At 53.0% G+C, this 64,657-nt stretch overlaps 10 protein-coding genes and 1 non-coding gene across 19 annotated transcripts; 5 read left to right on the top strand and 6 right to left on the bottom strand.

Moving 5' to 3' along the window:
- Nucleotides 1-4,541: 4,541 nt before the first annotated feature.
- On the top strand, nucleotides 4,542-11,470 carry LOC117643133 (apolipoprotein D). 2 transcript variants are annotated; one of them, XM_034381829.1, is made up of 5 exons: nucleotides 4,542-4,796; nucleotides 9,655-9,796; nucleotides 9,877-10,126; nucleotides 10,284-10,435; nucleotides 10,511-11,470. In XM_034381829.1, the coding sequence occupies exons 2-5, from the start codon at nucleotides 9,668-9,670 to the stop codon at nucleotides 10,835-10,837; spliced, it is 858 nt and encodes a 285-aa protein (XP_034237720.1). In that variant the 5' UTR covers nucleotides 4,542-4,796; nucleotides 9,655-9,667; the 3' UTR covers nucleotides 10,838-11,470. The 2 variants fall into 2 exon arrangements, with proteins under 2 accessions (XP_034237720.1, XP_034237721.1); XM_034381830.1 differs by having other exon boundaries at nucleotides 4,557-4,796; nucleotides 9,877-10,117.
- A 155-nt stretch (nucleotides 11,471-11,625) lies between these two features.
- Nucleotides 11,626-12,866, top strand: LOC117643135 (mucin-5AC-like). The gene is made up of 2 exons (XM_034381833.1): nucleotides 11,626-12,378; nucleotides 12,467-12,866. The coding sequence occupies exons 1-2, from the start codon at nucleotides 12,153-12,155 to the stop codon at nucleotides 12,643-12,645; spliced, it is 405 nt and encodes a 134-aa protein (XP_034237724.1). The 5' UTR covers nucleotides 11,626-12,152; the 3' UTR covers nucleotides 12,646-12,866.
- A 231-nt stretch (nucleotides 12,867-13,097) lies between these two features.
- Nucleotides 13,098-14,843, bottom strand: LOC117643132 (26S proteasome non-ATPase regulatory subunit 7). Its single transcript, XM_034381828.1, has 5 exons — nucleotides 14,591-14,843; nucleotides 14,206-14,298; nucleotides 13,920-14,098; nucleotides 13,615-13,818; nucleotides 13,098-13,511 (listed from the first exon to the last, which is right to left on the bottom strand). Exons 1-5 carry the CDS (start codon nucleotides 14,763-14,765, stop codon nucleotides 13,158-13,160), a joined length of 1,005 nt encoding a protein of 334 aa, XP_034237719.1. The 5' UTR covers nucleotides 14,766-14,843; the 3' UTR covers nucleotides 13,098-13,157.
- A 127-nt stretch (nucleotides 14,844-14,970) lies between these two features.
- On the top strand, nucleotides 14,971-16,178 carry LOC117643134 (coiled-coil domain-containing protein 86). Of its 2 annotated transcripts, XM_034381832.1 has the most exons (4): nucleotides 14,971-15,302; nucleotides 15,480-15,684; nucleotides 15,759-15,861; nucleotides 16,070-16,178. In XM_034381832.1, exons 1-3 carry the CDS (start codon nucleotides 15,109-15,111, stop codon nucleotides 15,840-15,842), a joined length of 483 nt encoding a protein of 160 aa, XP_034237723.1. In that variant the 5' UTR covers nucleotides 14,971-15,108; the 3' UTR covers nucleotides 15,843-15,861; nucleotides 16,070-16,178. The 2 variants fall into 2 exon arrangements, with proteins under 2 accessions (XP_034237723.1, XP_034237722.1); XM_034381831.1 differs by having other exon boundaries at nucleotides 15,759-16,178.
- Nucleotides 16,160-22,646, bottom strand: LOC117643131 (arginine/serine-rich coiled-coil protein 2-like). Of its 3 annotated transcripts, XM_034381824.1 has the most exons (10): nucleotides 22,497-22,646; nucleotides 21,899-21,976; nucleotides 20,182-20,292; nucleotides 19,502-19,570; nucleotides 17,499-18,016; nucleotides 17,266-17,409; nucleotides 17,050-17,180; nucleotides 16,752-16,969; nucleotides 16,526-16,661; nucleotides 16,160-16,454 (listed from the first exon to the last, which is right to left on the bottom strand). In XM_034381824.1, the coding sequence occupies exons 1-10, from the start codon at nucleotides 22,554-22,556 to the stop codon at nucleotides 16,297-16,299; spliced, it is 1,623 nt and encodes a 540-aa protein (XP_034237715.1). In that variant the 5' UTR covers nucleotides 22,557-22,646; the 3' UTR covers nucleotides 16,160-16,296. The 3 variants fall into 3 exon arrangements, with proteins under 3 accessions (XP_034237715.1, XP_034237716.1, XP_034237718.1); XM_034381825.1 differs by lacking the exon at nucleotides 19,502-19,570; XM_034381827.1 differs by lacking the exons at nucleotides 19,502-19,570; nucleotides 20,182-20,292.
- Nucleotides 22,647-32,914: 10,268 nt separating this feature from the next.
- Nucleotides 32,915-41,155, top strand: LOC117642990 (protein artichoke; the record flags this gene model as incomplete). Its single annotated transcript, XM_034381627.1, has 16 exons — nucleotides 32,915-32,997; nucleotides 33,308-34,175; nucleotides 34,257-34,388; nucleotides 34,465-34,650; nucleotides 34,731-35,202; nucleotides 35,318-35,552; nucleotides 36,006-36,276; nucleotides 36,824-37,144; nucleotides 37,232-37,385; nucleotides 37,478-37,738; nucleotides 37,832-38,069; nucleotides 38,166-38,391; nucleotides 39,452-39,586; nucleotides 39,944-40,091; nucleotides 40,201-40,493; nucleotides 40,577-41,155. Coding segments are annotated over 16 exons (4,212 nt in total), but the record flags the coding sequence as incomplete, so codon positions are not given.
- Nucleotides 35,239-35,310, bottom strand: Trnaa-cgc. Its single transcript has one exon. It is a non-coding gene; the product is annotated as a tRNA-Ala (tRNA).
- On the bottom strand, nucleotides 41,104-46,332 carry LOC117642174 (protein regulator of cytokinesis 1-like). Of its 5 annotated transcripts, none has more exons than XM_034380095.1 (15): nucleotides 46,144-46,332; nucleotides 45,690-45,822; nucleotides 45,507-45,605; nucleotides 45,280-45,429; nucleotides 45,089-45,205; nucleotides 44,856-45,011; nucleotides 44,616-44,780; nucleotides 44,308-44,531; nucleotides 44,074-44,218; nucleotides 43,830-43,988; nucleotides 43,632-43,736; nucleotides 43,339-43,548; nucleotides 42,550-42,666; nucleotides 42,295-42,343; nucleotides 41,648-41,888 (listed from the first exon to the last, which is right to left on the bottom strand). In XM_034380095.1, the coding sequence occupies exons 1-15, from the start codon at nucleotides 46,173-46,175 to the stop codon at nucleotides 41,788-41,790; spliced, it is 1,962 nt and encodes a 653-aa protein (XP_034235986.1). In that variant the 5' UTR covers nucleotides 46,176-46,332; the 3' UTR covers nucleotides 41,648-41,787. The 5 variants fall into 5 exon arrangements, with proteins under 5 accessions (XP_034235984.1, XP_034235985.1, XP_034235986.1 ...); XM_034380097.1 differs by having other exon boundaries at nucleotides 43,444-43,548; XM_034380096.1 differs by having other exon boundaries at nucleotides 41,746-41,888; nucleotides 42,285-42,343.
- A 262-nt stretch (nucleotides 46,333-46,594) lies between these two features.
- LOC117642175 (U2 small nuclear ribonucleoprotein auxiliary factor 35 kDa subunit-related protein 2-like) lies at nucleotides 46,595-49,502 on the top strand. Its single transcript, XM_034380098.1, has 10 exons — nucleotides 46,595-46,731; nucleotides 47,086-47,177; nucleotides 47,304-47,509; nucleotides 47,590-47,685; nucleotides 47,766-47,804; nucleotides 47,917-48,029; nucleotides 48,111-48,257; nucleotides 48,333-48,559; nucleotides 48,639-48,852; nucleotides 48,940-49,502. Exons 1-10 carry the CDS (start codon nucleotides 46,724-46,726, stop codon nucleotides 49,436-49,438), a joined length of 1,641 nt encoding a protein of 546 aa, XP_034235989.1. The 5' UTR covers nucleotides 46,595-46,723; the 3' UTR covers nucleotides 49,439-49,502.
- LOC117642176 (3-ketoacyl-CoA thiolase, mitochondrial) lies at nucleotides 49,488-51,828 on the bottom strand. The gene is made up of 8 exons (XM_034380100.1): nucleotides 51,620-51,828; nucleotides 51,273-51,439; nucleotides 51,056-51,187; nucleotides 50,699-50,963; nucleotides 50,402-50,577; nucleotides 50,124-50,324; nucleotides 49,887-50,041; nucleotides 49,488-49,793 (listed from the first exon to the last, which is right to left on the bottom strand). Exons 1-8 carry the CDS (start codon nucleotides 51,636-51,638, stop codon nucleotides 49,712-49,714), a joined length of 1,197 nt encoding a protein of 398 aa, XP_034235991.1. The 5' UTR covers nucleotides 51,639-51,828; the 3' UTR covers nucleotides 49,488-49,711.
- Nucleotides 51,829-52,269: 441 nt separating this feature from the next.
- LOC117642668 (cleavage and polyadenylation specificity factor 73) lies at nucleotides 52,270-55,701 on the bottom strand. The gene is made up of 12 exons (XM_034381083.1): nucleotides 55,429-55,701; nucleotides 55,180-55,243; nucleotides 55,014-55,111; nucleotides 54,751-54,879; nucleotides 54,475-54,652; nucleotides 54,310-54,399; nucleotides 54,072-54,222; nucleotides 53,820-53,995; nucleotides 53,257-53,715; nucleotides 52,877-53,170; nucleotides 52,541-52,792; nucleotides 52,270-52,438 (listed from the first exon to the last, which is right to left on the bottom strand). Exons 1-12 carry the CDS (start codon nucleotides 55,497-55,499, stop codon nucleotides 52,346-52,348), a joined length of 2,055 nt encoding a protein of 684 aa, XP_034236974.1. The 5' UTR covers nucleotides 55,500-55,701; the 3' UTR covers nucleotides 52,270-52,345.
- Nucleotides 55,702-64,657: the final 8,956 nt, after the last annotated feature.

The following is a 64,657-nucleotide window of genomic DNA, read 5'->3' as shown; positions in this document are numbered from 1 at the left end:
AAAGTCTACTTACGTTACGCTCGTTTGTTTCACCGCTCCCTTCCTCCAGCAGCAGGATCACCAGCAGCAGCAGCAGGATCACCAGCAGCAGCAGGATCACCAGCAGCAGCAGCAGGATCACCAGCAGCAGCAGCAGCAGGATCACCAGCAGCAGCAGCAGCAGGATCACCAGCAGCAGCAGCAGGATCATCAGCAGCAGCAGGATCATCAGCAGCAGCAGGATCACCAGCAGCAGCAGATGTCCCACCCGGCGTTTAGGCGCGCGGGCATTTGGCGAGCAATTTGAAATTACGGAAGCGTGTTTGGCTCGGCATAGCAGCTGTCTCGGCGGCCGCCGGCAACTGGGGCGGCCTAAATCAACGTCCCACAGTTCCCAGTTTCCGCTTCCCGCCCCGAGCAAAAAAGACGACCCTCTGGCGGTGGGGCGCGGTGCTGCTTGGGGCGGCCAGTGCGAGGCGAGGCGAGCCCGGCCGCGCATGTAGAACGCCCTACCGAAATGGAAATGCAGCACCGGCACGGGGTGGCTGGCTCGGCTGGGCAAGGCGAGGGCATGGTGTCGGTGCAGGCAGGGTTGATAACCTCAACCTGCCTATATCTACGCCTCGCTATTGAGAATTTGCCTGGTAGGCAGACTGAGGTAGGCAACCCTTTCGACACTTGTGCCTAGTGGGATTTTTCGACTGCGCACAGGTCCAGTCGGAGGGAGATGGAGCTTTGTGGCGAGCAGCGCCGTGCAGGCAGGCAGCCCTTCTGCCCGCTGGTGCTGGCCTGGCTGTGCGCTGGGCTGCCCACCCTCCCGGCGCGCGGGCCGCTTGACCCGTCAGCTGCACACAGTGGGCCAGAAGACCGGTGGAGGCGGACAAAACTCTAGACGCGTTTTGAGCTCCGGAGTCGCTAAGCAGGACTCGAACCGAACGTGTGACCCCACCAATGGACTCCTCGTTCGGAGAGCAATCCATTGGTGGGGTCACACGTTCCGTTAGAGTCCCATTGAGCGACTCTGCAGCTCAAAACGCGTCTAGAGTTTTGTCCGCCTCCACCAGTCTTCTGGCCCACTGTTTTGACTCCACCTGCCACCGGGCCGTGGTCGCCCGGCGCAGGGAGTCCCCGATAGAACCGGACCCGATGTACGACGCGTGCGGTTCGTTTCCGCCACCGTTTGTCAGCGCCCTTCGGCCGGCCGGGGGCTGGGCTGGGCACCGGGGCAGGGCAGAGGGGCCCTGGGCCGGGCCAGCCAGGGCCCCGCAAAGCGTAGCGTCGCGTCTTCCCTTCTTTCGCCGGGCCAATTGAATTGATGCAGCGGGGCCCAGTAGCGGCCCGGCCCGGCCCGGGAATGGGAAGCAGCGACGTCGCGGTCGCACAAACGGCACAGACGGCGGCCGTCGACAAGAACGGCACAGTCGCAAACGCAAACGGCCGACAGCGCCGCTGCGGGGCTGTGGCACGGCGTGGCGTTTCACGACGGCGACGCTAGCGGTCTCCGCTACATAAAATGGAAACAGAAGCTTTACGCCGGCCGTTCCCAGGTAGTGTACCGCACTGGTGCTGCCCCCCGCGGCCCCCGCCCCGCCCCCGCGCCATAAGCAGCGACGCAGCGCGGCCCGGCAGCAATATTGAGCCACTTGAGGAGGGCGACGGCGACGGGCGCACGCCGCCGGCCAGAGATTGGACATCGTGGTGCGCGGGGCTGGCGGGGCTGGCGGGGCTGGCGGGGCTGGCGGGGCTGGCAGGGGCCGTGGGGCGCAAGGGAGACCCGTCTGCCGCGAGATAGCAGCGGCCCGGACAGCCCCAACGGCCGCCTGCCTGCCTCATTCCGAGAGTCGTTTTCGTCGCTCTGTCTTTCTCGCACTCATAGGGCGGTCTGTCAGGGTGCAAGGGAGACATTAGCCACGGAGACGACTCTCGGAATCAGTCTCCCGGCTGTCCTACCCGGGCCGGGGTGGTCGAATCGTTCGGATAGTACTCGTCACTTCCCTCTGAGCCCGGCCCAGGGACCCGGAGGTTTGGAGGCGCCCGGTGCGTCTTATCCTGCCAGGTCGTCGCCACCGTATCTCCAGCCGCCGGCCCTTCTCGGCCTGCTCCAGGCTCGGCCGGGCTCAGCCGCCAGACGCCTTGGGGCGCACCACGGGGCCGTACAGTGGGCCAGAAGACCGGTGGAGGCGGCCAAAACTCTAGACGCGTTTAGAGCTCCAGAGTCGCTAAATAGGACGCGAACCGAACGTGTGACCCCACCAATGGATTGCTCTCCGAACGAGGAATCCATTGGTGGGGTCACACGTTCGCTTCGAGTCCTGTTTAGCGACTCTGGAGCTCTAAACGCTTCTAGAGTTTTGGCCGCCTCCACCGGTCTTCTGGCCCACTGTGGTCCGGGACGTCGCTGTCTCGGACGCGCGGGGCGCCGCGCCGGCCCTTGGGGTGCGAGAGAGACAGAGCGACGAATAACGCCGTTCGGAATCCAACTGCTGGTAAAGCCGATGGAGGATTGAACCGCTGTGGCCGCGTCTGGTCGGCTGGTCGACGTTGACAAGCGGCCAAGCGGCCAAGCGGCGTGGCTGTGTTGGGCCATGTCCACGCGCCGTGTGCCGGCGACGCGTCCCCGCCGCGGCGTTCGTCTAGTTTTTAGTGTCGCGGCTTCTAGTGCCGCGGTTTCCAGTGCCGCGACTTCTAGCGTCGCGGCCTCTAGTGCCGCGGTCATCATGAGAACAACGCCCCCGCGGGCGCGCGCGGTGGAGCCTGCGCAGCCACCGCCGGTTATTGCCGCACTTACCTGCACAATTTTCGCGCCTTTTAATACCGCCTTAATTATTACAGGACGGGGCGTGTTTACGGTGTCGCCGCATCGCCGCTGCCGAGCGCGCCGTAAAACGCCAAACGCCGGCAGCGCGCTCTGACGGCGCCGGGGAAGACTTGCGAAGACTTGGCGCTTTTTTTTACGACGGTCAGAGAGGGTGCTGCTACTGGGATGACACTGGCGCTGCATAGCGACGCCTAACCTAACCTAGGAGTCTGGCGGACGCCCGGCAAGTTTCAGAGGGGCCTGCCACTGTCTAACAATGCACAATGGGATGTGACTACATTCGATTTGCCTTTGCCTACTGCATGGCCTTCCCCTCACCAATTTCCTCACAGACGTTTCGCACGCAAAATATGAGTGAGTATGAGCGCGTTGGGGCTGGGCGTGTACAACGAGCTAGTACTAGTAGTAAACACACACACACGCCCTTTTTTCACGTTTCTCAGTTTCGAACTGTTCTCTGCACGTGTGTGCCGCTTGGGTCGGATGGACGCGTCGGCCGACACGTCACCTGAACTGAACACAGTCCAATGATAACAAGAGCCCCCCCCCCTCTCGCCCCCTCGCCCCGTGCCACATCATGTCCAGCGTAGTAGTTGATTCGCGCCAACTGTCGCGCTGGCACTGCGTTGCACTGCGTCGGCACGCGCGTGCGCGCCGTGCGGCCGTTGGGCACACTGCTTGTCCGCCGGCAGAAAATGACGTCACCGCTTCCGGTCCCTTCAGTCTGACAACTTTGCAAGGCTGGCTCACTAAGGGACGGCCCAGAAAATCCCCTGTGACGTAAATCGTGCACGCCGTGCCCTGCTGACGACTGATTCAGCGCACTCTGTCACTCTGTTTCTCTCCTCTCTCTCTCTCTCTCTCTCTCTCTCTCTCTCTCTCTCTCTCTCTCTCTCTCTCTCTCTCTCTCTCTCTCTCTCTCTCTCTCTCCCTCCCTCGCGCTCGTGTGAGTAAATGCAAGGGAGGGAGAGATAGAGAGACAGTAGTGAGCCGTGCCCGCGAATTTCTCCGCATCGGGTCATCATTATCCACATGAATCACGGCGTGGAGCCCGACCGCACTATCATGCTGTTGATAGATGCTGAGTCCGCGGACGGGGCAGGGCCAGGCAGGGCAGGGCGGGCTGGGTCCACACGCCACGCCGCGACAGGCAGCTATTATCGCCGCGTTCGATTCGAGGAAAACCGCCGTCGAAAACAAACCGATCGAGCGTCCCATTTTGCATTTCCCTGCGTTTCCGCGTACGTACGCGTGGAAAGGGCGTGGGTCATTGTTGTTCATTTGTTTCAAGTTCATTTGTCGCCTTTTGGAGGGAAATTTGGAGGAATTCTTTCTGGTCGAACGGTTCCAGCCCCGACTCGACACCACTCGGGTCCAAGTCACGCGCACGTTGACGCGTTGAACGCGGCCTGGTGGGGTCAATGGCTCGGCCACACCGCACGGCGCAGCACGGCCGCGCGCAGTGTGTGTCACTCCGCCGCTCTGCGCTCGCTGGCTGCGCTGCCCGCTCTTGCTCTTGTTGTTGCTTTCTCTGTCACCATCTCGCGAATCGTCGGGTCGCCGTCTGCGTCACAAGTGCCTCGCCGTTTATGAGGTACCGAGAACAGAGAGGGCAGTCTTGAGAAGCGATGACGTCAGGTGTCGCGGAGAGCGGCGGCTGGCCCGGCACCCTGCCCCGCCCTCTCTCCGTCCCTCCCTCTACCTCCCTCTCTCTCCATGACGGAGAGGCGGTGAGGAGGAGGCGATAATAGAGACCGCCGAAGAAGAATCTGACAAAGCGACGCAGGCCGGCAGACGGTGAACCTCACTCCTGCTCACTCCACTCCGCACCGCGCTCCGCTCCGTCCGCTCCACGCGCAGCCCGACAGTCAAAGACGAGTGGAGCGACCGCCAGTGCCAGTGCACCAGCGACCGGGCAGCGTGCTTGACGACGGCGTCGAGCACGTCCAGCGACCAGCGGCGCAGTAGTGGATACAGTGGAAAAAGCAGCGGCGTCCCGGTAAGTCGACGAGGCGGTGACGCGGCGGACTCCGACTTATTCCTTTCCATCCGTCAACGGCCTCGGCCTTCGCGGCACAGTGGGCCAGAAGGCAGGTGGAGGCGGCCGAAACGCTAGAGGCGTTTTGAGCTCCAGAGTCGCTATACAGAGCGCGAACAGAACGTGTGACCCCACCAATGGATTCCTCGTTCGGAGAGCTATCCATTGGTGGGGTCACACGTTCGGTTCGAGTCCCACTTTGCGACTCTGCAGCTCAAAACGCGTCTAGGATTTTGGCCGCCTCCACCGGTCTTCTGGCCCACTGTGCGCGGCTACGGCCTCGGCGGCCACGGCCACGGCCTGCTGACAGCAATTCGCATCACGGTTCCGAAGCTGTTTGCCCAAGTTTTCCGGTGCGATGGATCGCGCGCTCCGGGCAGCTCCAGGGCGCGCGGGCTACGGGGTGGTGCAGTGGGTGTAGTGGTCGCCCGGAAGGCCCGGAGGCGGTAGCAGCAGCAAGGCGCCCGGAAAAATAAGTGTCCTGGAAGCTCTTGTTGGAGCTCTCGACTGGCTGGCAGTGGGGAGATGCTTTTGCAGTGCGGTGCAATGGCAGTCCGTAGTTGTTATGCTTATACGACGGCGAGGCCCGCCGCTGCCGGTGGCGGGGAAGTGCCGTTCGTTTGGGACGGTCCAGGAATTCCATTTCCTGCCTGCCGTTTGTGCAGGTCGTACGGTACGCCCTCGGCTGGCCCACGGCAGAGCCGTACTGGCCTAGGCAGCCGCGCTCGGAGCCCCGCTAGTGTCACGGACTTCCGGCCGACCACTTTCGGGTCCTGCTGGGTCCTGTGGGGTTCCTGAGGGGGCGGGCTGCGAGGGGCTGCGCACAGTGGGCCAGAAGACCGGTGGCGGCGGCCAAAACTATAGACGCCGTTTCGAGCTCCAGCGTCGCAAAGTGGGACTCAAATCGAACGTGTGACCCCACCAATGGATTGCTCTCCGAACGAGGAATCCATTGGTGGGGTCACACGTGCGGTTCGAGTCCTGTTTAGTGACTCTGGAGCTCAAAACGCTTCTTGAGTTTTGGCCGCCTCCGCCGGTCTTCTGGCCCACTGTGCTGCGTCCAGCTCTGTTGGGTGGCGCTGTGCGGCGCGGGGAGGCCTGTATTCCGAGTTACCGCCGCGGCGGCCGTCTAGATGTCCAAAGCCGCCCCGAAGTTTGACGGAAAGCCGAAGCCGAAGGTCATCTCCCTTGCAGAGCTGGCGCGGGAAAAAAAGTTTTGAAAAGCAGAGAAAAGAAAGTTGCCGCGGCGTTGGACACCCCAATAATGCACTTCCTCGCGTGCTGCACTGTTGGAAACTCTCGTTTGTTTACGAAATATTTTAACACGATACGTTTTGTCAAGTATGCCTTGATAAATATTTTTTTTCGGAATATTATTACGTGGACAGCCTATAAAAACATGACGATATATTTGCAAACCCTTAAGAACTACGAAACTTTTCATATCTCATGTTTACGACGCACTTTCAGACTTCATCACGTACTCCATGGTCTGTACTTTCCCTAAGCTCTCGCTAAAAATTTCCAGAGAAATCTTTGCAAATTTACGCTTTCCCGTTTTCTATTTTCCGCGACGGGCGCGGAAAGTTTTGGCGTAGCGATCGCGGGCGTCGCGCCTCCCCGGCCGCCGCGCCGCCGCGCCGCTGAGTAGTTTTATATTGGGCAGCCTGACGTAGTCTGACGTAGTCTGACGACGCGGCCTCCCCCTTGGCCTATCCGGGCTATCCAGGCCGGGGCAGTGGCAGGCAGTGGCGGAGCCGGGAGCCTCTGGAGCAGGGGGCCTTGACAGTGGCGGGCCGCCCATCAGTGCAGCGCATTAGCTACGCCAATGTCAATGTCAGTGCCACTTGTGCCCCGCGGGGCAGGCGACGCTGAAGGCGCGGCCCAGAGGTTAAGAGCTCCGAGCCCCGGGCGGCGTAGGCCTCTGCACGCCTCTGCAGCGCTCCGGCGTGGATCGGGTTGCCTAGGCCGCCCGGCGGCGACGCGGCCGCCGACTCGCAGTGGCTCTCCGTCGGGCCGGAGGCCGGAGGGGAAGGCGACGCGATATCACAGTGTCACAGTCCAGCAGAGCGATTCCACGTCGCGTCTGTCTCTCTCGCGACTGTACGGAACGCCCCGTGAGTGCGAGAGAGACGTGCGAGCGATGATCGGAATCGCTCAACAGCCTTGCACTGTCCTGCCTGCCGTGAGTTGAGAGCTTTCCCGTGTCGGGGCGGGGTGGGGCACGCAGCCCCCCCCTCGCCCTTTTTTTCTTGTTATTGATTGACTAGGCAACATTTTATTTCTGCCTTTTATTACTCTGGCGAGTCAAGCCCCCGGTTCAATAGTGATAACGCGGCGACCTTTAGGCATGATCGATGGGTCGGTGCAGCACGCGCCGTCTCTCTCGCACTCTCACGTTTCATGGCTCGCCTGGGCTCGGCCCGCGAGAGCGAGAGAGACAGACTGAACTGGTTGCGACAGAATTTTGATCGGCGTCGTGCGAGTTCACCCCCTGTTAAATTTCAAGGCCTGGTCGACAAAATGCCCGGCGAAATTCACGACGATTCCGCTGGTTAAATCCGCCATTTTTGGTCCCAACTACGCGACTTGGAGTTTTCTGGCACAAAGATTGGCTTTCACTCTGCAGTACACGCGTGACGCGCCCCATCCCTCTACCGTGCCGGCCTGCCGCCCGGAGCCACTTATTCCTACTCAATGCCACCCCGCCCGCCCGCCCCGCCCCGCCCCGCCCCGCCCCGCCCGCCCCCGCCCCGCCGATGCCCCAGGGCGCTGGTTCTGCCTGCTGTGCCTGCTCTGCCCATCACGTGGCCGGCTTGGCTCCTGCTCAACGTCAATTTCCTCGTCATGCATGTAAATGAGACGCGAGGGCGGCGGGGGTGCGACGGTGCGACACTGTGGCGGCGGCGCGGCGGCGCGGCGCCCGTGCGGTTTACATACTGTAGTGCGTGCGCCGACGACGACGCCCTTGCCAGCCTGGCGGTCGGTGCTGATCTAGGCCGTGGCCGTGCGTGTGTGTGTGTGTGTGTGTGTGTGTGTGTGTGTGTGTGTGTGTGTGTGTGTGTGTAGGAGAGAGTGGGTGAGTGTGTGTGCTCGTGTGTGCGTGCGGGCGCGTGTTTGTAGGCTTGGTGTGTTTGGCCGGCCTGCGGCTTCTTGGTTGGGCGCACCCACCCGTGCGGCCGGCCGGGCCTGGCCGGGCCTCACTTTGTAGTGGTCGCCAATCACCATATCTATACACAGCACCCCCCCCCCTTTCCCTCTCGGGGGGCTCCGAGGCCCCTGTGTTATACTGTGACGCTGATGCCCCCGGCCCGCCCCGCCCCGAGGGCGACCTTAACGCCGTGCTGTTGAACAGAAGCGCCACCCGTCTGATGGATGAGCTAAACCCTTCGCTGCATGTCTCGGCCTTCCCTCGGCCGGCTGCCAGGCCGCTTGGCTGCGCCTGGCTGCCAGCCCCGCCAGGCCGGCAGTTACCGCGCGAGCGAGACGGAGCTATTCCAAATTGCCGCCCCCGCGCTGCTGGTCTACGGCCTCCACGGCCCGCCGCCGGAGCCACTAGCCACTTTTTTTTCGGCGCGTCAGCTTGAAATAATTTCTCGTTTGATTCCTCTCGGCAGCCTTCGGTGCCTTCGGTGATTAACGGCCCGCGCCATCATCCCCTTGAAAGAAGCGGGCGCCCCGCCCCGCCCCGCCCCGCCCCGCCCCGCCCCGTGCGCTTGCCCAGCCACGCCAATTCGCGCCGCGCGCGCGCTTTAACGGGCTTTGGCGCGGCCCGCAAAGTTTCAGGATTCATTCAGCAGTTTGATAAAATGCAAATTACACGCGAGGAACGGCCCCCCCGCCGCGCGCTGCCGTGATGTGGGCCCGGAGTGAATGGAAAATAATCAACGGGGCTTTCGGTTCGGAAGGGGTGGTGCTGATCGCCGGCCCCACCGCCCCACAGTGGGCTAGAAGACCGGTGGAGGCGGCCAAAACTCTAGACGCGTTTTGAGCTCCAGAGTCGCTACAGGCCTCGAACCGAACGTGTGACCCCACCAATGGATTCCTCGTTCGGAGAGCAATCCATTGGTGGGGTCACACGTTCGGTTCGAGTCCCATTTAGCGACTCTGGAGCTCAAAACGCGTCTAGAGTTTCAGCCGCCTCCACTGGTCTTCTGGCCCACTGTGCGCCCCGCCCCGACCGGGCTTTGAACCCGCGACCAGGCGCTACACCGCGTTACAGTCGCCGTTACTGTACTTAAAGCGCGCCCCGACCGGCCCGACGGACCACGGCCAGACAAGGGACTCACGGCCATTTTATCCTCTTTTGGAGCTCTGGAGAAGACATTGGCGGTGCTGCATTGTGCGCGATGGAGCGCTGCGGGGAGAGCAACGAGATCGTTTCACTCGCTCACGGTGAGTGAGCGACTCACTCGAGTCGCATCGTTTTTTAAACCACCCAACGCCCTCTTGGGTGGTTTCAGAAACGATGCGACTCGAATGAGTCGAGTGAGCGCAGTGAGCGACTCACTCACCGTGAGCGAGTGAAACGATCTCGTTGCTCTCCCCGCTGGCTGAAAGCCGAAAGCCAAAAACGGCCTCCATCGAAAAAAAGTTAATCAATGCCGCACGCTGCCTAATCAGTCATAGAAGTTGGCGAGCGTGGGCGGTGGGCGCGGCCGCGCGGGGCTCGGCGCGCGCTTTTGTTGTTTGCGTTGTTGTTTTTGGTGTTTGTTTTGTGATGTTTGTTTTTGCTTGGCGCCCCCACCTGCCGCCGTTGTCATTTCGTGTGAGTAAATGGAAGTGAATGAGTGATGACGCCCTTGTTGTCTGTGACTAGGATCACCACCACCATGACCACCACGAGGATCTTCGCGGTGCTGCTGGCGGCGCTGGCGGCCGTGTCCTGCGTCGCGGCCCACTCCTACCACCTTGGCTCCTGTCCCAGCGTCGAGCCCATGCCCAACTTTGAAGTGGACAAGGTAATTACAGAGCTCTGCCTCCGTTTTTTGTTTTTGTTTTTGTTTTTGTTTGGTGCTGATGACCGCGCGCTCGTTTCCAGTTCCTGGGCAAGTGGTACGTGATCCAGAAGACGTCGACGGGCAGCCGCTGCCTGGTGTACAACATCACGCGCACCCCCGAGGCGCAGGGCGAGGCGCACGGCCAGTTCCGCATCGAGCAGATCAGCGAGCACCTGCTGCTGGGGCTCACCTCGGTGGACCACAAGTACCGCTACACCGGCCTGCTGCACGTCAACCCGGGCGCCACCACCAACGCCAACATGACGGTCCACTTCCCGCTGAGTACGTGCTGCAAGTATTTCCTTTTTTACTAACCACGTACGATAACGCTTGACTAACCGCTTTTTTTTTCTGGGGTTCACGTCCCATCTGCTATCGAGTTGTATTTGCGAGGCTTGTTTGTGTTCGGCGTTTTCTGGGGCACCGTTTTTCACTTGTTGTGCTCCAGGCGTGGCCGGCAGTGCCTCCTACCGCATCTTCATGACGGACTACACGACCTACGCCGCCGTCTTCACCTGCCAGAAGCTGGCCTTCGCCAACCGCCAGTCGGTGTCCATCCTCGCCCGGCAGCGCACCCTGGACAAGCAGTACCTGGACAAGGTATGCGGTTTTTTAAAAAGGGGTTTCCCGTTGCGTTATTGTTTTGCTCGTTTAACACTTTTTTCTTGGACGCAGATCCGCAACCGCATCAGCGCGCTGGGCGTGGACCCCTTCGACCTGTCCATCATCGACCAGACCAACTGCGCCGTGGAGAAGCCCGAGGGCGTGGACATCAACATCGACGAGGACACGTTCACGGCCGAGTCGGCGGCCGGCGTGGTGCGCAAGGCGGGCGAGAAGATCGGCGACGGCATCGAGTTGGTGGCGGACGGCGCCAAGAAGGTGTACCACACGGTGCGCGGCGAGAAGAAGGCCAACGCCGAGGAGGGCCGCGACCAGGTCCAGCAGAACGACAACTACCACGGCCGCTTCAGCGACCGCGACGCCGAGTGGCTGCCCTGAGCGCCGAACTTGCAAATTTAAGCTCCCCTCTTTCCCCCTCGCTCAAGACCCGTGCCGAAAATTTTCCGCAACTGCCGTGGGACTTCCCTCCCCCCGCGACACGGCCGCCGGAAATCTTTCATCTCCGCCGCGCCAAATTTCGGCCGTAAGGGGGGGGAATTGCCAACCGGTGCGTTTTTTGAAAGAATGTTTCGTCGTGAAAACTTTGTGTACACAGATACAAAGCTGCCATCGGACATAGCGAAGCGCAGCCAAAGATCCTAAAAGTATTGCCTCACCAAGGCGAAGGCGGGAGATAAGAGACTGCAGTTCTATTTTCATCTCGTGCGACCCATAAAAGCTACTAGACACCATTTGTTTCTCATAGTGCGGTTACAAGCTGCTGCTTTTTTGGTGATTCTGTGAGGTTCCTTTTGACGAGTTTGATCTGATAAACCTGTGATAAGGCTTGATAGCAAGCTGAGGGCGACAAGACGATAGGAGGATGGCGGATGGCTCAATTTTAAATCACTTTTTTCTATAAACTTTTAGACGTGTAATTCCACGCAACGATGACTTTCAATTGTTTCACGATTGTAAACTGTGGGTCTTATTTGTATTCCTCTATTTTAAAATAATAAACTGTGCCATATACATTGTTTTTGATTCTATTCTCCCGGGGGGGAGCCGACGGCGGGAACTCTTTTGCATCTTAGAGGGAAAGCCAGCCTCTAATATACAGAGCCGCGCCAACAAGGTAGGCCACCCACCTCACACGCTAGGGTGGAGAGGGAGAGCGGACACACTAACTCTTTTGCCTTTTGCACCTATTACAACATAGCGGGGAGAGGGATGGACGTTGGACGTTTGCATCGCGTCTTATAGCCGGCCAGGATTGTAAGGCCGCGCCGTCAAGGTAGGCCACCCATTCGACACGCTGCCGCCGCAAAATAAAAGCCATTCCCATCCGGGATTTGAACCCAAGTTCTTCGATACACGACCGCCACTTCAGCCCACTCAGCCACCGAGGCACCAATTAGTGAATGTTCGTCTAAACTTAGAGTGATGGTACCACCAGCACTCAACTGAGGAAAATATTTCTGTGCCTAGGAATCGTACCCCAGTGCTCTCTCTGGGCGACCTCAGGATTGGGACTCGAACTCGAGCCCTTCCCATTGCAGCCATCTCTTCAGCCCACACCGACTCGCTTGGAACAAGTTGCCCCGAGACCCGGGCCTCCCCACCCCAAAGTTGGCATCTCTGCCGACCATTGTTAAAGTCGGTTACCCCGCCCTCCAAATTCACCATCACTTGAAGCAGGGAGGCCACAACCAGGATGTCTTTGGCCAGGATTTCGTCCGCGCTGCCGGGCGTCGGCGCCGCGGACGAGGGCGAGGGCATCGTCATCAACCCCGACGTGACGACTCCGGTCCGCACGGAGGAGGCGCACACCAGAAACTCGTCCACCCCGCACTCGCGCACCACCACCACCGTCACGACCGTCACCACCAGGACGCCGACGTCCACCGAGGTGGTCAAGACGACGGTGGCCGTGACCAAAGGTCCGTGCCGAGCCGTAGGGCCTAGCGCCGTGGTTCTGGAGTTCTCTCCTCCATCACGCCTTGCTTGGACTGCTTGCCGTGATTGCAGACACGGCGCCCGGCGAGGACGGCGTGGCCACCTTGCCGCTGCCCACCGTGACGCGCTGCACCACCAAGGAGACCACCATCACCACGGGGAAGGCCGTGGTGCGCACCGTCGAGGAGCACGCCACCACCACCTCGGCCACGGCCGCGCAGCTCAGCGCCACGTCCTTCGACGTGCTCTAAACAGTTTGCTCCGGGGGCTTTGAGTGAAAGGTACAAGTGGCTTATTCACCATTTTTATTTATGAAAAAAAAAATAAAGGGGGATTTAGTCATGCGGCAACAAAACAAGGTCTCCTCTATCCTACACAAACTCAAGTTACAAAAAGTTTCAATTAATATGACCACTTTGAACCATGTGCCCTACAGTTGGGAAACTGGTCAATGGTTGTGTTTCCACTCACAAGGTTGATTTAGACAGAGCACCCATAACAATAAAAGCTTTCTAGGTTACTTGAAACTGAGATTTAAAAATGATAATCAGTGACAGTAACATACAAAACAATATGGGACGTTCGTAAAGTAGAATTTGTTATTGACTAAGTAACAATGAAGGAGATGAAATTTAATGTGTCCTTGAAGTTAACTGCATTAAGAGACCAAACATTTTCTAGGGACTGAAATCATAGACTGAAATATGTATAAATTATTATATTTCTTAAAATTAAAGTTACAAAGATCAAAACGGCAAATTATTTATTTCTTTTTATCGTCTTTTGATGTGGGAGTTACTTTGTCCTTGTCTTTCTCCTTTTCTTTTTCATCTTCTTTCTCCTTTCCTTCCTTTTCTTTCTTGTCCTTGGTATCTTCTTTCTTGGCCGTGCCTTCTTTCTTTTCAGATTCTCTGTTTGTCAATTTGTTGTTGATGAGATTGTGAAGAGCGACAATGGATCGAACAAGTGAAGCCAGATATACAACAAGCATCTGGTCATTTGTTTTGGTGTAAAGAGAATCAACAAATGTGTCTCGTGATACATCTGGGAGTAAATTGAAGATATCCTGCAGTTGGTAGACAATTTGATGATTGATGGGAAGCTTTCCTTCACCAACCTAGACCAAACATACAAAGGCACAGTTGACATTTTAGAAATTTTGCTAAGAGCGCAAACAAAAACAGAAACAATAGGTAAATCAAAGAAAAATTTAAGTTTACCTGAACAAGGTAATTCCTAATCTCTTGGATTTGCAAATGCAATCCCTTTAAACCCAAAAGTTGGTTTGTGATCCTCTGTGACAGTGTTCCAACTGTTGTATCCTTTATGTCACGCAGGAGGTGCTCCACCCCAACCTCTTCAGCTTCCTCTGCCCCAATTTCACTGGGGACGTGTTCGAAGGTCTTTGTAGTTGGAGAACCATCCTTTAAACAATTCCAAAAGAAAGATCATCCACCATGAAATCTGAGACCAAAGAACTGAAATCGAAATTAAACTTGACAAAAATTCATCCAATAAAACTTACATCATGAACCTCTTCCACTGCCCTGTAAGCCTCAGTAGGTAAACCAAGGTCCTTAGGAGCAGCATCAATAATGACCAGCACTGAATTGGGACAGTATCTCCTAACCAGTTCATTGATTGCGACATCATTTTGGTGCAGTTTCGGACCAGTGTGATACCAGCCTACAACTTTTTCTCGGGCTGTGCAAATCATACAAATATTTCATTAGAAAACTCCCAAGGTACAAGTATGGAAATTCAAGGAATAAGAAAGAGATTATCATTAAGACAAAATAAAGACATCTTACCATTTACTTTTTTGAACATTCCATACATGTTTTCAAGGTAGTCGTGGTCAAGGAACCAGACTGACTTGTCCTTGTCGTCTTCATCGAAAGGCACTAGAAAAACAGAGAACTGAGATGATTATGACAGTCACCAGAAGTAGTCAAGTTTTTAGCACAGAGCCTCAGGGTGGTGAGGCCGCAAAGAGTACAAACTTATTTTCAAAAACAATGAATGAGTTCAGAGGTTAAGCATGATACAGCCAAACGTCATTCATTGCTCTTAGCTCAAAATAAACTCAGACTTTTAAAAAAATGAATGAAGATCAGTAAATATGAATGAAATGTGATGGAATTACACTATTCCTAGTCTTACTTTAGCTGAAAAAGCTCTAGAAGTGGCACTAACCTGCAAAACTGTTGGACACATCCAGGACTCCTTTCGCCCGCCAGCACCCAAGTAAAACTCCAACTACTCGTTTCTGGTTTCCGATTTTGCCCATGCGATTGAAATGGTCGACTACACTTAACAAAACTAGTGGGTGAACCACCACTTTGGAAGTTACAGGTTCTTGACTCGGCATTTTTGAGTCGGTACTTGACAGACACAAAAGTTAATCGTCAGAACGGAACGGCTGCTTGCAACAGAAAGCAAAACAGCCGACATTCACTTCTTCTTCCTCTTGTTCTTGCAGTCTTTGGCTAATGCATACCGTTTTCTGTGCGTCCAGGGTTCTACTTAGGGAAAAGAACAGAGAGAAAAAGAAAACAAGGTCTTGCCCCCCTCCCCCCCCCCCTTCCCCGTGGCATGTCTGTCGTTTACCGCAACCCACGTGGGAATAAATTTTGAAGTTGCATGCTTTAAGTCTAGAGTAATTTTGACCAGGCCATTTCATTTACATTAGTCAAAGCAGATTTAAAATAGCCATGGCGATCGCTGACCAGGACGCGGTGGCCCTCCGGATTCAAAGTATTTTGAACAACTCGGCGACCGAGGAGAAGAAGACTGAGACGGAGCCCGAGGACGATTCCAGCAGTTCCGAGGATGAAAATGCTCAAAAAAGCGGCAATGTTCGGAGCAGGAGGCCCGGCAACAGGTTTTGGAAAAACGAAAAGACAAGGTAAGCACTGCTTGAGCTCTCTTTACCATTTTATACTGAAGCCAAATTTCTAAACAGGTTATGTTGTCATCAGGCACTACCTGCTTTAAACTATCCCTTTCATGAATATTTTTGCTAGCATTTCTTTTCAAACCCCTCGTTTGCCTGTGCTAATTTACTATTATTTTTGTTTTCCAGGTTTACAACCCTCATTGCTTCCAAAGGCTTAAAGCAGTCTTTCGAAGCACAACAAAAGCTTCGGAACGAGCTGAAGCATGCAAGGGAATTGTCAAGATCTGTGAAAGAAAAACGTGCACAAATGAAACAGGCAAAACGTGAAAGAAGGAAGGAAAGCAAGAGGAGGCAGGAAGAAAATGCAAGGAAGAGTGAGATAGTACAAGTGGTATGTATTGTCTTGGTTTCATTTGATTTATTACTCTTGATGGAAGTCGATGCTAACTGTTACAATTATTGCAGATCAAGAATCCTGCCAAACTCAAGAGGCTGAAGAAGAAGCAGCTGAGGAATATTGAGAAGAGAGACACCTTAGGCTCAGTGTAGAAGCATCTCTATATATGCTGTAAGCATCTTTGATTTCTCTCAATTTGTCCCAATTTGTTCACTGTGCTCCCAGTTCATGAGCGCATTAGTCGTAAAATTGGGGCAAATCAATTCCCCTACAATCCAAGTTTGAATCTTTGGTTCATGCTAACTCTGTGGGAGATACAATTGTAGTTCTCTGAGAATGAATTGTAAATTTAACTGTCTAGACCATCTGTTTGTTTCAGGCTAACAGTTTCTGGAAACTTCCTAACTAAAGGACTTACATTAACTCAATGTAAAGTATTGTCTGTGATACTATAATAAGAGTAAATAAATTTTCAATTATTAAATGAAGTTTAATCTACTGTATCAGTACCCCTACAACATGTGAAGAACATGAATATCACTATGTACAATAAAATTAACAGGAATTAAGTTCATAGAAAATAACACATTAAAAATTAACGAGAATTTATCGGTGTTGAAATGTGCCAAATCCAAGACCTAAACCACGGTGCGTGTGTGTAGCGAGCCTAGCAACTTCATATTGGCTTTCCATATTATGAAACATTTCTTCTTGTTTCTTAATAATTTCACTGCCTCCTTCTCCACTTGAGGTGGCCGCAGGAGCTGGAAAAAGATTTCACAAACATTAAGGCTCATTCTTAAGCACTGCTCTGAATAAAGGCAATAAAACCAACCTTGTACTGGCTGTTTAATGCCCATCAGCCTGTTAAATTTAGCAGTCAGTTTTCCATCTTGATCTTGGGCAAAGGTAGCACCTTGCCATTTATTTGATGTTTGTGATGGAGCTGCAGCTTTGCTAGGGTCTTCTTTCTGAAATTGAATTTTGTATGAGGTTTCAAGAAAAAAAGGAGAGAAATAACTTCAAATGTAAAGACATGATCAAGCAACATTTGCAACTACCTTGGCTCCCCATAAGAGTTTTCTCTTCTGAATTTGGTCCACAAGTCTTTGAGGGTTAACTGCAGCAGCGTTATAGTAACTCGGCAATTCCACACCTGTGGCTTGCTTTACCTGCGCTACTTGCTGCTCCATAGTTCTTTGAACTAGCATTTGAGGAGTAACCAGGCCAATGGATGCCTTAGCCTCAGCTTTCAACTCAATTCCCATTCGTTCTAAAACTGGAAAAAAAGAAAAACAAGATTTATTGTTGGGAAACAAAATATTAAAAAGCACATGATGTTACAGACATTCAATTTACCATTAAGTTTCCTGTCAATTTTCTTTTCCATATAAAACTTCCTTGAATCACCGCTAGATGTTCGTGATCGTTCTTTCTCCTGGCTTTTACTGCGGGACCTACTACCTGCAGATGGTAAAACCTTGACATCCCTAAAATTTGGAATTGAAAAAGTCAGTTTTTGAGGTGCAACCAAAAATCCAAGTCACAAAAAATTACAAAAAAGGAAGAAGTTACCTTGACCGGGCATGGGCATCACTCTTACTGCTTCCACTGCTGCTACTGCTTCTGGAATCCGTTCCCGGTCTGTGTCTGTCAACACTGCGAGATCGTGATCTGTGCCGTTTACGATCAGAGTCTCTTCGGTTTGTCTCAGTGCGTCTGTTATTAAAGAAACATAACCATTTTTGAATGGTTGGTCACCAGAATAAGTGTAGCTAGGAAGCTTGGAGACATGACTTGTAACTTACCTGCGGTCCGCATTCCTGTGTTCCCTGTATTCCCGACTCGAAGAGCGCCTTTCTTTCGACTTTCGCCTAGAATCTCTATCTTTTGATCGACGTCTGCCACTTCTGTCTTGACTTCTTTCTCTATCTCTTCGATCCCTGCTTCTTGATCGATGTCTCTCTTCTCTTCTGTAGTCTCTTCTTCTGTCCTTGTCATCTCTGTCTCTCGAACGGTCTTTATCACATTCCTTGTCACGGTCTCTCTCTCTTTCCTTGTCACGATTACTGCGACTCTCCAAATCTCTCCTGACCTGATCTTTGTCTGGTTTCAGAGCACCTTTATCTTTTAACAATTTTTCTTGTGTGTTTACTTTTGCAGAGCTAGACAGCAAATCCTCTGACTTTGAGTCATCATTTTCATCACTCTCACTACCATGGGATTGTGCCGTAGAAGCAGGAGAAGATGAAGAAGAGTTATTAGCAGGGTTGAGAGGTGAGCAGTTGCCATCATCATCTTTCACCGCTGATTCAGAACCGGACTCCTGAAATCAGACAAAAATTCTTGATTTATCATTGTGCACAGAATAATAAATAAATAGGGGCAATAATACTCTAATAGTCTTGAGTTTCAATGAATATTCTCACTTTACTTTAGTCAGTAACAAATTAACATGCATTGTGTATTTTTTTAAAAGTGAAGCAACCAAACAAAAGAATAATATTATAAAAACAATGCCAAAATCGGTTTAGAAACATAAATGAATCTTACTAACATGTAGTATGTTATTTTCAGTTCAGTTATTTGGAATGTTAGGTAGACAACTACATTTTAACTTAAACAATATCATTTGATTCAATAGTGGGTCTGAATCACACATGCCTAAAATTGCTGGACAAAAGAACCTAGAGCAATTTCAAGACATGGTTGGTCACTAGAAGACATATCACAAGTGGGTGGTACTTGTGAATAAAGCTATCTTGATACCCACCACAACCACAACATATTGGGCATGCTATAACAAGACCTACAAAAGTGAACAACCTAATCATAAACAGGCTACATTTAAAAATAGCACACATCAATGGCAAATTTTCACATCAGAAGCACCTCCATGTGAAATCATAAAATTGGCAAACTTAAGAAAGGGGAGAGAAATAAAGACAAGGCAAAAAGAAGCAGAGTACCTGCAAATCTATCATAATGTAAACTTGGTGTGTATAAATTGTGATCATGCCAGAAAAATGTCATGTTTTGTATTTCATGTTTCAATGTTCACATAAAATAGGTGTTGCTAATTTAGATAACTATGCTGTTGTATAAGGACTTAACAGTCCTATGAAGGGAATCACTTACTTGTTAAGCTTTGAGTTAGGAGGCAGGCGCCACCTTCCATACTCACCCCCACCCATGGTTTTAGGTGGTTCCAAGCAAACAACGCTCCAGGATTGGTTCACACCGTTCGCTGATTCCAGTCTCGTACTAATAAAGACTTCGACGGGATGTGGTCGCACCACTGATAGTATTTCAACAGACTATGTTAATATTTGAATGGTTCATATCACGCACAATTTCTATTTTAAAATATCCAAATCACTGGATGAATATCTCAAAGGTTTCCTAGCAAATCCTATTCACAAATCACATTTTTTTAATACTGCAATGAAAGAGCTCTATACAGTTGCCACAATAATTAAAACTTAAACAGGTTCAAGTTCATATTTCAGAGCACCTAAGCTTCTTTTCTGTTAAAAGGCAGAAGTTTTACTTTTCACATTTCTCCAAAAAGTAAGTACCTTTTAAAGGGATAGTAATATTTTGGAAGAGGGTAAAGATACCAGTACATCATTTAAAACTATTAAATGAAAACAAGAGAAAAATTGAAAATTTAATAAAGTTTTAGATGGAGCAGGTTTTCCATTCCCAACTAAGTCATCAAACACCAACAGTAAACGCATACCATCAGTTTTGAACCACTACAAATTAAAATAAATTATCATGAGATTGACGTTAAAAGGAGGGTCTTTACCTGCACAGATGTTGGACAGCCACCGCTTCTCCTCCAAGAAGGCCCAGACAGCATTCGCCGCCTAGTATACTAGTTAATTTTAAAAAATAAAAATTATGAGGTTTAGTATTAATGTTCCTGAACAAGGTTGAGGAAAAATACAGGGAAATAAAAACATGAATAGAAGATACTTCTGAAACAAAAACTTGAACCAGAAAGGTAATAATACATGTAGGAGAACAAACATCTTTCAAACTGCAAATTACTGTTTATTATTTCTAATAATTTCCTCGCATGCCGTATGCAGATGTTTGATTTGAATGATATTGATACTGATTTATGAGGTCTCATTTAAATAATTAGCTACTACAATGAGCATAAATAACAAACACCAAATTTTCTGCAGATTACATTTCTTAATGGCTTTTTGCAAAGAGCCCTCAAAGAGTATTGAGAAACTATACTTGTATCTTGGAACATCTAGGTTGGAGCGGTAGAACATAAGCGTGAGAATATTGAGAACACAATAACAAATGGTGAGGAAAAGTCCAGATCACACCTATTCCGTTCCTGCTTTACAAGGATCTCACAAGCATGGACAAGGTGCAATTAAAGTTACATGTGTGGTAGCTGTTTACACCTTGTGCCAGACAGTAAGACTGAATGAGAGAGGTTTATGTGCACCTGGTATATATACGTACCGACAAAATGGTTGCACAGGCAGGTGGAGCCATGTGTGGAGCACCACCACACCGGAAGGTGCCAGGGGAATGTGCTTGAACGGAGGGAGCTTTGCTGCCGTTAAGTGGATTCTGCCAGAATCGCAGCAAAAATACTGTTAATGTACTGAACTCAATGCCACCATCCAAATGTGTCACATAGCCATTACAGATGCACAACAGAAGAAGGGGAGAGGAATGCGTTACTGCCTTCAGTTCATGCACCGTCATGATTTTACAAAAATTAAACTATGAAGTGCAGTTTTATTTTGTCATTATTTTCTAAGTAAAAAAAAAGGATTGATTGAGAAGCAAAGACTTCCTTTTTCTGAGGGCATGACATTCATTCAAGAGAGTGGCAAGATAAAAGGCTGCAGGTTTGATTGCACAGGAAGCAATTCAATTATTTTGTGAAAGTAAGTAAATAAAAATCAACTTAAAAACTCAATGAGTGTCAGTTAACCTGTTGGTAAAAAGTAATAAGCTTTGAAACCAAAAGCATTACAAAGCAAGTCTAACAACGTAATAAGGAACTGTTAAGACAGTTCGATTTCCTTGCAGTTATAGACAGCCAAAAGATGAATATATGTAGTACTGGAGCAGTGCGCAGTAAGGATTTAAACAAACAACATTTAAAAAAAGTTTTCTCAGTGCTAAATAAAATGATTAAAATGAAGCCACAACTACATTATTGAAACAGAAAGAAAGAAAGGTGACTGAAATATGAAAACTCAGTACAAAACAACCAAAGTACCCCACTATAACAATCCTAAATGTCAACTGCTTGGTGCTTGGTATCAATAAATAACACATAGCAGTTGCCATTAGGCATTAGGGGGACTAGGGATCAACAGATTCACAAAAAAATATTTGTGCTGAACAGAGACAGTTTCAATAGAAACTCCTATTCATTTTAAAGAGGATAAAATTAAGTTTGCAATGCTACACTTACAGGAGCATTTGTACAATATGACAAGTAGTAGTAACATGTGTTCACGGTCAAGTTTATCTAAATGATGATAGTTGTGTTAGATGTGTGAAAATGAAACATCAGAATTGCCACGGCATAATAATTCAAGGTGATATTTCTTTCTTTCAATCATACAACAAACACTACAAGCATGCAATACTGAGTACAATCTGACGATACCCTGAATACTTTCTATTGCATGCTTGATACGTTCAGTTGGTAACGAACTGGCATAACAATATGACTAACATCTACAGCAAGCATACAGGCTCTTTAATTAAAGCACCAATACCTACAAAGATTCGGTTTATTTTGACAAAAGTAACTTTTAAAAAGTATCTCCCTATAAGCAAAATTTAACAACTGGAAAGCCAAAAAGATAAGACCAATCAATTTAGAAAATAAATTGCTATGAAGTTTGAAACCCTGACTACTATTCTGTATGTCGGCACAAGGAAAAATGTAAGAAAATGGCAAGGCATTTAGTCCAAGATTACTAAGCAGAGCTGTTTAGGGCAACAAGCAATTACAAACAGGCCTTTCCAAATCTGATGAAAATTAACGATAATGGAGATAAAATGAGGTTTAATTAATGAGAAAGTTAATTTGTATAAAATGGAAGAGTAAACTTTATCGGTGCTGGCAATCATTTTCAAAACCTTTCTTACATCAAGAAGCCTTACTGTTCTACCCCATACAAAAAATACCTCCTGAAAGAAAATATCATACCTCACTCATCTCCATTTGAACATCGTCGTAGTTGTCACCCTCCATCCGGCTTTGAACTGGCTCCGAACTTGCATTCACCTGAAGAAAGAAATGCATTCTTCTCAAAAGGTAGGCAGATTAGGAGGATCAGGAGGGTGTTGTGTTATCTAAGGAACTACTTCAGTAAAAGTCAAATCCTCATACACCAAAATAAAATGGTTTTCCAGTAAGCTGCACATGATTGGCAATATATTGCAGCATATTCTGTCATGTAAAGCGCTTTAAACCAGAAGATGCAATTTTACTATTTATTTTTTAAATCGACAAAGGCAAATATTTTGACTAAGGTTCAGAGGGGACATAACCTGGCGTGAAGTCACTAAAGGTCAAGTCAAATGAAATGAACGATAGAAAGAGGCAAAGGCAAACTTGCTTGTCACTGGAAAACAAATAACCAAACAGGCGGAACGTTCGAAAGAAAAACAAATTGGTTATAGCAAAATTTGTCGTGCCTAGTCGCCTAGATAGGCTCTCGTAGTTCTGGTTAGAAACCCGCCTAGGAAATGTTGCCTACAAACAAATGCATTAGAGGAACACTAGAAAAAATGGCGAACTTTACATTTGTGGAAGAAATGGCCTCGTTTTCATCGTCACTGCCGTAGTTTGCTAGAGAATCCATGTCCGAAAGACGAAAATACAACAAATACAAATTCAATATGGCGACAAAGGTCTTCTGCTGCTGCGCGCGCACACGAAACACATCCCCACCACACCAACGGCTGGACGTAGTTTTACCGAGCGCCGCCAGATAGCACCAGTGGCGCCAGGGGGCAGTCAGGGAAGCCGGGAAGCCCCACTAGACCAACGACGGACACGACCAACTTCTTAAACAGTGAACGGCGCTCCGGAAAGAAATTTAGAGGGACAGTGCGATTCACCCACGACCCGAGCCAGGCCATCCCCTGACTGGCGTGACAGATCCTTTCTGGAGCGTTCCAGGTCTGCCCTGGATCCACTATGAATTTTTCTGCCCCTGCAGACAGATTCTGAGAGCCGTTTTCGTCGCTCTATCTCTCTCGCACGTAGACGGGACGTTCCATGAGTGCGAGAGAGACAGGGCGGCCTAAACGGCCGGAACGCCCCATGAGCGCGAGAGAGACAGACGAAAAAGGCCCTCGGAATCTGTGTCCTCAGGAAGCAAGTTCGGGGAACCATCCCGACACACGGGGTGACGGCGCAGCGCGCGGTACGCGGTGCGTCTCAAGGCGGCACGGCCCTGGTGGCTGGTGGAGTCCCGGCGGTCCTACCCAGTCCTACCGGGTCCGCGGCACGGCACGCGGCACGGCTCTTGCGCAACCCCACAATAGGAAAGCGGTAAGCAAGCGCGAACCGCGCGAACAAAGGCGTCGTCATTACATGAAATTCGGAGCAAAAATAATGGGCTTCGCGGTGACGCTCCCCAGACGGTCGTGCGATGCGTGCGTGGTGGCGACGGCGGCGTCCTCGGCGAGGGCCTTGCTGGGCTGGGCCGGGTTGCCGCATCGGGAGAAAGGAGACGAGAGCAGCCCTCCGTTTTCAGTTTTCGGCAACGGAACGACATTCGGCCACGCAAGGGGTGACGACGGGGTGCTGCCGGTTTCACTCGCGTGCCGCGCCGTCTCTTTATGGCTGCGGGTCCATTCGCTCCACGATCCCCGCCGACTGATTCCGGTCGTCGTTTAGTCGTGGCTGTCTCTCTCGCTCCTATAAACAGCGCGCTCAAGGAGTGCGAGAGAGACGGAGCGACGAAAACGACTGTCGGAATCAGTCTGCAGCACGACGCGACACGACGCACGCTGACATGAGTCTCGCCGCGCGGAAGAACGCGAAAAGGGGACAGGACTCGGGACAGGCAGGACCGCAGGCAGGAGGATGGATGGCGCCAAGGAGGGCGAAAGTCAGGACATCCGGCGCACAGTGGGCCAGAAGACCGGTGGAGGCGGACTAAACTCTGGACGCGTTTTGAGCTCCGGAGTCGCTAAATGGGACCCGAACCGAACGTGTGACCCCACCAATGGATTGCTCTCCGAACGAGGAATCCATTGGTGGGGTCACACGTACGGTTCGAGTCCATTTTAGCGACTCTGGAGCTCAAAACGCGTCTAGAGTTTTGTCCGCCTCCACCGGTCCTCTGGCCCACTGTGCGGCGGCATCCTGGCGGCTCGGCATCACAGCGAGCACGGCGGGCACGGCGGGAATCCACCCACACCGCATCACACGCCGACTCCGCGTCGACCGATCGTGGACCCGCATGGGACTTCCCTCGTCGGTGAGGAGGGCGTTGGAGTCCGTGATAGACTTCTTGGCAGAAAAAAAAATGCTCTTTCGGTGGAAGAAACGCCTCTGGGTGGAAGAAATGAGTTGTCATCGGACAGAACAACCTATTTTCAATGGGTTTCCGATGTGACTTACGCCGTTACACCCAACGGCCGCTGAAATGCTGTTGGGTGGAAGAAATGCTCTTGGGTGGCAGAAAAATGCTCCCGAGCAGAAGAAATGCTCTACGCAGAAACTGCTGCCGCGCGGAAGAAAGGCTCTCGGCCGCGGAATTGTGGCCACAAAGAGGGACGTGTGGAGGCCTAAAGCTTGGCGACGGTTGCGCTGAGTCAGGTCTCCCCGCGTGCCGAAGCAGCCGAAGCAGTCCGTGCCGGCCGTGCGCCGTCCCCTCCCTCGTCACAGCCTTGGCGGCGTCCTGATCGAGGTGGACGCCGCGCGGCACACTGCAACATCCGGCCGCCAGCCTCGCCGCCCTTCTTCGATCGATCGGCCCTGATCGGCCATGATCGGCATTAGCGGCTGGGCCGGACGGCGACAGTTTACTCCGCGTCGCCAGGAGACCCGGCCAGGACCACGGGGACCGCCGGGACCTTGAGGCGGGGGTTTCATCGCCGGCCGGGGAGTCCAGGAGCACTCGCCGCTTGCCGCCAACCCGTGATGTCCTGCCGCCACCGCCGCCGCGCGATGTCCGCAGGAAGCCCCCAAGGCCTCAAAGCCCTGTCAAGCAGCGGTCCCAGTACTTTCTGCCGCCACACTGAAAAATCGACTTGGGTCACCGAGGCTGTCGCTGCGTCTCTCTCGCACTCACTGGGTGTCCCGCAAGGGGAAGGGGTGCGACAGAGACAGAGCGACGAAACGCCGCAGGGAGGGGGTCGCGCACCGCGGTCCTATTACGCCTCCTTTATTTGTCCTAGCCACACGCAGGCTTTCTGGTTGCTGCAGACTCATTCCGAGAGTCGTTTTCGTCGCTCTGTCTCTCTCGCACCTCCACAGGACGCTCCGTGCGTGCGGGAGGGACAGAGCGATGACAACGACTCTCGGAATGCCTTGCTGGCTGGGCTGGCGCGTTGCGGCTCACGCACGGCCCTCGCTCCACCTCGTTGAAACGCTCGTTTTCACTCGTCCCCCGAGACGCGCGAGACGCGAGACGCGCGCGGGTCCCTGCCGCCCCCACCGCCTCCGCCGCGACCACCGGCCGGAACGCAACGGCACTTCCTGAGAGAGACACGCCGAGGCTGCTGCATCTTCCTATCTGCCTCCACTGCACGGCACTCCACCACCCGGCCGGCCCATGTCGGTGGTTCAAACACCGCACACGCCTGACTTTTCCTTCTCGTTTTCGCGTCGGCGTGATCACCGAGGCCATACATCACTCGAGCCCTCCGGACTTCGGCGTCATCACAGCGACCATCGCGGCCATTGTATGCGATTGTTCGGCCGTATCGACCATCGGCAACGACCACTGGCCGCGAACATTCGTATCGCGGTGTCGAGACGGTGTGAGGGTAGTGCAGGCCGAGGAGGCACGCAGACTCACTTTCTAGAGCCCACACCCCTTTCCGTTGACGCAACACGGTCATAAACATCGTCATCGCCCTCAACAACATCCTCAGTAGTCAGCCGCGCTGGGCAAGGGCGTCGCACCCCAGGTGAATACCTTAGGCCCTTTGGCACAAGGGCCCTTTGGCACTTGGGCCCTTTGGTTTTGGGCCCTTTGGTTTTGGGCCCTTTGGCACTTGGGTCCTTTGGCACTTGGGCCCTTTGGCACTTGGGCCCTTTGGCACTTGGGCCCTTTGGCACTTGGGCCCTTTGGCACTTGGGCCCTTTGGCACTTGGGTCCTTTGGCACTTGGGCCCTTTGGCATTTGGGTCCTTTGGTACTTGGGCCCTTTGGCACTTGGACCCTTCGGCCCTGTGCCGAGTCTGAGGCGCGTCCCGGGTGTCCTCCGGGCGGCCAATTTTGCGGCTTTTCTGCTTCGGACTGACCCAATTTCCTGGCGGCGCGGCGCAGCTGTCGATGTTCGGCCGAACGGATTGATCAGGACGGCTGCTTCCTTCTCAGCCACGACACTGCCACTGCCCTGCAGCCGCAGGCTCGCCTTGAAAGGGGCGCTGGACTGTGGCTTTGGCTTGGGGTTTGTTGTTGTCGCTCCAGACAGCCGGCCAAAAATAAAGTCGTGCCAAAGGACGTGCCAAATACCGAGCCCTGGAGTACTCCAAGTACAGCGCAGATGACTTTCTCATGAGGGATATGTTTTTTGGCATTTTCCCGGGTTTGAAATTCATTCAAATCCGGGCGCCGAGGACAAATTCCGAGAGTACTTTTTGGTCGCTCTGTCTCTGTCGCACTTTAAGGGCGATCAGTAGACGCGAGGGAGACAGCGAATCGGGCGGCGGGTTTGGCGGCTTGGCATGCGGAAGGAGCGCGCTCTCGCGGTCTCGCCGCCCTCCAGCGCCTTCAGGCTGCCGCCACTGCCGCCACTGCCGCCGCTGCCGCGCTTCCAAGAGCTCGCAGGCTTCCAGCGCTTCCAGTGTGCGTTGCCCAGCACGCAGCGAGTGCGCAGCATCCCCCCGCCGGGACGCGCGACGGCGAAACGAGAAGAGTCGCGGGAAAGGCGGCATGGCAGCCGGCGGCGAGGCCTCGGCGGCGCGGCCGTAGGGGGCGGCGGCGCGACAGTTCTAGGACGAGGACTGCGGGAGAAAGACAGAGACAGTGAAGCAATAGGAGAGGAGGAGGAGGAGGTGGAAACCACAAGACCGTGATACAGAACTTATTCTTATGGAAAGAAAAGGGGAGGGCGGTGGGCGCGGAGGCGGGGCGGGGGAACGGGGCGCGGGGGCGAGGCGCGAGCCATGACGGAAAGGTGGGAGGGGCGGGACCGGCGCGGGCGGGGGCTGCTCCGGTGCCCCAGCCAGGCAAAACCAGCGGCCTACCCGACCAGTATCCTCTCGGCCTCAAGCCAGTGCAGCTCACCTCGAGTGCCGCCCAAGTGACCCGACCCGCCGCGTCGCGCAGCACCCCGCCGACGTGAACCTCACTGAGCGGAAACCCGTCCGACAGCCGCCCGGAAGGCGCGTGCGCGCGCGCCACCGCGAGGACGCCGTCGTCCTCCAGTTCTTCCGCGGGCGCCGGCACCTCCGCGCCGAGCCGGAGCAGTGCCCGATCCTGGATTGCAGCAGTAGTGCCTAACTTGGATACACCCTGCAAGCCGTGCAACGGCAGTGGGAAAAAGTGCATGGCCAATGGCCTAGCGGCTAGCTAGAGCGGCCGGATAATGTGTTGTGGTGCACCTGACACCGCGAGGACCACGGCGACCACTGAGCCGTGACCGCGCCGCGGCCACGCAGCCATGGCGACCAGAAAAGTAAGTTCTTGTCGGCCAGTGTGACACTGGCTGCCGCTGGCTGCGCCACTGCGGTGCGTGCTCCGGAGCCGCGGGCCGCCATGGGGCCGCCATGGGGCCGCCATGAGGCAGCGCGCCGCGGATTGTTTGTTGTTGCTGTCCAGCAGGGAAAGGCCTGCCCGCCTTGTCGTTAGCTTTGGCGGCGTTACCGACAAGTTTTTTGGGCTAAAAGGGGGCGGTGTCGCTGTCGGGCCGCGGCGTCCGGCGGCGCCCGGCCCGGCGCCTCACCATGATGACTGTCAGGCAGGCCGGCGGCTGAACCGCGGGCTAAACGCTTCGAGCGAACTCGGAGACGGCTACATGCAGCACGCCGACCACGCCGCGGCCGCACCGAGACTGCGGAAGTTGTCCGTCAATCGGGAGAGCGGTGTCGGTCGCCAGGAGCACGAAGTCCCGAAAAGCGGAGGGGATAAAAAGTAAATGAGATGAACCACTAACGGCGGTCGAGAGGCACTCTCCATCTCCGAGGCACGCGGCACGCTTCGACCCCTCGGCTGGGCCGGCGGCTCGGCGGCGTCGTGTTGCATTAGCGATGCGGTTTTGGCCGCCGCTTCGCCGCCGAGGTGACAATGGCCGGCGAGGGGCGGCACCGGGAGCCACGCCACTGCAGTGCACTGCTTGACCGCGGTCCGCGCGACGCTGCGGTCGCCGAGGAGAATCGCTTCCTGCATCTCCTTCCCGCCGTGCGCGACGACGAACGCGACGGGAAAAGAAAAGGAAAACACTGTTCATTTGTCTGACTAAACATTTTTGGTTGGCTTTTCGTCCAAGCCAGTGGAGTTTTCGTACTCCAACGCGTGTTTTGGCTGATGGAACAAAGCATCTATTGGGACAAGAAATCTAGTTTCTTCTTTTTCTTTGTGCATCTGAAACCGCAGCGGCACGGCGCACTGCTTTGCTTTCTTGGTGTGGTCACTGTCGCGGCGGGCCGGGGCGGGGCGGGGCGGTGGGCCACGCGGCGACATCCGAGTGAAAGTCCGAGGAGTGCAAATAACGCCGTAATGCACTCATCGTGCTTTCGTCGCTCTGTCTCTCTCGCACGCACGGGTTGTCCCGTCGGGGTGCGAGAGAGACAGAGCGACAAAGCGCTGTTCAGAATCGGCCTGTCGGGTCTCGGCCTCCTCGGCCACGTGACCGAGCGCCAGCGCAGCCAGCCCGGCCAGCCCTTCGGGCCTTCGGGCCTTCGGCGCAGCGGAGCGCGACGGGGAGACGAGCATCAGGAGGAGGATGTGGAGAAAGGAAGCCAGGCCGCAGATACGGGGAGGAGGGCTTTCTTGGCGGCGAGCATGAGCGCGTCCGCCCGTCCGTCCGTCGAGGACGCGCTGCGTCGCCGTCGTCGCTGTGCGTCGCGGATCACCGGAGGCATCGTGTCAGCCGTGTGGCGGGCCGGCCCGGCGCACAGGAGAGCACCGCGGCGGCCTAAGCGCCAGGCGCTCCACCAAGCCACAGTGGGCCAGAAGACCGGTGGAGGCGGCCAAAACTCCCGACGCGTTTTGAGCGAGCTCCAGAGTAGCTGAACAGGACTCGAACCGAGCGTGTGACCCCACCAATGGATTCATCGTTCGGAGAGCAATCCATTGGTGTGGTCACACGTTAGGTTCGAGTCCCATTTAGCGACTCTGGATCTCAAAACGCGTCTAGAGTTTTGGCCGCCTCCACCGGTCTTCTGGCCCACTGTGCAAGGCCCGCACGCGCCGCAGCAAGCTGATTCCGAACATGGTCTTCGCCGCTCTGTCCCTCACGCACCCCTCGGGGCCGCCCCACGAGTGCGAGAGAGACAGAGCGACGGCCTGCGGGGACGGCATTACGACGCTGTCGCGTGCTGTGGCGTGCGGCGTCCAGCCTCCGCGTGCGCGGCGTGCGCGTGCAGGCGTGTCCGCGTGGCGTGGCCGCTCAACAATGTGTCCGTCAGGACGGCGACGGCGGCAGGGCAGGACGGCAGGCGGCGGGCCTTGGAGCGTGGCCCGGCAAGCAAGGCAAGCAGCAGTGCTGCCGTGCCATGCTGCAGCACGCGGAGCAGGCCCGGGGGCCTCCGGGAAGTCGCGGGGCACCGCCTCAGCGCCGCCAGCGCCGCCAGCAGCCAGGGATGCGACAATGGGGACTGCCAGCGCGCCAGCGCGGGCACACATCATCCCTTTCGTGTTATCGTCGCCGCTGTCGTCATCCAGGAGGGAAGGCCTCGGGCCTCGCGCCTCGCGACTCGCGGGGGGCGACGGAACGTGTTATGCTGTCTTGTCGCTTGCACATGAGCCATGGGCCATGAGAAAGACGACTTGGCCGCGGCATGCGCCATGCGCCATGCGCCATGCGCCATGCGCCATCATGCGCCATGCGCCATGCGCCACCCCAGTCGCCGGCGGACTCACGCGTTTAGCTGACGATGAAGTGTATAGTATATACGTTGTGTAACGGGTTCGCCCTGCTCGCACCTTCTTTATTTCTGGGCGCCAAGTGTGAAGGACGACTCCGGGCGTGGCGAGGGGGAAGGGGAAAAGGGGGGGGGGGCGCTGGCTGGCGGTGCACTCACTCCACCACGCCGCCACACCGTTAGCGGGGCACATGGCACATCGGCCACGGGGGGAGCAGCGCTCGGCCGCTTTACGCTCCATGCCACTTTGGCCACGACGCCGTGCGGAGGAATTGGAGATGAACTTAGCCCACTTCTCCGAGCGCGTGCGAGCCTGTGCGTGCGTGAGTGTGTGAGTATGTGTGACAGTCCCCCAAAGCGTGACAGGCCGTCATCTCCGACGGCGGCGGGAACACGCACACTGGTGAATACGACCAGTCGTTCGTTTTCGTAAGTTTAGTCCCGCACCTCGCAGTGCTCCAGGGATTCCTCGTTCGGAGAGCAATCCATTGGTGGGGTCACACGTTCGGTTCGAGTCCCGTTTAGCGACTCTGGAGCTCAAAACGCGTCCGGGGTTTTGGCCGCCTCCACCGGTCTTCTGGCCCACTGTGCGGTGGCGGTCCATTTTGATCCGGCAACCTCGACGCGACGCGACGCTCCTTCCGTCCGGTACTCGTCCGAGTAGCGGCGCGTAAAATCTAGGCCTGGCCCTAGCCTCGCGACGGGCCGTCGGCCAGACAGAAGGCAGAGGCAGACAGACGGACAGAAGCCAGGCAGACATTTGGATGGTTCTGTGATGAGGCTGTGCGTATCAACGGGGCTGCCGAGTCTGCGATGCGGTGCGACACCGTGGCGGCGGCGTGGCGGCGGCCAGGGCATCCAACTTTCCGCTGAGCTGCCGCGCTGCCGCGCTGCCGCCGCCGCCCACGCGCGCGCATTACAATTCCACGAATTACCCCCGGTGTCTTCTGTCTTCCTCCTCGCCGGGGTGACGACGGCGGCGTCGACGACGTCACGGCGCCGTCCTTGGTAGCCGCTGCCCCAGTGGGCGCGCGCGGCGTCGTCGCCCCGGCCTGCTGATCCGGAACGGGCCGGAACGTTACAGGATGTTGCGGGGCGCGGGCGGGCGCGGGCTTCGTGTCACACCCTGTTCAATGCCGACCGCAAGAGGTGAAAGGGGAGGACCCCGTGCCGTGACGCAACGCCGCGGCGACGCACTGCTCGTTGCTTCTTGACGTTTCGGCGCGTCGTCGTCGCCGTCCTCGCGCGGTTCGCGGTCCGGCGGGCTTTCGCCACCTGCAGCCTGCACTGCAGCCCGCCGCCCGCCACGCCACTGTCATCACCGCGGAGGCCAGCCTGTTATTGTTAAGTGATGGCTCTATGGCGCGGACTGGCGCGTTGGCAAGGCGGGCCGGGCGGACGGATGTTACGATATTGCAGCACCACATCGATTGTCTTGGCCGGGCGCCGGGCTAGGCCACGGCTACGCCACTGCCACGCCGGCCACGCCGCTGTCATGTCGGCCGGATGGCGGCCGGCAGTGGCGCGGCGAGGGGCAAAGGCAAAGCAAACCCCCGCCGCGCCGCGGGGAAGCGCGGCTCATTTGCATGGCCCAAAGCGCGAGGACAGCACTTTCGCTGGCCGCCCGCGGACGGCACGCCACTGGTGGGCAGTGGACTGGACGCCACCGCGGTTTCCGTGCCGCTCCGCCGAGGGGTAAACGCAGCGAGAGAAAAAGAGGAAAGAAAACATCACTCCCCTGTTTTTAATTTTTGGAATGTCCTGCCTTTGCTTACCCACAGTTTGCGGACCCAATACCCAATCCGCACTTTGCACTTATGAACGTCACGTGGTGTTTCTTCACGAGATTTTTATGTCATTGTGTTTGCGTCTTTGGTCGTCGCGCCGCCCATCTCTTAGGGCCGTTTACGGAGCGTCTCGTCCTGGCTCGGCTCGGCTCGGCTCGGCTCGGTTCGGTTCGGCTCGGTTCGGCTCGGCTCGGCTCCAACCGGCTCGGCTGGACTCGGACCGGCTCGGCTCGCGTGTTCTCCAGACCAGTCGGACCTTCCCCATTGAAATGCGTTCCAGGCGAGTGGCCACCCCTTCCCCCCCCCTCTCTCTCTCTCCGGACCTCACGCCGCTACACAAGAAAACTACAGGGAAGCCTGCTTGCTGCTGCTGCGGCCGTACGCGGCTTTATGCGTGCGTCCTGACCGAGTCCTGCAGCCTGACCCGCCTTTTTGGGTCACCACACTGACCTCGGTACGGCGGCCACGTCTGGCGTCGTCTCGGTGGGCCCCGACGTGCATTCAGGTCCCTCCGATCCGTCCGAGGTCGCTACTTCTCTCCCTTCGAGAAATCATCATCCTCGTTTAAATTGTGAACAACTTTCAGTGACAACTTCCATTTGGCATCTGCCTGTCTGCCTAACTTCGCATGCTAGGTCCGCCGGTCCGTTTCGAAAGTGCAGCCGCCTTGTCTTATCCGTCCGCGGCGCCGCCGCTGCGCACAACCGGGCGCTACAACGGGATCATCCTCTTCACTTGCGCCCTCGCTTGGTCACACGCCATAAAGCACCTGCACCGCGCGCGGCCCGCAGCCATGTGCCTCCGTGAAGTGCCTTTCAGAGTCGCTGTGCTCGCGGCGTCGCCAGACGGGAGTGATATCCGATGGCCCGGCGTCGGTTCAATGTTCCACCTTGTTCAAGGTGCAAGGGTGCAAGACCCAGGGCTGGCACACTAGGGGCCCTGAGTCCTTTGATCCTGAACGCGGCCGTGTGTTCTTTGTTCCGCAGAGACGATGGCGCGCCGGCCCCAGGGCCGTGGAGTGCGCCCCCGCGTCCGCCCCCGCTAGCGGCCCCGGTCGGGGGCGGCGCTGGGGGTGGCTGCCGTGGAGAGACGCCCTGCTGGGGGCGGCACTGCTCTGCCTGCTGGCGGGGAGCGGGGCGTGGAGCGGGGTGGCGGGGCAGAGCGCGCAGGCCGCGACCACCTGCCCCACCGAGGACGAGATCTCACCGTGCCGGTGCAGTCTGAGGGGAGACGAAATTCAGATTTGGTAAGTGCGTGCGCCTGTTTCTGCCGTTACACTGCGACGCTCAGTGGGCCAGAAGGCAGATGGAGGCGGCCAAAACTCTAGACGCGTATTGAGCTCCAGCGTCGCTAAATGGGACTCGAACCGAACGTGTGACCCCACCAATGGATGGCTCTCCGAACGAGGAAACCATTGGTGGGGTCACGCGTTCGGTTCGAGTCCTGTTTGGTGACTCTGGAGCTCAAAACGCGTCTAGAGTGTTGTCCGCCTCCACCGGCCTTCTGGCCCACTGTGCGACGGAGGCGAATCGTCTGACCCGCGGCGCTGGCATCAGGTGCAGCCACAGCGAGCTGCCCTCCGTGCTGGCCGCGCTGCGCAACGTGGCGCGCCTGCTGCCGACGCGGCCGCTGGACGAGCTCATCCTGGAGAACAACGCGTGGACCTCGCTGGGCGGGGCGGCGCTGGCGGGGCCCACGGGGCTGCGCGTGTCCAGGCTCATGCTGCGCGACAACGGGCTGGAGACGGTGGCGGCCACCTGGCTGGCCGGCCTGGAGGACTCGCTGCTGGAGCTGTTCCTGGTGGAGCCGCTGCTGCGCGCCTTCCCGGACGACTCGCTGACGCCGTTCAAGCGGCTGGAGGCCGTCACGCTGCAGTGCGGCGAGATGCAGCGGCTGCCGCGCCTGGCGGGGCTGCCGCGACTCCGCTACGTGCTCGTGCAGTCCGCCATGCTGTGGGAGGTGCCGCCGGGGCACCTGGCCAACCTGCCCTACCTCGAGCAGCTGCACGTGGTGAGTTCGCCGCGCCTGGCCTCGCTGGACGCGGGCTCGGTGAGCGACCTGCCGCGCCTGTCGGCCGTCAACATCTCGGACAGCGGGCTGACGTGGATCCACCCGCGCGCCCTGCAGCGCCTGCCCGCGCTAGCCGAGGTCACGCTGCGCGGCAACAAGCTCTCCGACGCCGCCATGGTGGGCCGCGCGCTGCACGACCTGCCGTCGCTCGCCGCGCTCCGGCTGGACGACAACGCCCTCGAGATCCTGCCGTCCGCGTCCTTCGCCGACCTGCCCGCGCTGCGGGAGCTGTCGCTGGCCGGCAACAAGATCATCGAGCTGCAGCACGGCGCCTTCCAGAGGCTGCCCGCCCTGCGCAACCTGGACTTGAGCCGCAACCAGGTCCGCGTCATCCACCCGGAGGCCTTCCTTCACGTGAGTATACCGCCCTGAACGTCATACGCTATCAGCCCCGTTGAAAATAATCATATTCTAACCGAAACTCGAACATTTTAGCACTCGACGTCCAACCTGGACCAGCTATACCTGCAGGAAAACTCCCTGGACTCGGCCGACGCCGTCCGCGCCGTGCTGGAGTCCTTGCCACGGCTCCGCTTCCTGGACGTGTCCGACAACAACATCGTTGAGGTGAGCGGCAACCCACCTGGGCGCTGCCCGTCCACAAGTCCATAGCGACACCGACTCAGGCCTGAACTGTCTCCAGATCGGCATGGGCGCGCTGGGCCGCGGGCACGGGTCGCTGGAGAGGCTGCACCTGGACCGCAACCGCGTGCACCGCGTGTTCCGGGACTCGTTCAACAACATGCCGTCCCTGCGCGAGCTACGCCTGTCGCACAACATGCTCAGCAACAACCTGGACCAGCCGTACTGGAACCTGCCCGCCCTCAAGGTTTATATCTCTTCCACCCGGTGGTGGTTCTCCTCAAAGCCTCCCGCAGGGTACTCGAATGTGTCTCTCTTTGTCCCCAGGGGTTGGACTTGTCGTACAACCAGTTCCGGCGCTGCGACCCCCGGCTCCTCGCCAACCTGCCGTCGCTGCGCCGCCTGGACCTCAGCGGCAACAACATCGCGCACGTGGACCCCGGCTCCTTCCTCAACACGCCCGCCCTGGAGCACGTCAACCTGAGCTCCAACGCGCTGGCCATGCTGTCGCCCGCCACCTTCCGCATGCTGCTCAACCTGTTCGAGCTGGACGTGGGCCGCAACCGCCTGAGCCACATGGTGCCCGGCCTGCCGCCCGGCGTCGAGTACTTGCGCATGGCCATGAACCAGGTGACGGTGCTGCCGCCGCCCACGTCGCCCGACATGAACCTGCCCGCGCTGCGCCTCCTGGACCTGTCCAACAACGGCCTGAAGCGTGTGTCCGCCGAGGCGTTCCGCCAGATGCCGGGCCTGCAGCAGCTCATGCTGTCCGGCAACGCGCTGCAGACCCTCGAGACAGGTGAGTACCGCGCCCGTGACGCGAGAAAAAAGAAGGTGGAGATGCTGGGATTTGAACCCAGGACTTTCAGCATGCGAAGCAGACACTCTACCACTGAGTTACATCCCCGGTGCAGGGTCGTTGTCCGGGCTGAACCGGCTGGAGCGGCTGGAGCTGCGCGGCAACCGGCTGACGTCGCTGCTGCCACGCAGCCTCCAGGACCAGCGGCTGCTGCGCGAACTAGACCTGCGCGGCAACCGCCTCGAGGTGCTGCCGGCCGACGTGCTGCAGGAGGCGTCCAGCCTGCAGACCCTGGACCTGTCCAGGAACCAGCTGGCCAGCATCGAGCCCGACGCCATGCGCGGCAACAGGTGAGCACCGTCTTCATAAAGGCTGTGACAACGCGGCCGCGTCAACTAACGCGGCCTGAAGCCAACTAACGCGACCCCGGCGTGGCGAAGCGCATTTTTCGCGCCGAGTTTGGCCTGGGCGCGGAGTTCCTATCCTTTACGCGCCAATCACTGATTGAGACAGGCCGAGCTGGGCCCGGCGAGGCGCATCGAAGTGCCGCAGCGCCGCCAGGCGTGGTGAACCAGGATTAGGGCGAGGGGCGTTGCGGCGTGGCAGCCAGGCTGGCAGCCAAGCCCCAAAGTGGATAAAGAGATTTCACGGCCCGGCGATTTGACCTGGCCGTTGCCGCACGTCCCCGTCGAGGCCCCGGCCGCCGCCGGCCGCTGTCCGACTGACACACATGGCCCCGCCGTCCGTCTAACCTAACCTAACCTAACCTAACGTGACCTAACCTAACCTAACAATTGTTGCAGGAACCTGGAGGTGTTCCGCGCCTCGCACAACGCCCTGCCCAACATCCCGTCGGCGCTGCTGCAGCTGTCCTCGCTGCGCGTGCTGGACCTGTCCCACAACCGCGTGCGCGAGCTGGCCCCCGGCGCGCTCGCCGCCCTGGCCGGCCTGCAGGAGCTGCGCCTCGCCAAGAACAAGCTGCGGGAGCTGCGCGCCGGCGCCGTGGAGCGGCTGCCGCGGCTGCAAGTGCTGGACCTGGACAGCAACGAGCTGCACAACCTGCAGCCGCGCGCGGTGAGTTCCCTACAGTGCAGTGATCAAGAGCGCCGCGCGGCGCGGACCGGGACTGGGCGACGGCCGGGGACCCGCGCGGCGCGGTGCCGCGGCGCGCAGCGCGCACCCATTCAAATGGGGGCCCCCTTCCCGCCGACGGCCTCCTCGGCGATACTCCGCGCGCGGTGCTGCTGCTGCTGCCTGGCGGCCAACCAGGAGAACCACGTCGCCATACTTCTCACGGTCGACCTCGGTCGCTCTTGCATATACTAGACCACAGAATACGTTTATTTGGTGTCATCGGTTGGCGTAATTACTTACCGTAATTACCTAATCGAAATGATGAGTGGACTGATATGATCCTCGGATTAAATGTCCGCGGCAGGGTCTCAACAGCCCTGGCCGTAGTCTGATCAGACCGATGACCCCCAGCAACCTATGTTAATTCTATCGTAATCAGCCTCAAGGGAGGGAGCAGGGTTCAGCCAGTGACGTTGTGGATACTGTTGGACACGTTCTTTGATTGGATTCGCTACTTTGACAGTGTATGCGCCCTTCCTGCTTGCAGATCCACTCGCTGCCGGCCCTGCAGCAGCTCAACCTGGCGCGCAACCGGCTGCAGACGCTGTCCGAGGGCGCGCTGAGCGACGTGGCCAACCTGATGCAGTGCGACCTGCAGGAGAACCAGCTGTCCCAAGTGTCGGCCGGCGCCCTGGCCGGCGCGCCGCACCTGCTGCACCTCAACATGTCCTACAACCAGATCGCCGCCCTGGAGAACGCCGGCCTGCAGCGACTCCGGTCCCTGGAGGTGCTGGACCTGTCGCACAACCGGGTGTCCCGGGTGGCGGCCGACACGCTCGACGCCATGGAGTGGCTCGTCGAGCTCAAGGTAAAGAAATAGGAAAAACGACAGAATATGTCGGGTCACAACCCGGACTTTCCAAAGCAAATTTCACATGACGGTTCTGACCCACAGATGGACAACAACCGCATCTGCAACATCCAGGGCGTGCCCTTCAACAACATGCCCCGGCTGCGCGTACTCAGCCTCAACAACAACAAGATGACGTCTCTTCCGGAGACCACGTTCCAGCGGCTGAAAAACAGCGTGGCTCAGCTGCAGCTCAACGGTAAACTAACCGCGTTATTTGTAAAAGATTACCTCTAACTGTATTTTTACAAAATTTGGTTTAAAAATTAAATATTTTGAATATTTTTTTAGGCAACCCGCTGTCCTGCTCGTGCGACCTGCTGTGGCTGCACTCGTGGCTGCTGGAGTCCGAGGCCGAGGGGCAGGCCGGCCAGGCCGAGCTGCAGGCGCAGTCCGCGGACGGCCCCCGCTGCGCCGACGGCTCCCTGGTCAAGGAGATCCGCGTGTCCAGGGCCGAGTGCGACGCGGCCGCCAAGTCCGCCCCGATGGCGGCGCGCCACCAGGGCAACCCCGCCTGCGACGCGGAGATCATCGACTTGCCGCCCACCAACGGTACGCCTTGGCTGGCCTTGGCCACAGCTTCTTGAAAATCCTCAAGTAGAGAACGACTACGTAATGATATTATTTTGCTGACGGCTTTTGCAGCCATCGGGCCGTCGCAGATCGTGTCCACGGCGCTTGAGGTCCGCGGGTCGACGCCCACGCCGCAGCAGAACGTGGCGCCGTCGCCGGAGGAGTCGGAGTACTTCTACGACGACTACGTCGAGTACCAGGTGGACGAAAACGCGACCGCCATCAACAACGCCTCCTTGGTGGCCACGCCGGCCAACGTGCTGCAGCAGACGACGGCGTCGCTGCACCAGGCGACCGGCCCCACGACGACGCCCCCCGCCGCAGCGACGGCCAGCCACGCGGCGGCGCCGGGCACCAACCCGCACTACGTGACGGGGGGCACGCCCACGCTGTACGCCGGCACCAGGAGCAAGCTGCGGCCGCCGGGAGGGCTGGGCCCCGGCATGACCCCCGCCGACGACCCGAAGCGCATGCCGCCCGGGCCGCCCGGGGCCGCGGGGGCGCCGGGCTCTGGGGGGCTCACGTTCTTCGGCATCCCGCTCAAGATGCCCTCCCTGAACATCGGCGGCATCTTCGGCCACGCCAGGGACGCGGACGGCAAACCGGTGGCCAGCCGGAACGGCGAGCTCGAGGTAAGCACTCGAGCGTCTCACAGATGGGCTGAACGGCTCAGCATCTGTTTCACACTCGCGTTGCCTGTTCAGAACGCCACGGCGTCCGCCCGGGACGCGGGGGCCGCCACGGCGCCCACTGCCGGCCCCGCCTCGTCAGCCCCCGGCGCCCCCGTCTCCACCGCGTCGGTGGTGCGCGTGTCCCCGATGGCCGGCGGCTTCCGGCCCATGGTGCCCGGACCGGGAGGCTTCACCCCGTTGGGCGGCGCCGGCCCCACCAGCAGCCCGCAGCTCGACATCTTCAGGCAGCAGCTGGACATTGCTTCGGACAACCGGTAGGTGTTTCATCGCGTTCCTCGTCCGGACGCCGCGCAGTGGGCTCCAGAGTCGCTAAATGGGCCGCGAACCGAACGTGTGACCCCATCAATGGATTGCTCTCCGAACGTGAAGTCCATTGGTGCGGTCACACGATCGGTTCGAGTCCCATTTAGCGACTCTGGAGCTCAAAACGCGTCAAGAGCGCGGTCAAGAGTCTTGGCCGCCTCCACCGGTCTTCTGGCCCACTGTGCGCCGCGTGCCGAGCGAACCGCTCACGTTGACGCTGGCGCCCTTGCTGTGCAGGCACTTCCCCGGCGGCGTCCTGGTGACGTCCACCTCCGGCCCCGTCGTCGTCACCGAGAACTACAACTTCCGCGACGGCCACGAGGAGCGCATCAAGCAGCACCACAGCAGCGAGGAGAACGTCCGCGTCCGCACCACCTACCAGCGCCGGCCCAACGAAGGTGAGGCGAGGCTGTGGCTGACGAACTTTGGCTTGGCGCTCTGTTTGTCTCTCTTTTATTTTGAATTTTCTATCCCTCCAGGCGGCCCGCCCGGCTTCGTGACTGTGGTGTCCGTGCAGGACAACGACGCCATCCCCCGCGGCTCCGCGCCGCTGCGCGAGTACCCGCGAGACTCGTCGCGAGAGTCGCTGTCGTCGTCGCGCGAGACGTCGTCCAGGGAGACGGGCAGCAGCGGCAGCAGGGAGAGGCTGGCGCCGGCCTTCCCCACCAGGCCGCCCGGCTTCGGGCAGCAGCTGCAGCACGGCAAGGCGCACGGCACGGTGTCGCGGGTGGAGCCCACCACCACGACCGCGGCGCCCTCCACGGCCACGGCCGCCAACAACCAGTACACCGTCACGGCGGCGGCGTCCACCACGACGGACCCCGCCATCGAGGTACACCTCCACAGCGCCGCCCTCGCCCTCAAGAGGGGCCTGTCCAACCTCTTCTTCTGACTCCCACTGCTCTCCGTCACTCCGTCTCCTTCTGCAGGCCACTCTGTCTCCCTTCTCTGTGTATGTATCCGTATCCGCACTGCCTTGGCGAACTCGGACGGTCAAGGCCCTGCACCAAATTACACGCTCCAACTCTTTTCTGTTTCAGTTTCTTTCTTCCTCTTCCTCCTAAACGCAAAACTCGATGTTTTCCCTACTGTCTGTACGTTTCTCCACTCTGACAAATATCTCGGTTTGAAGTTACCCCGCGGGGGCAGGGCTAAGAAAGGGTTACGACAGCGGCGTGCCTTGCGACAGGTGGAGCAGGCCGTCATCTACAACCTGGGCGAGCTGGCGCACGTGAGCCAGGGGCGCACGCCGCCCAGCCCGGAGACGTCGCTGTCCGACATCACCGCGTCCACCGTCGCCACGACCTTCTCCACCTCCACGGAGGAAGAGACCTACGGTAGGTGCCGTGCGGGACTGCCGACGGTGCAACTGCACTGTGTGACCCGAACTTGAGAGGCTGGACCACTCCTGCGCCCTGTTAGTAACGGTACGGTTTGCCCCCACAGACTGGACCACGGCGTCCCCCCTCCTCGAGCGCCCCGGATCCGCCCTGTCCGCGCTGCTCGCCCCAGGGGGACAGCTGCCTGGGGTGCCGGAGACGCACTCTCACTCCCACTCGCGGTCCAGCGTGACGCGGGTGGCCATGGCGCCGGGCTCGGGCGCCGGGCTGGCTCCAGGTCCAGCCCCCGGGCCCGCCTCCGACGACCCCCAGTCGGGGGCCATCCCTCGCTCCGCCAAGGGGCCCCACTACTACTACGCCGAGGCACCAGGCCAAGTCAGTGGCACTCCGCAAAAGCAGGTGGGGCCAGGGTTCAGCGAGGTGAGGAGGTGCCCCCCTCTGCGCGTCTTTAGTATGAACTAACGTTTTTGTCTGTTTGGCAGATTTCTCGAGAAACCCATAACTGGTACTTCGAAAACTACAACCGCACCAACCTCCAGCCGTTTGTGGGGCCTGGAAGCGAGGCATACAGTCGCAGTCGAAGCTCCAACTCCAGCAGCTCGTTGACAGCTCTTCACATGGCCTCTTTTCTTCTGTGCAGCCTGGTCTCCACAGCAAGAATGTGGCTGTGACAAGTGGCAGTGGCGAGAGGATTTAGTAATCAACCCCTAACGGCCTCTGGTTAAAATCACGTGGGGGCAGTCACATAGGAGCAGTGGAAAGTGCTCTACAACTGAACTGAGCAGCAGCAGCTTAAATTTACTTTCCAACACCCTTCTTAGTACAAATGCCAAATTTGACCCAACTGACAAACCAACTTGATAAATTTTTGAAAGTTGGGATTGAGTGCTTGAAAAAAAAAAAAAAAGAAAGCCAAATTAAAAAATCCAAATTTTGTCAAAGCACTGGTTATAACAAGCACAAACAAAGCAGAGAAAGAAAGAGAATGAATAAAAACGATCTCTCAGTATCAAACTTGTAATCATATGCTTTTATTTGAATAAAACTGTATTACAACAGACTATGTGAGATTGAAACTAAACAAGCATTAAAGTTTAGATAAAAATATTAAGTTAAAAATAAACATTACATTCTCAACATATTATACAACATATACAAAGTGCAATTACTGCCATGGTAAAGACAATATACTAACTTTAAGACACTGGTTAATCACAAAACAATAAATCAAGAGATAAAATATCAAGACATACACATAACAATACTGTCCTCATAAAGCAACAATACTGCAATTACTTAAGGATGATTAAGCATGAATGAAACACTGTTAATGAAGTGTTAACCCATCACCCACCAATACATATCACTATAAATCACGAACTAAAATAGCAAGTAACTATTTCCAATCCACGTATTTTCAGCTTGAACAATTGATTAAAGCTAGAATACAATGGGAAGACGGCTCCTTGGAGTTGTAAGTCTAGCAGAGTTTCCAGGAGCCGGAGATTTGATACCAGGGCTCTTCAGGTTCAATCGTGTGCTGGTTCTTCGCACTGGAGTTGGGGTAGCTGAAACATTATTACGACGAGGGGGCTTCATTGGAGTGACTGCTAACGAAGCCGGAGTGACAGTAAGGTGAGTGGCAGTTGTGATGCGACCGGGGGTAAGTGTCATCTTTGTTGTAGATGACATACTAGATGGGTTGGAAACAGGAGTGTTCAGCTCCCTCAAATAACTTTTCGGCGCAACAGAGCTCCGACAGGCTTTCTCCGCACTCATAAGCTCTAGCTGATTCTGGAAAAACAAAAATAACATTCATTATAAAAATAAAACGAGCTAAATGGAGACACAAAAATAAACAACAATGAAACACAAATGTTAGTACTACAATGACATTTCAAAATTACAAGTTAACACAAAATTCTTAGGAGTTGTGAATTTAGCCATGAAATATACGAAATAGGACGCATGCAACTTTCCACAACAGACAGTTTCAAAGCTACAATACACACTGCTTCTGTTCTGAAAGTTCTGACCACAAAATTCAGCCACTACCAATCTCTTACTGATCACCCGACATGAGAGTTGTAACTAGAATGAGGATGGCATTTCCCACTGAGGGGGTAGCCATACCACCCGATGCATATCCATAAAAATGAACCTGAGCCAACACAGAAACACCTATCACACCTGTACTGACCAGTGAGAGAGCAGCCTGGCATAATACTGCTGTTAACAATAGGACCCGACTGAAATGGGAAAAGTGCACCATCTTTAATCTTAAACTTTGTACATTTCAATAACTAAATTCACTTTCTCCCAAGACATTTGCAGAAATAAAAAAGAAAAATTAACTTTTTTTTTGAACAGAGCCAAACAATATGATTACAATACATTAAATGCCAGGCATAATTGAAGTTGAGGAAAGGACACAAAAATAAAAGTTCATACAAACCTGAAATTCACTGTAAGGACCAATGCCAGAGGCTATGCTGAAATTGTCTGAGGGTAAGGTGGTCATAATATTTCTTCGGGTTTTGGAAGAGGAAGGCTCATTGGACTTTGTTGGACCCTGTTGACAAGAAAAGGTGGATTATTCAAGATTTTGACATTAAGAAAAAGGAAGAATGAGACATTGAGCCAAACAAAATGACATGAGGCCACACAACACACAGCATAAGGTAAAGCACAACTATCATAAATACAAATGCTCCATTTTATGGCAGACCGCAGTATTTACAAAAATAAAGGGTGACCAATGCAGAGCATGCACTCTCAAACAAAAATACAACATGCAGAATAAGAAAATCACACTAGGTGCAAAAAAAAAATTAAAGAGGACAACTGAGGTGCTTTGACAGTACAAAAATGTTTCTCTAGTAACTGACTGTAAGGTGTAAAATAAAGTCATGCACATGCAATAAAAACTGCTGAGCAATAATGAATGAAAGAATTTAATATGTTACATGAACTCTTGAGATAGAGTGCAGGTACAACATAGCACAAAGGAATTCATGCACACATCATAAACACTCAAATTAAATCACTTCATACTACATTGTGAATAAATGATACAACTATTATTTCAATTGTGCTATGCATTTGACTGTTAATAATGGTCATGGTCAAAGCATCTGAAAAGCTTGAGCTCAGCCGAGAAAATTAAGTCATTAATAAAGGCACTCGCTTGAAGAAATTAGGCCACCACACACTCGTTGGATCTCAAATTTTGCATGGGACAAACCTTCCCGTAGCGCCGAATTTTGGAAGTACTGAAGCGGGGCCCTGACTTGTTGCCAGAACGTTTCTTCTCACTGGATTTCCTTCCCCCTTTACTTTTTTTGCTTACATTAGACTGCGGTGAAATCTCAGCCTTCCGCTTTGATGTCAGAGTTCGCTGAGGAGCACTGTGAGGGGGAGCTAAGGTCAAGGTCTTATGACTGCTTCCAAGCATCTGAAAATAATTTCCATCATATCATGAGCTTTTCAAACAGTGTCATAAAAGATAAATGATAAGATGCGAAAAATATTACTAACACTTGGTGTGGCAGGACCCAGCCTTCCCCGTTTTACAGATGTTGGTGTTGTGGCCTTTGTTCCCAACTTGGACTCAATTTCCAGCATGTGGTTTCTGTTCACCTTCTGGAGAGAGAGAGAGAAAAAAAGAAAGACATATTTGGAGCAGGTCACAGACAATAAACCCAACAACAAGAAACTGAGGATTAAAATCATTACCTTCTGGTACTTTTGTAACTCCTTTAACCCATGTCTTTCTTCATTTTGTTGGTCAATCAGCTCCAAAAGATTTTCTCCATTTATTAAGAAAGGAGTGTAGTTGGCTTGCTCATAAGCAACTAACCGTTCTCTAAGTTCTTGCTCAATCTTGGGTAGAGTCTACATAACAAAAATATGATAAAGTGACATTAAATAAAATTCAAGAGGTCTATCAAATGTCACATGCACCTTTGGATGTACATACCTTGGCAAGGGTCTTTCTTTCCTTTTCTTCACGAAGAAGTTGACCACCCCTGTTGTTGTAGCGGTTGGGATCATTCGCTCTCTTTTCAAGTTCATGCATCTGTTCCCACAGTTCAGCTCTTTGATCAGCTAGTTGGAATATATCCCTATCAAACAATGAAAAAAATATCAGGTTGAAGTCCAAATTGAATGTAACACACAATGCAGTAGCAGTTACATGCAAACATTCAAATACCTGTTATTTTCATAGAAATTTTTAAGTTTCTTTACTTCAAGTTCATGCAGCTCAAGGACGTCTTCATTGAAGTCAGTAAAATAAAAAGCTCTAAATTCACTCCTTTGACTTTTGGAAAAGTGACACCTATCCCACCAACTGCTTATCTCCCGTCTCAGTTGAAGAACAAAGTTTTCAATGTTTTCCCTTTTGATGGCTTCACACCTTTTCAATTCTTCTTTAAACTAGAATGATCAACATAATATTGTATCAATTAAAATGTATCATCAGTAATAAGCAGAGTGGTGGGTTTGTCTTATAGTACATACCGCTGTAATAGTGGGAACAGAGTAGCCACGGTGTGCATGCAAAAAGTCTTCCCTGTGATGTGAAGAGATTTGGAGCCGCTCCCACAAATTGCTTAGGCGTTCACGAAGTTCAGTGGCATCATGCTTAGCATCAGATAATTTCTGTTCCATGTTTTGGTGTAATTTCTGGAAGGAAAGACAACATTAACAAAAAATAAAACAAAGTCTTTGATGAGCAAAAAACAAACACAAAATACTGACCTTGAGTGCTGCCATGTTTTCCGGACTAAAAACAAAGGCATTAGGAGGTGTTGACAATACCATTTTATCAAATGGAAAAGTAGCAGTCATCTCAAGATCATGGAAGATTTGCTGTATAGCTGACTGTGTCTCCTCAAAGGATGCTTGCAGTCGGTCCTAAAAATAAACACAAATATGATTAAAACAAAGCAGGAGGGAATAAAATCTATCAAACATTATGCTCAAATACACACCCTTTCTTGCTCATGTAATGTTACCCGGCACTTCAAAGCCTCAAGCTCCAACTCAGTGATTCCACCATTGTAGGGAGAGGAGTCATTTTTTCCCAGTCTGTACCGGACATCATCAAGCTGTCAAAGAAAAACACTAGTGAATTAACTGTCAAATCACAATGTCCATCCAGACAAAAACATTATTTGCTTACCCTCCTCTGCAATTCAACAAGCTGCTCGATGCGTTCTTCTTTCACCTTCTGCAAGTTTTCCCACCTCTCTCTCAGACACTTCTCCACTTGATACAGTGGTGCACTATCTAAGCCTTCATCTGGAGAGCATGATGTGTCACCAGACAGTTCCTGAAAGTTGCACAACGCTTTAGCTTCTGTTTACCTTATTATTACTATCCATTGGGAAAAAAACAAACTTAAAATACCTTTCTTAGCTTGCTTAGATCTTTCAAATGTTGTTCAATTCGCTGTATAATGATCAATTTGTTGCTCTCCTCTTCATCAACCATATCTTGGAAAAGACGCTATAGAAACATAAAGAAACAGTTAAAAACTTGACGGCTAAGGTGCAAATGATGTGCAGAAAGAGATAACAATGCAACACTCACCAACACATGAGTACGAACAGCAGAGAGCCTTGCAGTCTTCGCTTCACCATGAACTCCCATGTCGGACCAAATAGCTCCAAGCTCCTTCAAGGTTCGCGTTTGCGCCTCGACTATCTCCTGGGAGACAGCACACCTGGAATCGCGGACACATGTGTGGTGAACTGGTGAGTATGGTGAACTGAAAAGTGTCCCCTGCCGCCCTCACCATAACCATATCGAAACAGAACCAGGTAAACGCCCCCTATCCACCGGAATTTCGAGGAGCGAGCTAAGAGTTTCTTTACTAGAAAGCTGGGCATGAAGCGAGGCTTCCAAGGCCTCGTCATGCAATAACCGTAGGCGAAAAACAGACGGAAGGCATTCAAAACCAGAAAAGGCAAAATAGGCTTCCGACGAAACCGCTGCAAAGTGCGTATATCGTTCAAAGTTGTAAAAAGCGAAAGGTTGTACTCACATTTCAGGGTCCATCTCTTCACCGTTCTTCATGTTGATGCCAATTACATTAACTAAACATTAACGTTAATTGACAATTACACAGCGGCCACGATAACGGAAAACGGCGGGTGACGGGAGAAGAGCGCAAAACCGTTTACTTGTTGGCCTCGCCTTTCACTGCTCGCCGCTTTTGAATTTCAGTCAAGCCTCGCTCCCATTGGCTGACTTCGGCACGGTCTCTGATTGGTTGAAAAGTGGACCACAACTGACCGGAAAATTTAAATGGAATCAAATCATCAAATGCCGCCCAAATAAAATTTATTTCCCTTCTCAAACAATGTTAAATTTTATAAGGTGATTTTTAACATTCGATAAGTTACTTTAAAACATAAAAACAGGACAAATAAAGCAAAACAATGCTTTAGAAGTGGAAAACAGTTAGCGTTTGGCTAGAAGGCAGTTGTTGTTGTTTTGTGTTTTGTTTTGGAGATGAAAACGAAAACAGTGAAAACGATGAGAACTTCAAGTTGAATTTTGATTGTTGCTGATTTAATGTCTCAAGGTGGATTTGCGTAAATGCTGGCATCAGAGATTCCAGCATGGGAAGGTGATTAAATTTTGATTCAAATGACAGTTTTAAAAATCATTACTAAATGTAGATCATCTTGGTTGTGAGGTTAAGCCTGTGTTAGGATAAGGATGGCCCATGCATAGATTGTAGTTTACCAAATTATCTAATCAGTAGCAACAGTAAATAGTTTATGAAATATAATTTTATGACCTTTAGTGAAATGCAGAGAAAGTAGCAAGCCATGACATGCTTCTAAGCTGGCCATTTGGAGTGTTTCCAATCCATGATAATTTACAATGAATTTATTGTTCCACCAATAAAAACATGTTAAGAATGTTGTATTGTGTCCCAATTCATGTACATATATTAAGTGAACCTCCTCTTTTACAGCCACCGAACATGGAGGGCTCAAGCAAAGAAGATGAGAAGGAAAAAAATTCGCCAAAAATTAGCTAAGGAAAGGGATGAAATTTTGAAGAAAGGTAGCTGTCTACTGTCACTTAATTACTTTTATTACACTTTTATTACAGTTGTAATGTGATAGTGTTCCAATTAAAATCATGATGGACAACACTTGTTCTTTGCAACACATGTTACTTTTTGTTTAGAACAAGAACGAAAAGAAAATTCTCCAAAGTATCAGGCATGGCTTTCAGAGCAAAGAGCTCTAGAACTTTTTGCTGAAGAAGAAGAAGCCCGTCTGTCAGCTGAAAGAAATGCTGCTTGGCTGGCTGAAGAGGAACGAGCCGAAAAAGCTTGGAGAGATCGTCAAGAACGCCTTAAACTGGCTCGTGCTGAAAGAGCAAAGCAAGAGGTTACTTCCTATAGTTGGCCAATGTTTTGGATCATCTGTTTTGTTCTGCATTTCTGAAATATCTTAATTTAAATTTGCAGCTTCGTATAAAGGAAGAATGGGAAGAGGAGCAACGTAAACTTAAAGAAGCCAAGAAAGAACAGGAGCGTATAGCAGAAGAGAAACAACAGAAACAGGTAACTGATCCACTTAGTGGAGTTTTTCCATTGTTGTGTTTCTATGGAAATAACTAACAGCTGAACAATTGACTTCACAGGAGGAGCTGATGAGGCAAATAGAAAACTTTATTAATAAGGTATGTTGCCCTGTTCACCACCATGCATTTCTAATGATGATTCAAACATGAAGGCGTCCTTTCTCATGGTACAAATATGTGATGTTTTTCTAATTTTGCTGTTGTGGTGTAGGGTGGGGAAATGCCTCCTGAGGTAAATGTGGCTTCATCATCAAATCCTGATAGACCGCCTTGCCCATTTTTCACCAAGACTGGTGCCTGTAGATTTAGTGATAGGTGTTCACGGTATGTAGTAAGCAAATATTTTGTTCATTGCAATGCTGGATCTATTACTTCATATATGATTTTTTCCCCCTCTTTCACTAGAAATCATACAAGACCTGCTATCAGTAGAGTTTTACTTGTACCTGGTTTCTATGACCACATTGGACTACGTCAAATGAATCCTGATGAACTTGAAGCAGCTGATGATTGGCTAGAATATGAAGATTCTGAAACATATCACCACTTCCTGTAAGTTGCTAATTTCAAGTTCATTCTGGAGGCTGCTAATCTTTATCCTGACTAAAGCTTTTTTTGATTTCACAGTGATTTCTATGAAGACGTGCTTCCAGAATGGGAACGTGTTGGAAGAATTTCCCAGTTCAAAGTTTGTTGCAATTTTGAACCTCACCTCCGAGGCAATGTGTACATAGAGTATGAGAGTGCGCAAGATGCAGTTAAAGCTTTCAAAATGTTTCATGGACGCTTCTATGGAGGGAAGCAAATAAATGTTGAATTTGTAACGATTGATAGTTGGAAAGCTGCCATTTGTGGTGAGCTATATCATAAAACTACTGTTTTGTATTTTTGCTACCAGGCGCTTTTGGTGCTGATAAAACTTTTGACTTGTAGGTCAGTTTCACAAGAACTGTTGCCCCAAAGGACGGGCTTGCAATTTTTTACACGTTTTCCGCAACCCACGGAACGCCTTCTATGCTGCCGACCGCGACCAGCAGGACTGGCGGCGCAAGCAGCAGCGTGAACGTGACCGTGACCTGACACCCTCCTCCCGCAGCCGGCGGTCCCGCGACAGATCCTGGTCTGGAAGCCCTCCAAACTCCCACCGGTGAGTCTGGCCTTCAAACCACTTTACCTTGTTGGGAAGTTGCCTGACCAAGTGTAATTTTTATTTCTTCTGATTTTCGAATTGCAGACGGCGAGATTGGCGCTGGTCCCCATCTCCCTCCCCTCCACTGGAACACAGGTCTTCGACAGACTGTGCCAATAGTGTGCGGTCTCACCGAAGTGACCAGAAAGATCGCTCTTCAAGAAGGAGTAGTAGGCGAAGAGAGGATTACAGCAGAGATAGGAGTAGAGAACGATTGCGTGCGAAGGTACGCAAGGGTGAAGAAAAAGATTACAGCCACAAGGGGGAGCAAAAAAGAATTTCTAAAAGGGACACAGACTACAGAGAGAGAGACTGTTTGGAAAATGATGAGAGCCTGTCTCAGGATTCCTCGTCTGTTGGGGCAAAGGATAAATCTCATGACAAGGCATCCCAGAAGGAGAACATGAAAAATAGTGAAGTTCTTAATGACAAACTGAAAAAGGGAAGTAAATCTAGAAGAGAATCACATCGCAAAGAAAAAAGAAGAAAAAAGAGAAGCCGTGTTAGGTCAGGTTCTTCAAATTCCTCAGATTCCAGGGAATAAATATAAATGAAAGATGAAGTTGTTAACATTTTTGAGTAAAGAAATAAACTTGCATTTAATCATTTTTATTCATAAAAATATTTCATCATAAAAAAACTTTTAGAAAAGACACAGAGGCCATCAATAACAAATCAACAATAACATGTAAAAGGCCAGGGTTTTAAAAAAATGACTTGATTTTATAAAATACTGTTAAGCGTGATGTGGTTTGAGCAGACTCGCAGACTTGGATCTTAAAAATTACATCAAGCAGACTTTGCACTCTTGGTATTCTTACACGGACTCGAGGAGAAGTGCAATACCTTGGCCACCACCAATGCAGGCAGAACCGACACCGAACTTGGCTTTCCTCCTCCTACGAAACAAAAAATTTTAATAAAGGTATATTAAAAAACACATATATCAAAAGTAACAAGTAGACCTAGACGCTTGAATCTGAGGGGCTTACCTCAATTCGTGAGTAAGGTGAGCAGTGATACGCGCACCAGACGCAGCCAGAGGGTGACCCAAAGCAATGGCTCCACCATTCACATTCAGCTTGTTCATGTCCAACTTGAGCTCCTTGGCACAGGCCAAAGCTTGAGGTGCGAAAGCTTCATTGATCTGTAAGGGCAGGGCGAAATTTTTATCAATGTTCCTCAGTCGAGCAAAAAAATGGATTATGGAGAGGCATTCACACACTTACTTCTACAAGGTCCATATCATTCAAAGACTTTCCTGCTACTTTCAGGACATTCTGGATAGCAGGAACGGGTCCAATTCCCATGATGCTTGGCTCAACACCAACAGTTGAATATGCCACAAGGCGAGCTAAAGGAGTCAAACCATGCTTCTTCACGGCTTCCTCACTAGCCAGAATGATTGTGCCAGCACCATCACAGATTCCCTGAGGAGGAAACAACATGAGTTAAAATCTTTTGAATGTACATCCCCAAGAAAACTAAGTCCCTTGTCAGTACTCACAGAGGCATTTCCAGCAGTGACAGTACCATCCTTCTTGAACAGAGTGTTTAGCTTATTTAAACCCTCAATAGTTGTCTGAGGGCGGGGATGCTCATCAACAGTGACTTGGACATCCTGCTTCTTTACTTTGATAGTTACCGGAGCAAGTTCTTCATTGAAACGGCCTTCATCATTAGCTGTGAATGAACAACAATATTAGTGAGTGAATTTGAGAAACCTCACTCCTACTCTCTTACTAGTGTAGAGGCTTGTGACATGTGGTGAGGTGTCCGGGATTCATGGAAAGTTTCTACGCACCTTTCTTCCACAGCTGCTGGGAACGAAGAGCAAACTCGTCGACTTCTTGTCTGCTGATCTTGTACTTCTCCGCCAGGTTTTCTGCTGTGATTGCCATGGGCATCTTGCAATAAGTGTCGGTAAGTCCAACCCAGAGGGTGTCCTCCAATTGCAGAGGAGCCCCTAGGCCTACACCAAATCTGATGTTCCTTACAGCATGAGGAGCCTGGCTCATGTTGTCAACGCCTCCAGTCACAACAATAGAGGAATCACCAACAAGAATACTCTGAAATAACATGAAATGTACAGGAAATTTTCAGAAGGCCATTGTGACGTAAATTACAGTTGCTGTGCTTCAGCCGGACAAATGGCAATTACCTGGGCTCCATTGACTACAGACTGGAATCCAGTACCACATAGCCTGTTCACGGCGAGAGCAGGTCTGTCCATTGGAATACCACTTCGCAGTGCCACATGGCGTGCCATGAAAATTGAATCAGGAGAAGTTATCTGAAATGTGTTTTAAAAATCATTTAGTTGACACAATGGAAGTAAAATTAGCACCGTTTTCGTAAGGTGGAAGAATGGAACTCACAGCCAACACATTTCCGAAGACTACAGAGTCCACAAGCTCTGGTTTGATGCCTCCAGCAGCCAAAGCAGCTTGGGTAGCGGTCAGCTGAAGATCCGCTGCACTCTTCTGCACAAACTTGCCGCCATATGTACCAAATGGTGTGCGCTTGGCAGCAACGATGAATATTCCTACAAATTCAACTTGGTTAGCGCTACACTAGATTCATGCAAGTTACGACAAGGACAAGATGAGAGAATAGACAAATCTGAAAATGATCATGAGGTTTGCCCAGGCGAATACCAGGCTCGAAGTCATACCGCGACAGCAAAGCTTTGCAACCATAGTCAATTTGATTTCATTAACATTACCCTTTGTGATGGCTGACATGATGTTGAACTTGTTTGCTCAAAGCGCAAGTCACGAGGTGCGGTCTCAAAGAGCACTGGGTTGTGGGTGGACCTTCGAGCGGCTCGCCAGACAGACAACCAGCGCGATGAAAGGTGGATATGATGGGAATGAGGGAAAACAAACTGAGCCTGGTCAAAGTTCAGCCGGCGGCTCCACAAGTGCGCACAGTGGAGAGGGAGGAGAGGGGGAAGGGGGCGGGTAATGGGAGGGAGGGGAGAGGTGCGAGAGTGGGGGAGGGGAGGCTCAGGGAAAGGGGGGTGCGGGGGCGGGGAGCGCGCGTACTTTGAAGTTCAGTGAGTCGAGCGCGAGACAAACGTCATCATCCGGCTAATTGGAACCGTCTTATCGAGTGTCGCCGATAAAACGAAAAGGAACGAATTTGAAAAATTGGTGCGAACCGTGCTGAGAATGGAAAACTCTGACTTTTGGCCGCCGTACTTCCCCCAGTGTTGTTGCATAGGTCGAGGGAGACTGGCCAGTGGTCCGCAAAGAGTTGCCCGAGGCGACGTTTGCTTATCGTAATGGAAAGTAACGTCAGCGGCCAGAGCTTTATAAAATTACAAGACAACTTGTAATGGTGAGATGTTTCCAAGACTGAGAAAACAATGGGTAGTGTGTGGTGGCAAGTTTTATTGAAAGTTCATGGTACTGTACATGATTTCTATTTCATTTTTGTCTTTCAATTTTTAAATATGTGCAGGCGCTAGAGATTGATGAAGCTTGGTGACTGCGGTTTGAATTATCTGCTGGAATGTTTCATCTTCTTCACAGGATACTTCCTGTAAAATAGAAATGGAAGTGAAAGGGGTGTTGAGCAGGACATACTTCAATGAAGTTTTGTAATTTAATTATTATAGATACTATTCTTGATGAAAACTTACCAAATTTAATAGATCAATGTTGGCCTTCTTTCCATCCACACTGACATAGAGCTTTTCTCCTTTGAAAATTTTGGGAACGGAATCTTCACCAAACATATCCTGCAGCATCTCAATGAGACATTCTTTGAAGTGCATGCGATCCAACTTTGTGGCTGCAGGATGAATTTTCTGAGACGAATCCAAATTTTCAGCCTGGAGTATTGCAGTTAGGACAGAGTCAGCATACATATCATTTACTGGAGTAGCAGACCACTGTGAAGAATATAAAAAATTAATACAGAAAACTTAATGGAAGTCTTGAGCCTCTTTCATTTTTAAACTGTAATGGGATATTACCTCCATTGTAACAATTTTGTTTTCTATATTGATATCAATACTGTTAAAGACACGAATCTTGTGTTCGTCGATTGGTTCAACAGTTCCTGATATTTGTGCCAGCAGATGTTTTAGTAGAGGAACAGACCCTGAGTAGTGAATAGACTGTCTCTGGGTGACTGAACTCATTCTCATATCTGTGTACTTTGGCACATCAGCAGGTGATAACATGTGGTAATTAAAATTGCGTTTGACTAAAACTCCTGAGAGCTTATTGCCAGGCTTTGGTTTCTCAACAGCTAGAGAGCCCATGACCTGAAATTTTTTAAAGAAAATTCCAATTAGATATGACAAGGTACAGAGAATTTTAAGCTGGACAAATAATGTCCAAAATGATTTACCTTGGCTGTTTTTTCTCCTCTGAAATACAACTCAACAGCTACAGTATTTCTCGGGTTGTGGATTTCCATTTTTGTTGTTGGATCATCCTCATACTCTCTTTGCAGAGCAGCTTTCAGACGGCTCATTTCATTTTGTTCACCATGAACTAAGACTACATGAGGTGGCTTGAGTGCTCGGATAAATTCACTTGTCTGTTGATAGTCAGTATGAGCTGAGAATGAAATGTAATCCACTGACATTTTCAAAGGTAGCTTTTGACCTGTCATTGTGACAATTTCCTCAGGTTCTGACAAAATAGTTTTAGCTAGTGTTCCCTCAACACAATAACCTGCTATGATGACACCATTTTTGGTGTCTGTGCACCATGACTCAAAGAGTTCACGAGACAATCCACTTTGCATCATACCAGGCGAGGCCATAACCACACAGGGACCAATATCCTCAAAATGATCAATACCCTAAGAAATAGATAAAAAATAGTTACACGAAAATGGATGGATTGTTATTGGATCAAACTTTATTGCTTTAAAAAATACTGCAATCTCAAAAAAATTCCACTTACCTTTAAATTAGATATATGTTGAAATACAAATGGATTACTAATAGCTATTTGTCTACGGATTTTGTCATTCATGGCATTGATGTATGTCTGATATACTGCCATACATTTCTTGGCCAAAGAAGATGCATAATAAATAGGTATATCATGAAGTTCTGGATGTAGGCTCCAGTACTCATCTGCATTGAACATCAAAATCAAATCAAATTTGGAGCACTCAGGAGACAAAGATACACTTTTGAAATCAAGAAATACCTAAGATTAGTAATAACTCTTGTGCTCTCCCAAGAGCAAACACTGGTATGAGACATCGACCACCTCTGTTGACAATATCATGTACAAGAGATGTGAACCTTCCTTCACGGTCTTCTCGCTTCTCATGGATGTGTGTTCCATAAGTTGATTCCTGGGATTAAAAGTAATAAATGTAAGCAAGCACACGATTTTGTCTCAATTTTTTTCTAAACTCTAAAAAAATAACTCCAGGACTTACTGTGATAAGAACATCAGGATGGACATTTGGAATTTCAGCTGCCATCAAATGTCTGTCTTCTTGACGTGAAAAATCACCAGTGTACAAAATCTGGAGGATAGCAAGCAAATCAGAGTGTCAAAAGCTAGAGATATACATTTAAGAAGACATACCAACAGTGCTTACTTTGACACCAGCGATTTCAATCATGAACATAGCAGCACCTAAGACATGACCAGCATTATAGGCCCAGAACTTGATACCAAGAACATCCTTTTCTTCATGGAAGTTAAGGACCTCAATTTTGTCCATGCTTGCTTCTAAATCAGCCTCAGTGTACAACATCTGCTCAGTAGCAATATTGCTGAAAAATTATAGACAAATATTCTTTTAATTATATTGTGGGGATAAAATAAGTTGACATAGTTAAAATATATGTTGCCCAATAATGCTAAACATTACCTGACTTTAATGTAATCAGAAAGCAGCCAGCGATAGATGGCCTTGGTAGCATGTGTCATGAAACATCGACCTTTGAAACTTGTTTTCTGGAGAAACCAAGGCAAGGCACCACAATGATCCAAGTGGAAGCTGAGTGGGATAGATTGTAAACCATAAGATACATAAAGCTTTCAAAATGAGAAAATCTCAAAATAATATACTTAAATGCATGCAAAGCTAAATAAAACTAGAAAATTTTCCCCAAAGAATACAAAGAGGCTTACTGAGAGATTAAAAGAAGATCAATTTCATCTGCTTCAATCAAGTCGACAAATGGTAGGGCATCAATTCCAGATAAACCTGGGTGTATTCCGCAATCGAGCTGCAAATGCAAATGAATGGTAAACAAACATAACCAGATTCGTAAAAGCAGTGACATTGAGAACTCACCATTATTTTCTTTCCTTTGAATTCTATCATTATGCATGATCGTCCGACTTCCTGACCGGCTCCTCTGAAAGAAGGGCAAAAGGGTTAAAAGGGAAACTAAAATTTACTGACATTGCAGCACAGTGGCACATAACCTCTTGCAATATATTAAAATATTCGGGACACAGGAGTAATGACACCGGAACAGATTCGAAGGAGATGGAATAGGACGCTTTTAAATACAGAGAAAACAAAGAAAAATGTAATTACAGTGGTCGGACTTGAAGAAGATCACTTTCTTCTGCCGGCACTTGGGAATCCGGTTTCCTTTTGGATGACATTTTGGTTCTCTACTCGGCCGCTCCAGGGAGTCAATGATGTAAACTAGAGAAAATCCTTTTTGCTGAAGTGCATGGCCTCATGAAACAGTTTCTTTACAAACGGGTGAAGCATAAACGATACAAAACTATGTGTTATTCAACCCTGTTTGTTGTCGAAAAGAAACAGAGGATCAACCCTTAACCCTTTCCCCCCTCCACTCCCTCCACCACCATACCTTCACTTGCAGTTAGTGCTATGAGAAACTTCCACTGCGTCTCAACGTCTTTCAGGTCTTTACGCACAGGGGCTGCAAATTGTGTTACACGTGAGTTCTGAGGCTACCCGAGCATAAAAGAGACATATGAGTAGCTAGCCGAGTCTCAGAAAAAAATTCTGAGCCAACCTGAGCCTGCTGCGAGCTGCAATACAGCCGTCTGTCCGTGCTTCTGCCCGGCCCACTTTGGTCCGCCTGCGAGGTAGGCATCACTTCGCGCAGCTCCATGCGGAGGGAAGTAGTCTAGCCGGGCGCTCCATTGTGATTCAGAAAAGACGTTTCTTCGCTCTGCCAGGCTCTGCCTCTGTCCCATACATGGGGCTCACCATCATGAGGTTGCAGGGTGCGAGAGAGACAGAGTGTCACACCGCTCTTCTGAAACGCTCGGCTGCGCTGGTGTCAGTCATTCCCCACTACACCAGGTGACACATGTTGTGAAACAAAAATCTGGGAGAAGAATTGAAAGTTGAAAAAATTGTGGCCGATAGGTCGGGCACTCAGTCCCGCGGCCTGCCGCGGCAGACGCGAGAAAAATCGAGAAAACTGCAAAATCTCCCTCATTTTGAAGGGCAGAGAGAGATGGAGATAGAGAGATAGCTGGTGCGCCATTATTTCACGGCAATGATAAAGTTTCCCACGACGCGCCCGCAAAACGCGGTGCGTGTCGAAGCGGGGCGGATCGGAGGGAGGCTGCAGACTGATTCCGAGAGTCGCCGTCGTCGTTCCGTCTCTCTCGCACTCATGGGACGTTCCCTACGTGTGCGAGAGAGACAGAGCGACGAAAACGGACCCTCGGAATCGGTCCGCTGAACCTTTATCGACTCACCCGCACGCACTTGCCGCGACCCCGCGGGCCTCGTGAGCCTTCCGCGGGTCACGTGCGGGTCGTCTCTCCCTCTCTCTCTCTCTCTCTCTCTCTCTCTCTCTCTCTCTCTCTCTCTCTCTCTCTCTCTCTCTCTCTCTCTCTCTCTCTCTCTCGGTCTCGGGGGAGGCGCGGTGCGGCGGACAAATGAGGACTCTCTTCGGAGGCAGCCCGGCGGGCCCGCGGCGTCCGCGGGCGATATGTTGATGTGTGATGGATGCCGCGCATTACGGAGATGGAGAGAGATGGATAGAGATGGGGCAGGCCGCCCTTATTGCAATGCCGCGCCCCTAGCCGGCCTAATGCTTGTCACATCAGCCGGCTCACACGCACGGTGGGCCGGAAGATCGGTAGAGGCGGCAAAAATTCAAGACGCGTTTTGAGCTTCAGTCACTAAACAGGACTCGAATCGAACGTGTGACCCCACCAATGGATTCCTCGTTCGGAGAGCAATCCATTCGAATCCATTGGTGGGGTCACACGTTCGGTTCAAGTCCCACTAAGTCACTCTGGAGCTCAAAACGCGCCTAGGATTTTTGCCGCCTCCACCGGTCTTCTGGCCCACTGTGCGCGAGAGAGACGGAGAGCCCCGGCCGGAATCAGCCCGCGGGCCGCCGGGGCCAGGCAGGCCAAGCAGGTGGCGGAGGGATCGCTCAATAAGCCGAGCTCAGCGCCAAGGACCGAAGGGACCGAAGGACAAGGACGCCCGCGACGCCGTGTGAGGCATGAGGCTTGACTGCGCGAGAGGGGCGTGTGCACGTGTGCGCGTAAGTGGTGGAGGGGGAGGCCCCCTACACTAGTCTTTCCAAGTCTTAGCAGCCGAGGTCACGGGGACGCGAACCCGACCCGCCACCGAATAACCGTCGTTTTGGTATTCGTGTTTGTGTCAGTGTGCCAAGTGTGTCGGTCATTGTTATGGCGATTAAACGAGCCGAGTTTTCGGCAAACACTCACAATACTCCACGCCACACACAACCACATCTGCGAGGCATGGGAGGAAAGGGGGAACGGTCCCAAGGTCCGAAGGCGGCGGAGAAGCGGGCCCCCGCCGCGTCCAGCGCCAACCTTGTCATTAGCCACGTGATTCGCGTTCACTTCAGATGCGGCATAACGAAACAACCAAATCCATAAAGACGAGCGGGCCCACCGTTTACCGCGTTAAATCGTCCCGAGACACCAAAACGCGCGCCTATTATTTATTATTACGAGTCGTGGATTCGGTCCGACCGGGCCTTGTTGCTGCGAGCCGCAGGCAGCCGACAGGCCGCGGCACACTGTGGGCCAGAAGACCGCGGCGAGACGGCAAAACAAACGATGGGTCATTGACGCAAGAAAGTTAAAAGGAACGAAAACAATTGATGTCCCTTTCGTGATGTCGTGTTGTGCCCGAATAAGTCCACCTATTGAAGCACTGAAAAATACCTAAAAAGTACCTAGGTACTTTCGAGAGTACCGGTAAAGTACCTAGGTACTGGACTTGCTCGAGTACCGAATACAGTACCTAGGTACTGACTTTTGAATTTTACCGGTACAGTACCTAGGTACAGAACCGACAGTACCTTGCCCACCCCTGCTTGACTGTCGCGAGAGGGGCGTGTGCACGTGTGCGCGTGTGTGTGTGGAGGGGGGAGGCCTCCTACACTAGTCTGTCCAAGTCGAGCAGCCGGACGGTGCGGACGGGGGCGCGAACCAGACCCGCCCCATCGTCGCAATTAACCAAGTCGTTTTGTTTCGTGTTTGTTGTCAGTGTTGCCAAGTGTGTCGTCATTGTTATGGCGATTAAACGAGCCCGAGCTTTTCCGGCAAACACTCACACATACTCACACACACACACACACACACACGCACGCACCATCTGCGAGGCATGGCGAGGCATCAGGAGGAGGACGGTCCCAAGTCCGAGGCGGCGGCGAAGCGGGTCCCACGCCGCGTCCAGCGCCAACCTTGTTATTAGCCACGTCGATTCGCGTTCACATTCAGATGCGGCATAACGAAACAACCAAATAATGAAATGACGAGGGCCGACCGTTTACCGCGTTTAATATCGTCGCCCAGAGACACGCCAAAACGCCGGCCTTATTATTTATTATTACGAGTCGTGGATCATCGGTCCGACCGACCTTTGTTGCTGCGAGCCGCAGGCAGGCCGACAGGCCGCGGCACACTGTGGGCCAGAAGACCGGCGGCGCAGACGGCCAAAATTCTAGACGCGTTTTGAGCTCCAGAGTCGCCAAAGGGGTCTCGAACCGCCAGCAATAGATCGCTCTTCGAACGAGGAATCCTTTGCGTACTCAAGGTCGAGGGGTGAATCACACAGCGTCCTAGTGTACACATGAGTACATGAGTACGGGTGAGTACACCTTGTTTTACTCACAAATTTCACAATTGAAAACATTATAAGACTTTATTCAGCGTTTTAAACGGCACTCAACGCCAAATTGGTCGCAAAACTAGTGATTTTTGTTCTTTTTGAACTTAAGAGTACACTGAGTACGGGCAAATTTGTACACATGAGTACACTAGTGATCTACCCCTCGCTCAAGGTTCAAGACTGGACTTTCGCCAACCAGACAGGCCGCCTGGGAGGTAGGCAAAAGGCTCTACTTTGGGCGCGTGTGCAGGCAATCATTGCACCCTCCTTCGGAAAACCCTATGGAGCCGCCCCTGAATTAAAAGTTGCGCCAAACGTGAGCTGTCTGCGACGGTGTGTGGCGGGGTTCATTTTCTTTCTATTGCGAGATGCGTGTGTGTCGTAGTGTTACACGCCTATGTGTGAGTGAATGAACGAACACGTGGGGGCGTGGGTGGGGGTGATTGAAAAGTACTTTTGAAAGCCAGCGGTGGCCACCATACAGTGCATTATATTCAGGTCCACGCGGCGCGGCGCGGGGCCGGGTCGGGCCGGGTCGCACAGTGGGCCAGAAGACCGGTGGAGGCGGCCAAAACTCTGGACACGTTTTGAGCTCCAGAGTCACTAAGCAGGACTCGAACCGAACGTGTGACCCCACCAATAGATTCCTCGTCCGGAGAGCAATCCATTGGTGGGGTCACACGTTCGGTTCGAGTCCTGCTTAGTGACTCTGGAGCTCAAAACGCGTCTAGAGTTTTGGCCGCCTCCACCGGTCTTTTGGCCCACTGCGGGTCGGGCCGGGTGCCCCGGGTACGCCGGGTAGGCGCGGCTAGTTCGGATGACCCGCCCGGCCCGGCACGGCCGGCATCATCGCCTTGTAAGGACCACAACGGCCGGAGGGAAGGCGCTGCACCGCCACATGATCGGCTTGATGGCGCGGAGCATGGAGCACGCCGGCAGGAAGTGTAGTGCCGTCGCTCTGTCTCTCTCGCACCCGTACGGGACGCCCCATGAGTGCGAGAGAGACAGAGCGACGAAAACGACTCTGCTGGTCAAGAAGCTGCAGCGGTGCTGCGCGGCACACAAGGGGCAGCAGCAGCGGGCTGCTGATTCCGAACCGTGCTTTCGTCGCTCTGCCTCTCTCGCACCCCTTTACGGAACGCCCCACGAGTGCGACGGAGACAGCGACGAAAGCGACGCGCGGACACGGACGCCGCTGCTCCGCGCTAGCACTGCTAGCTGCTCCCGAAATGATAAGGTGTCAAATTAGTCAGACACCCATTGTGCAGCCGTCTCGCTGCCGCTCTTTTGTGATCCACGAGGGCCTTCCACCTCTACTCGGATGATGTTGCTGTTGACGCCGGGCCACGAATCTTAGTGGTAGTTAGGCCCGGGTAAACGTCATCGAACCGCCTTTCTCCGCCGCGTTTGCCTCCTCCTGAGGGAGTCTCGAGTTAGCATGCGCACCTACACCGTGGCACCGTACGCGGACGTGGCAGTGCCGCAGCAGCGGCGCACAGTGGGCCAGAAGACCGGCGGAGGCGGCCGAAACTCTAGACGCGTTTTGAGCTCCAGAGTCGCTAAATGGGACTCGAACCGAACGTGTGACCCCAACAATGGATTCCTCGTTCGAAGAGCTGGCCAGTGGTGGGGTCACACGTTCGGTTCGAGTCCTGTTTAGTGACTCTGGAGCTCAAAACGCGTCTAGAATTTTGGCCGCACCACCGGTCTTCTGGCGCACTGTGCACCGCCTTCCCCGGTGCCGCGGCACTTTGGCTGTCACGGCCACAGCGGCACCGCGGCCAAGTGAACCAGTAATTGACAAATCGGCTCCCGTCGTTATCTGAAGTGAGCCCAGCGAGCATTGTGGACAAGGCGCACCGAGGCGCAGTCACCGGAATCGATGCTCCCGCCGGTCGGCCCGGTCACAACAGTGGTCAAATGGGGCGCGTTCGAGAGGGTCCCTGCACAGGCTGATTCCGAGCACTCTCGTCGCTCTCTCTCTCTCTCTCTCTCTCCCTCTCTCTCTCTCTCTCTCTCTCTCTCTCTCTCTCTCTCTCTCTCTCTCTCTTATAGTGTCCCGCAAGCGTGCGAGAGAGACGGTGCTCGGAATCGGGCGGACCGGCCAGCGCGGAGCGAGAAGGAGAGAGGCAGGGGATGATGACTTTTCGAACGGACCCTCCTCCTGAAAAGCGTAAAGCACCTCTGCCACGCTCCGGGCGCGCGCCTCGCGCCTCGCCCGGCTGACACCTGAATGCACCCACTTGACACCTCGACTCCTCGTCAAACCGCGCTTGGCCAGCGGCGCAGCGGCGCGACTTGCAGGCTGGTTCCAAAGAGCGGTTTCGTCGCTCTGTCTCTCTCGCACCCATTACGCGCTGACCGTGAGTGTGAGAGAGTAGTCACAGGCTGCACACAGTGGGTCAGAAGACCGGTGGAGGCGGCCAAAACTCTGGACGCGTTTTGAGCTCCAGAGTCGCTAAATAGGACTCGAACCGGACGTGTGACCCCACCAATGGATTCCTCGTTCAAAGAGCAATCCATTGGTGGGGTCATACGTCCGGTTCGAGTCCCATTTAGCGACTCTGGAGCTCAAAATGCGTCTAGAGTTTTGGCCGCCTCCACCGGTCTTCTGGCCCACTGTGCTGCATCGCGCCGAGAAGGCCGAGTCACTTCGGATTCGCCGGCCGCTCGACGGGCCTGAATCGGCTGCAGAGGATCATTCCCGGTCCGGCCCGTCATGTTCACAGTTTAGCGCTTTGCGCGGGTCGCCCGGTCGCCTTTGATCGCGCTGCTGCACTGCAGCACGGCACGCCGCTCCGATTGTAATGATTGTAATGAGCAATCACGGTGACCGCGGCGACTGCAGCGCGCCTGGGTGGCGCGCAAGGTAATTAATCAACGGGCCGCGCCAACAACAATCGGGAATTAATCAAAGTTGTAACGAGGCGCGCGGTCTCGCTGTACGGCCGTGCTTTTATGTCGCTCTGTCTCTCTCGCACCGGGGCGGCGCGCCCCACGAGTGCGACGGAGAACGGTGAGCGACGAAAACGGCCCTCGGCGGGGCCCTCGGTGGGCGCGATGGATGGCACCTCATCGTGTGAGCCTCTGATTAATTCTACAGAATCGCTTCCTGCGCCGACTGATCATGCATTCGCGTGGCCAGGCCGGCTTGCGGTGCACTCGGTACATGAACACACTCACACACACACACACACAGAGAGAGAGAGAGAGAGAGAGAGAGAGAGAGAGAGAGAGAGAGAGAGAGAGAGAGAGAGAGAGAGAGAGAGAGAGAGAGAGAGAGAGAGAGAGAGAGAGAGATCAGAAAAGAGATATGTGCCCTCCCCTCTGACCCGGCCGGGCCGTGGCTGGCCGTGGCTCGGACGGGGGCAGCTCACCACACGGTTGCTCCCGGTGATTGAATAGCAGCCCGCTGCGCTGCCCGGTTTGGACAGGCCCGGGACGCCAACGCATCCGCCCTGCGGTACCCTGCGGTACCCTGGGGTACCCTGGGGTGCCCTGGGGTACCCAGAGGAGCCCTGGGGTACCCAGAGGTGCCCTGTGGTCGCCGTAGGCGGTGGTGGATCGATACCTCGTTCGATACCCACCGGAGGCAACTACTGTGCTCGGGACAGAAACCCACATGGTCTCAGTGCGCGCCAAAATCGAGCCAACACGATGATTTGGTCGGTAACTTTTCCATTTGTCCAAAACTTTAGGCATGTGTTGGCGTGTCTAGCTAGTCTACTGTCGAGAAGAACCCATTTCTGTAAAGAAATGTCAGTTTGAACAACTTTTCCGAGGGGGTATTTACTCGCGTAATAGACTGTACATGTCTGGCGTAATAACGCGTAATAACGCGTAATAGCGCGTAATAGCCGTAATAACGCGTATTAACGCGTAATAACGCGTAATAACGCGTAATAACGCGTAATAACGGCGTAATTAGGGCGTAATAACGGGAAATGTCATTCACTTCGGCACGCTTGTTAAGTCCCTGATACAAGGAGTAGTGACGGCTAGGACGCGGCGATACTCCTCACTACCCCTCTTCCTCGCTCTTCCTGTTCTTGCCCCCTCTACCCGACTAAACCATTTTCCCGCCACTTCAACATTGGCACGGTATGTGCAGAGGTCGGAAACGGCCTAGGGAGCTCGTGAGCGTGAGCCCGCGCCCCACCGCTGCCGACGGGCCGCGCGCGGCGGACCGCTCTGCACGGCGGTACTAAAATCGACAGAACTTTGTCAAATTTTCATCAAATCGATCAAACGAGGTCAGGTTTGGATTCTACACAAAATTTCCTTTCGATTATTAACAATGGTTTAGCGTTTCAAGTGTTTAAATCACGTTATTTTTCAATTTTAAGTCAATTTTACCGGCAACGGACAGCCGACTTGATGTTTCTCATTCGCTTAAAAAGTGATTTTTGCTTTTTTTAGGTCCATACATGCAGCGAGCCGATTGTTGGGCATAGTTTACCCTATGGCGTGGTGTGTTTGGAATGTTCAAACGACCGCTGGGGCGACCATAGAGATCTAAAACGTAACTAGGACATTCGGTACAAAATTGGGTTTTGCAACTCTGGAGGTTAAAAGCACAGCTTGTAAAAGCGCGTTTGTCATGTTCTAAACGCCTAAGCCACCGAGAATTTTTTTCTCTCTCGCACTGGCCCTGTGGTAAGGGTTTAGCGAAAGGAGATCAAACTTCAGATATCTCGCAAAAGTTCCAAAACACTACGATAACGCCAAGCAAACGTACAACAGAGCGTACAAGCAAGCGATTGAAAATCTGACACCACCACGTTGTAGCGCGGACAATTTTGCAAGCCATAGTCTAAGTTTATCTCAATCGGTATCCGCTAATACTAGACGCGTAATAACGCGAAATACTTGCGTAATAACGCGTAATACTTGCGTAATAACGCGTAATACTTGCGTAATAACGCGTAGTACTAAGAGACGTAATAACTCGTAATAGACGTAATAACGCGTAATAACGCGTAATACAGGCGTAATAACGCGTAATACAGGCGTAATAACGCGTAATAGGCGTAATAATGCGTAATAGGCGTAATAATGCGTAATAAGCGTAATTGTAATAGACTGTACACCAAAATCCTGAGTAAATACCCCCTCGAACTTTTCACACTCAAACCGTTTTGTTAATAAAACCAAAAGCATCTTCTTGGACTCGAAGGCAGCACCGTCGTTGTTCGGTTTCCAAAAAAAAACTTGGTAAAAGCGGGTATTCGAACCGCCGCTTCCGGCGGCGATCATTGGCCCGGCGAGCCAGCCTGCCGGTTCATTGACGGACAGCCCGCTCCGCGCGCCGCGCTCCGCCCCGGATGCGAGTGTGTGCGCGCATGCTGCATCACCGCCTCCTTTGTGTGCTCCAGGAGCGCGGCTCGCGCCCCGCGCGCGACGCGCCGAGCGCCCCGAGGCTGAGGCTCCAAGCTCCAGGCTCTCTTTTCTCCAGAGCTTCTCTCCGGGCAGGCAGCTCGCCACGCTCCATTATACCGCACAGCGATCAGACCGCCGAGCGATCCCGACGAGTCGCGGCGTCGCTCTGTCCCTCTCGCACCCCTGCCGGCCACCCCGTGAGTGCGACAGAGACAGAGCGACAGAAAGCTTCGCCCAGGGGACGTCCAGTCCAAAGGACCGAAGGCGGAGGCAGCAGCGTGATTCGAATCGC

This window comes from Thrips palmi, unplaced genomic scaffold (genome assembly GCF_012932325.1).
Source record: "Thrips palmi isolate BJ-2018 unplaced genomic scaffold, TpBJ-2018v1 HiC_scaffold_16, whole genome shotgun sequence".
In the NCBI taxonomy this organism is placed as follows: domain Eukaryota; kingdom Metazoa; phylum Arthropoda; class Insecta; order Thysanoptera; family Thripidae; genus Thrips; species Thrips palmi.
This window is presented reverse-complemented; position numbering and strand designations above follow the sequence as displayed.

What these genes read in the sequence shown, in the direction of transcription:
- LOC117643133 (XM_034381829.1), top strand. Translation starts at nt 9,668, where the DNA reads ATGACCACCACGAGGATCTTCGCGGTGCTGCTGGCGGCGCTGGCGGCC. An exon ending in CCAACTTTGAAGTGGACAAG is followed by an intron (nt 9,797 to 9,876) that starts GTAATTACAGAG and finishes GCTCGTTTCCAG; the next exon opens with TTCCTGGGCAAGTGGTACGT. An exon ending in CTTCCCGCTGAGTACGTGCT is followed by an intron (nt 10,127 to 10,283) that starts GCAAGTATTTCC and finishes GTTGTGCTCCAG; the next exon opens with GCGTGGCCGGCAGTGCCTCC.
- LOC117643135 (XM_034381833.1), top strand. Translation starts at nt 12,153, where the DNA reads ATGTCTTTGGCCAGGATTTCGTCCGCGCTGCCGGGCGTCGGCGCCGCG. An exon ending in GACGGTGGCCGTGACCAAAG is followed by an intron (nt 12,379 to 12,466) that starts GTCCGTGCCGAG and finishes CCGTGATTGCAG; the next exon opens with ACACGGCGCCCGGCGAGGAC.
- LOC117643132 (XM_034381828.1), bottom strand. Translation starts at nt 14,765, where the DNA reads ATGCCGAGTCAAGAACCTGTAACTTCCAAAGTGGTGGTTCACCCACTA. An exon ending in AATGTTCAAAAAAGTAAATG is followed by an intron (nt 14,099 to 14,205) that starts GTAAGATGTCTT and finishes TGATTTGCACAG; the next exon opens with CCCGAGAAAAAGTTGTAGGC. An exon ending in CAGTGGAAGAGGTTCATGAT is followed by an intron (nt 13,819 to 13,919) that starts GTAAGTTTTATT and finishes AATTGTTTAAAG; the next exon opens with GATGGTTCTCCAACTACAAA.
- LOC117643134 (XM_034381832.1), top strand. Translation starts at nt 15,109, where the DNA reads ATGGCGATCGCTGACCAGGACGCGGTGGCCCTCCGGATTCAAAGTATT. An exon ending in TGGAAAAACGAAAAGACAAG is followed by an intron (nt 15,303 to 15,479) that starts GTAAGCACTGCT and finishes TTTGTTTTCCAG; the next exon opens with GTTTACAACCCTCATTGCTT. An exon ending in AGAGTGAGATAGTACAAGTG is followed by an intron (nt 15,685 to 15,758) that starts GTATGTATTGTC and finishes CAATTATTGCAG; the next exon opens with ATCAAGAATCCTGCCAAACT.
- LOC117643131 (XM_034381824.1), bottom strand. Translation starts at nt 22,556, where the DNA reads ATGGATTCTCTAGCAAACTACGGCAGTGACGATGAAAACGAGGCCATT. An exon ending in TTCAAATGGAGATGAGTGAG is followed by an intron (nt 20,293 to 21,898) that starts GTATGATATTTT and finishes CGATTCTGGCAG; the next exon opens with AATCCACTTAACGGCAGCAA. An exon ending in AATTGACAGGAAACTTAATG is followed by an intron (nt 16,970 to 17,049) that starts GTAAATTGAATG and finishes CTTTTTTTCCAG; the next exon opens with TTTTAGAACGAATGGGAATT.
- LOC117642174 (XM_034380093.1), bottom strand. Translation starts at nt 46,175, where the DNA reads ATGAAGAACGGTGAAGAGATGGACCCTGAAAT. An exon ending in ATCTAAGCAAGCTAAGAAAG is followed by an intron (nt 45,430 to 45,506) that starts GTATTTTAAGTT and finishes TGCAACTTTCAG; the next exon opens with GAACTGTCTGGTGACACATC. An exon ending in AAAACATGGCAGCACTCAAG is followed by an intron (nt 44,781 to 44,855) that starts GTCAGTATTTTG and finishes CTTTCCTTCCAG; the next exon opens with AAATTACACCAAAACATGGA.
- LOC117642175 (XM_034380098.1), top strand. An exon ending in GGATGAAATTTTGAAGAAAG is followed by an intron (nt 47,178 to 47,303) that starts GTAGCTGTCTAC and finishes CTTTTTGTTTAG; the next exon opens with AACAAGAACGAAAAGAAAAT. An exon ending in TTTAGTGATAGGTGTTCACG is followed by an intron (nt 48,030 to 48,110) that starts GTATGTAGTAAG and finishes CTCTTTCACTAG; the next exon opens with AAATCATACAAGACCTGCTA.
- LOC117642176 (XM_034380100.1), bottom strand. An exon ending in ATGATATGGACCTTGTAGAA is followed by an intron (nt 50,042 to 50,123) that starts GTAAGTGTGTGA and finishes CTGCCCTTACAG; the next exon opens with ATCAATGAAGCTTTCGCACC. An exon ending in CACCTTACTCACGAATTGAG is followed by an intron (nt 49,794 to 49,886) that starts GTAAGCCCCTCA and finishes TTTGTTTCGTAG; the next exon opens with GAGGAGGAAAGCCAAGTTCG.
- LOC117642668 (XM_034381083.1), bottom strand. Translation starts at nt 55,499, where the DNA reads ATGTCATCCAAAAGGAAACCGGATTCCCAAGTGCCGGCAGAAGAAAGT. An exon ending in AGAGTTATTACTAATCTTAG is followed by an intron (nt 53,996 to 54,071) that starts GTATTTCTTGAT and finishes TGTTCAATGCAG; the next exon opens with ATGAGTACTGGAGCCTACAT. An exon ending in GAGGAGAAAAAACAGCCAAG is followed by an intron (nt 53,171 to 53,256) that starts GTAAATCATTTT and finishes AAAAAATTTCAG; the next exon opens with GTCATGGGCTCTCTAGCTGT.